The sequence below is a fragment of the Leiobunum rupestre genome, chromosome 11 (genome assembly GCF_980474605.1).
Source record: "Leiobunum rupestre chromosome 11, qqLeiRupe1.1.hap1, whole genome shotgun sequence".
NCBI lineage: Eukaryota > Metazoa > Arthropoda > Arachnida > Opiliones > Sclerosomatidae > Leiobunum > Leiobunum rupestre.
The window spans coordinates 38,242,687-38,314,775 of NC_143394.1; the positions used below are offsets into that span (position 1 = coordinate 38,242,687).

The 72,089-nt window shown below is 34.5% G+C and overlaps 2 protein-coding genes, 1 long non-coding RNA gene and 1 pseudogene across 6 annotated transcripts; 1 reads left to right on the forward strand and 3 right to left on the reverse strand.

Annotated features, from left to right (window-relative positions):
- Window positions 1–19,787: 19,787 nt before the first annotated feature.
- On the reverse strand, window positions 19,788–20,501 carry LOC149922527 (uncharacterized; annotated as a pseudogene).
- An 8,087-nt stretch (window positions 20,502–28,588) lies between these two features.
- On the reverse strand, window positions 28,589–29,644 carry LOC149922528 (uncharacterized). 2 transcript variants are annotated; one of them, XR_016477193.1, is made up of 2 exons: window positions 29,484–29,644; window positions 28,589–29,381 (listed from the first exon to the last, which is right to left on the reverse strand). It is a non-coding gene; the product is annotated as an uncharacterized LOC149922528 (long non-coding RNA). The 2 variants fall into 2 exon arrangements; XR_016477192.1 differs by having other exon boundaries at window positions 28,589–29,393; window positions 29,484–29,612.
- A 14,978-nt stretch (window positions 29,645–44,622) lies between these two features.
- On the forward strand, window positions 44,623–46,193 carry LOC149922529 (uncharacterized). Its single transcript, XM_090163773.1, has 6 exons — window positions 44,623–44,762; window positions 44,856–44,946; window positions 45,012–45,253; window positions 45,309–45,527; window positions 45,599–45,782; window positions 45,859–46,193. Exons 1-5 carry the CDS (start codon window positions 44,698–44,700, stop codon window positions 45,738–45,740), a joined length of 759 nt encoding a protein of 252 aa, XP_090019899.1. The 5' UTR covers window positions 44,623–44,697; the 3' UTR covers window positions 45,741–45,782; window positions 45,859–46,193.
- A 3,681-nt stretch (window positions 46,194–49,874) lies between these two features.
- On the reverse strand, window positions 49,875–50,602 carry LOC149922530 (death-associated inhibitor of apoptosis 2-like). Of its 3 annotated transcripts, none has more exons than XM_090164138.1 (2): window positions 50,522–50,602; window positions 49,875–50,317 (listed from the first exon to the last, which is right to left on the reverse strand). In XM_090164138.1, exon 2 carries the CDS (start codon window positions 50,313–50,315, stop codon window positions 49,944–49,946), a length of 372 nt encoding a protein of 123 aa, XP_090020264.1. In that variant the 5' UTR covers window positions 50,316–50,317; window positions 50,522–50,602; the 3' UTR covers window positions 49,875–49,943. The 3 variants fall into 3 exon arrangements, with proteins under 3 accessions (XP_090020264.1, XP_090020262.1, XP_090020263.1); XM_090164136.1 differs by having other exon boundaries at window positions 49,875–50,322; XM_090164137.1 differs by having other exon boundaries at window positions 49,875–50,322; window positions 50,518–50,602.
- Window positions 50,603–72,089: the final 21,487 nt, after the last annotated feature.

Sequence of the window (72,089 nt, forward strand, 5' to 3'; positions counted from 1 at the left end):
TCTAAACTACTCATTATTTAACTTCATCCGCACAAACTGAGTGAGTTTCTAAATTTCAATAAAGCTACGTTGTACATTGGCTTAAATAAATATGTTAGTAGCCAATAGTGTGACTCCCAAAATTACTAGGATGAATAAAAAGGTTAAAATCTAACGTAGTCCACCTTTTTACTGGTTCGTGGTGAAACAAACCGTTAGTGAAGATTTTTGAATGGAATAAAGGTACAGTGGCATAAGTAGAGGGAAAGTAAGGGCGAGGCTCCGAACCCGGGTTCGGGTTTGGGTTCGGGATCGAAATCCGGGATTTAAGGGATGAAATGGGGGTAAAATCGTCAAAAAGTCAATGTATTTATGATATTTCTCGCGACGATTTGTTTTCTCATATATCAACATATTGTGTCCAGGCCAACTTGTTCATTTATCTACGCTTATCTCGAAAGATACTTGAACGTATATCTTATCAAGTTTTATCGTACGGAATAAGTTGAAATGATGTAAAAATTGATAACCTAGGCGACGCGTGCGCAGATTACCCCGGGGGACGCGGTTAATTTGAATTGAAGTGTTTTGACGTCATGGAATATTCGTTGTTAAAGTAGAATGGAAATATTTTTAAACTTCATTTTAATATCATTGTAGTACTTAAATATGCTTGACACTTGAACCAATCTCACGAGTATTTCTTAAAACGAATATCTCGATCGCGTTTTATCGTACGAAATAAGTGGAAATTATGTAAGTTGTATGATACTTGATAACCTAGGCAGGAAGATAGCGCGCGCGTGCGCGGATTAGCTGGGAGGCGCGGATTGCCCGGGCGCGCGGTTAATTTGAATTTAAAACATGGATTCCCTCTCCGAAATAATTCATGTACCCAAAATTGGACCGCAAGTTTTTTTCTTTTAGGGGAATCTCTATGGGAGTTTAACATTACAATAAAGCTAATAGGTCCAGTTTGGGGTACTTTTGGTCCGAAATGGGGTACATAGGGCCGAAAATGGTGACTTTGGTCGTTTTAAGGGTACTTTTGGTCTATTTTGGTCCATTTTTGGGTACATCAGAAAAGCAGTTGGAAAAACGAAGAGCCTTATTTTTTTTCCACCCATCTCCAAACTCCAAAAATTTATTGCTATAATTTATTTATCCCTTCCGTAGGTATAAAATAAGATAAAAACCACTTACCTATATTTTAATTACGGTAAATTAAAAATACTTAATTAGTGTACTAAGTTACGTTTAAAAGAACCTTTTGTAACAATTCCAATATGTAAATATAGGTATAAGGATTGAAAAAATACTTAAAGTGGTTTTACTGATAAACTCTAAAGGAATTTAACTTTAAAGGGTATCTTAGATTATTGTTTTTAATTTTATTCAAGTTGAAAACGTATTAAGAGTCCTTCAAAGTACTATAAAAGGATTTTATTTACGAACTTAATTCATATTTTCTTCAAACTTTCAATTCGCTTTTATTACTATTTAAATACGGTAAAATATATTTCTTTTACACAAATATAGTCAGAAAGATACTATAAAACACTAAAATTAAAATTAAATTAAATTTGTGTGGATAAGATTTGTAAATATCATTTTGAAACTAATAACTTTCACGCTTTATTTAAGTCAAGCCAATAAAAACAATTACCTATATTTTAAATACGGTAAAATATAAATACATTTCCGATATGTAAATAGGTAGAATAACACTATGAAAAGTTAATTTTTCTTCTTTTAATACGACAACACACAACTCTAATACGCAAATATATAAAGAAAATATAAAAAAAAATTTACTCTACGTTCGATACGTTAAAATACATTTCCGATACACAAATATAGATAAAGAAATACTATAAAATGTAAAAAGGTAGAAAAATACTACACATTAACCATTATGAATTTAAGCTTACAACATCCTTCACGTATAGAGCATAACATATATGTTCAGAGTTAACTTGTTTCCTCGTTATCTTTATCGCATGTAATTTAAATAGCGTATGGAATAAGTTAAGAATGTACTGAAATGGTCTATGTTTAAACCTCGTAGAATAAAGAGTAAAACATATGTTCAGAGTCGGCTTGATTACTAAAGCGAATAACACAGAGACGTTTCCGGTGTAGTCACGTAGGAAGAAAAATACTACAACACTCTCTATACTCTACATTCAACACGTTAAAATATACTTCCGAAATGCCAATATAGGTAGTAAAATACTACAAAATCTCTATACTTTACCTTCAATACGTTAAATTACATTCCAATATGTAAATATTGGAAGAAAAATACTACAAAAGCCTCTTTTCTTGGCGTTCAATATGTTAAAATAGATTTCTGAAATGCAAATGTAGGTAGTAAATACTACAAAATCGCTAAACTCTACCTTCAATACGTTAAATTACATTCCAATATGTAAATATAGGTAGTAAATACTACAAAAGCCTCTTTTCTTGGCGTTCAATATGTTAAAATAGATTTCTGAAATGCAAATATAGGTAGTAAATACTACAAAAGCCTCTTTTCTTGGCGTTCAATATGTTAAAATAGATTTCTGAAATGCAAATATAGGTAGTAATTACTACAAAAGCCTCTTACTCTACGTTCAATACGTTAAATTAATGATATGCCTCCGATCGAATCGTTCATTTTTTCCTATTTAAATATACGCATTTAAATTAGAATTGCTTCTAGTGTTCGGCAGTCGATTAATTTTTATACACAAATTTTCCGATTTATTTAAAAAACGTTGGTAAAAAGAATATCATTTTAACTTATTTAATTGTGTTTTTACCCAACCAAGCATTTATTTGAATAAAAGTGGTATTTATTTAAATAACCAATAGTTAAATAAAAATTGTTAAATGTTTAAATAATCGAAAGTGAACAAGCCTATTTTTTAAATAAAACAAACAGACTTTAGAGTTGATAAGATTTGTAAATATCATTTGAAACTAATAATTTTCACGCTTTATTTAAGTCAAGCAATTACAATTTTAAAAATGAAAGAAGTTAAACAATATAAAAATTTGTAAATATTGTAAATATTTTTAGGTAATAAAGAAATTAAGAAATGTTTTAATTAAAATATCTTTCATTTTCTACTACATTTTTAAAAATGAAAGAAGTTTAACAATATAATTATTCTAATATAATTTCAAAATCAGGTATTATTTAAAGTACAAATGCATAATTTAGTGAAGCAATTCTTATTTAAATACTTTTATTTAATTAATTTGTGTATCTGAAATGTATTTATTGAAAAATAAGTGGGTTTTACTATTTATCACGGTTTTATATATATATATATATATTGGAATTGTTACAAAAGGTTCTTTTAAACGTAACTTAGTACATTAATTTATTTTGGAAGTTCAAAACGTATTAAGAGCCCTTCAGAGTACTATAAAAGGATTTCATTTACAAACTAAATTAATATTTAATAGTCATACATTGAGACGCGGGTGGCGCCCGTGCCCCAGCGTCCGCGCCAGCCCCGTCGGTGCCCCATTTCACATTTCAGACGTCGACGGAGGCTCGGGGCACCATCAGGGCGAGGGCGCGGACGCTGGCGCACGGGCGCCACCCGCGTCTCAATGTCTGACTATCATCTCGCAGTTCCATACTGGGCTATTTGACCATCAAAATGACCAAATACACGTATATTTGAACATTTCCTTGACTACATGACTGAAAAATTGTTTAAAGCTCCATCTACTTGGTTACAAAATTTGTTAAATACTTGGCTTTAAGGTCATCTAAATTAAAGTTAGAAGAAGCTAGACAAAGAGAAATTGTTCTGAAAAATAAAATTAAAGATATAAAAACTAACCAATAGTATTTCGAATACCAAATAATTCGACGTATTTGTTTTTGAAATAACTAAATAGTTTGCATATTTGTCAAAAAAAAACTAAAAAAGTAATTGAAATTACTATTAATTTTACTTGCAATAGTAAAATACTAAACCAAATGTATAATTTATATTTTATTTTATTTAATAAATTTAAACTATAATACTAAACTTTTTCAAAAAAAACTTTTACAAACAAAATTTAAAATACACATTTTTAAAATTTAACTACACCAGCTCCAAGTCAGCTAGTGACTTTTTTTAAGTAACTACTAACTACAATTAAAATCAAAGGATCTGCTATATTTTTCATGCTTTGAAAACAAGTCATTAAAATCTCGAGTTTTTAAATATATTTAAAACACGAAGGAGCAGATCTTTTATCACAAATTTTCAAAAATTATATTTCATTTAGTTTATAATAATATAGGGAACTCAAAAATTAAAAAACGAAAAATCAAAAAAAAATTACTTACTTCAACCTTTCTCCCAGTTGTTAGTTTCGTTTTAAACTTGGTTTACGTTTTAGTTTTACTTTGCTATTCTAGAAAATTCCAAAATTCCTTTAGAGTTTATCAGTAAAACCACTTACTTTAAGTATTTTTTTAATTAGTTCGGTCTAATAGTAGATTACGCACCTATAATCCATGATGTTTTCATTTAAATTCAAATTATAACGAATTGAAAGTTTGAAGAAAATATTAATTTAGTTTGTAAATGAAATCCTTTTATAGTACTCTGAAGGGCTCTTAAATACGTTTTGAACTTCCAAAATAAATTAATGTACTAAGTTACGTTTAAAAGAACCTTTTGTAACAATTCCAATATATATATATATATATATATATATATATATATAAAAAACCGTGATAAATAGTAAAACCCACTTATTTTTCAATAAATACATTTCAGATACACAAATTAATTAAATAAAAGTATTTAAATAAGAATTGCTTCACTAAATTATGCATTTGTACTTTAAATGATACCTGATTTTGAAATTATATTAGAATAATTATATTGTTAAACTTCTTTCATTTTTAAAAATGTAGTAGAAAATGAAAGATATTTTAATTAAAACATTTCTTAATTTCTTTATTACCTAAAAATATTTACAATATTTACAAATTTTTATATTGTTTAACTTCTTTCATTTTTTAAAATGTAATTGCTTGACTTAAATAAAGCGTGAAAATTATTAGTTTCAAATGATATTTACAAATCTTATCAACTCTAAAGTCTGTTTGTTTTATTTAAAAAATAGCCTTGTTCACTTTCGATTATTTAAACATTTAACAATTTTTATTTAACTATTGGTTATTTAAATAAATACCACTTTTATTCAAATAAATGCTTGGTTGGGTAAAAACACAATTAAATAAGTTAAAATGATATTCTTTTTACCAACGTTTTTTAAATAAATCGGAAAATTTGTGGATAAAAATTAATCGACTGCCGAACACTAGAAGCAATTCTAATTTAAATGCGTATATTTAAATAGGAAAAAATGAACGATTCGATCGGAGGCATATCATTAATTTAACGTATTGAACGTAGAGTAAGAGGCTTTTGTAGTAATTACTACCTATATTTGCATTTCAGAAATCTATTTTAACATATTGAACGCCAAGAAAAGAGGCTTTTGTAGTATTTACTACCTATATTTGCATTTCAGAAATCTATTTTAACATATTGAACGCCAAGAAAAGAGGCTTTTGTAGTATTTACTACCTATATTTACATATTGGAATGTAATTTAACGTATTGAAGGTAGAGTATAGCGATTTTGTAGTATTTACTACCTACATTTGCATTTCAGAAATCTATTTTAACATATTGAACGCCAAGAAAAGAGGCTTTTGTAGTATTTTTCTTCCTATATTTACATATTGGAATGTAATTTAACGTATTGAAGGTAAAGTATAGAGATTTTGTAGTATTTTACTACCTATATTGGCATTTCGGAAGTATATTTTAACGTGTTGAATGTAGAGTATAGAGAGTGTTGTAGTATTTTTCTTCCTACGTGACTACACCGGAAACGTCTCTGTGTTATTCGCTTTAGTAATCAAGCCGACTCTGAACATATGTTTTACTCTTTATTCTACGAGGTTTAAACATACACCATTTCAGTACATTCTTAACTTATTCCATACGCTATTTAAATTACATGCGATAAAGATAACGAGGAAACAAGTTAACTCTGAACATATATGTTATGCTCTATACGTGAAGGATGTTGTAAGCTTAAATTCATAATGGTTAATGTGTAGTATTTTTCTACCTTTTTACATTTTATAGTATTTCTTTATCTATATTTGTGTATCGGAAATGTATTTTAACGTATCGAACGTAGAGTAAATTTTTTTTTATATTTTCTTTATATATTTGCGTATTAGAGTTGTGTGTTGTCGTATTAAAAGAAGAAAAATTAACTTTTCATAGTGTTATTCTACCTATTTACATATCGGAAATGTATTTATATTTTACCGTATTTAAAATATAGGTAATTGTTTTTATTGGCTTGACTTAAATAAAGCGTGAAAGTTATTAGTTTCAAAATGATATTTACAAATCTTATCCACACAAATTTAATTTAATTTTAATTTTAGTGTTTTATAGTATCTTTCTGACTATATTTGTGTAAAATAAATATATTTTACCGTATTTAAATAGTAATAAAAGCGAATTGAAAGTTTGAAGAAAATATGAATTAAGTTCGTAAATAAAATCCTTTTATAGTACTTTGAAGGACTCTTAATACGTTTTCAACTTGAATAAAATTAAAAACAATAATCTAAGATACCCTTTAAAGTTAAATTCCTTTAGAGTTTATCAGTAAAACCACTTTAAGTATTTTTCAATCCTTATACCTATATTTACATATTGGAATTGTTACAAAAGGTTCTTTTAAACGTAACTTAGTACACTAATTAAGTATTTTTAATTTACCGTAATTAAAATATAGGTAAGTGGTTTTTATCTTATTTTATACCTACGGAAGGGATAAATAAATTATAGCAATAAATTTTTGGAGTTTGGAGATGGGTGGAAAAAAAAATAAGGCTCTTCGTTTTTCCAACTGCTTTTCTGATGTACCCAAAAATGGACCAAAATAGACCAAAAGTACCCTTAAAACGACCAAAGTCACCATTTTCGGCCCTATGTACCCCATTTCGGACCAAAAGTACCCCAAACTGGACCTATTAGCTTTATTGTAATGTTAAACTCCCATAGAGATTCCCCTAAAAGAAAAAAACTTGCGGTCCAATTTTGGGTACATTAATTATTTCGGAGAGGGAATCCATGTTTTAAATTCAAATTAACCGCGCGCCCGGGCAATCCACGCCTCCCAGCTAATCCGCGCACGCGCGCGCTATCTTCCTGCCTAGGTTATCAAGTATCATACAACTTACATAATTTCCACTTATTTCGTACGATAAAACGCGATCGAGATATTCGTTTTAAGAAATACTCGTGAGATTGGTTCAAGTGTCAAGCATATTTAAGTACTACAATGATATTAAAATGAAGTTTAAAAATATTTCCATTCTACTTTAACAACGAATATTCCATGACGTCAAAACACTTCAATTCAAATTAACCGCGTCCCCCGGGGTAATCTGCGCACGCGTCGCCTAGGTTATCAATTTTTACATCATTTCAACTTATTCCGTACGATAAAACTTGATAAGATATACGTTCAAGTATCTTTCGAGATAAGCGTAGATAAATGAACAAGTTGGCCTGGACACAATATGTTGATATATTAGAAAACAAATCGTCGCGAGAAATATCATAAATACATTGACTTTTTGACGATTTTACCCCCATTTCATCCCTTAAATCCCGGATTTCGATCCCGAACCCAAACCCGAACCCGGGTTCGGAGCCTCGCCCTTACTTTCCCTCTACTGGCATACTTATGAGTAATTATGTTACATATGATATTATGTTATTATTACCATAATTGATCTTTCTAGCCAAACAAAATAGAGACAGGGGACTATATTGGGGCTATTCTTTTCCGGTAATTTCATGACGTTCTCAAGTAAAAGCGGAAGAAAATAGGGGGGAAGTAAGTTTCTGCGTTTGGTTTCTGTAGCTTTGGGCCATGCAACTCGCGACCATAGACATAATGAAATAAAATAGATCCCCGGCGAATAGGCCTTGAATAGGCTAAGCCTAACAATAATCATGCAAGCAAGAACTAGCAGTCGTGAGGTAAATTCAGTTAAAAGCGCCATCTGAAATAACAATTCGAAATTATCAAAACTTATACTGTAGTGGTCGGCATTATCCATCCATTACCCGATGAAATTTCGGTTCTTTTTCTCCGTTCTTCTACTTCTAGTTAATTGTAAAGATAATTTAAGTAAAAAAAATCAAAAAACAAATTAAATCCGATAAAATAACTGGGCCATTCCACGTGAATTCACCCAATGATGTTACCATGAGTCAAGGGATTTTTTTTTAAATTTTGCACACAGTTTGGTCAGTATTAGGAACGACTAATTCTGAGTTTTTAGCTAAAAGTGCCTAGTAGTTATTGAAATACGCCCTTACAACTACTAGCCCCGGTTTTTCGTGTGGTGCGTTTACGTAATTCGCCCCCCTTGATTAAAAGTTGAATTTTTTCTATCTAAGCAAAAGAAATTAATGTAAAATTAGTTTCTTAGATAAATTGGGGTGCAGAACGCAGTAGTCGTATTAATCGTTTTGTAGATAGCAAAGTCTATGAGTTAAAGGCGGAAAAGTAAAAAATTTCAGGGGTAACGTACTAAACACTATAAGATGATGTGGAAATGTGATAAGTCGACATTTTAAGAAATACCTAGAGAGCTTACAAGCGTAGCTTTCCAGTGATACGAAAAAACATACACTTATTGGATTTTGACATAATTTTCCAAAACAAATACCGATTTTTTTGATATTTTGAAAATTTTAAATTTATTTAAAAACAACAAGTTATTATTTTCTTAATAAATGAAGAGTATTGAATTAAATACGGATATCTTGGTATAATTTATAAATAAAACAAACACATTTAACATTGAATATAGTTATTTTAAATGTTTATTGCATAAAATCATAAGTTACATACTAAATAAAGTATGACACTTCCTATTCACCCAATGCAATTTTTTTATTGATAGTCTGTTTCCGAGGGGCTAACCACTCTCTGAAAATCTGTACACCGATTACCAATGAGTACAGCCTTTGGTAGTGCTAAATCTGTACTCATTTACGTAATCATTTTAGTGCAGTCAAAGGTACAGGCTTGTACACCGATTACGGGGAGTGGTTAGCCCCTCGTCTGTTTTGCCAATGACAACGTAAGTCATTATGTGACAAAGGATTAACAAGCTTTCGCGAATTGCGCTTATTCTTTGAAAACTAACAAGTAACGATACCCGCGAAATCGCCGAGTGAAAATAGAAATGCTTACTTTGAGGAAATAATGATGAATTATTAAACCGGGGGGATAAAAATAACTATTATTAACATCCGCTTAACTTGATAAGGTAGTTATTTTCTAATTTGAAACATACACGTGTTTTCACTCGTATCAGAAACTGGCAGCTATTTTGCCAAAGAAAATTGTAAGAAAGGGAGCTTTTCTTGTTGCAAAACGTCCGATTACGCAATAGCTCTATGACAGACTACTATTAAAAGAAATCGCTCAATGTCTTACTTATGTTTATTACTTTACTTATGATAAAAAATATAAATTACTGTTTGTTGGGTTGAAATTTTTTACCTCGGGGTTCTCCGATTCACCTCTAACGTTCCCGTGGGAGTTGAAAAAATGTCAAGGTTATAAGGGGGGTACACCCGTTTCGTATTACTCACGAACTTAGTAGACGTAGCATGCGGTTTTCTAGATTTTTTTGGACTGTGATCTCCGCAGTAACAATAGCGGCAGTGTAGATTGCATTTTAATGGAGCCTCGCTTGTCCGTAATGGAATCTTATTAGCTTTAAAATATCTGATAGTAGTACTTAGTATCTTGAGTAGATATATTTTTATATGCTGCTCTGTCGGTGAAATCAACAACGAAATTTGTCACATTTATGTGTATACAAGGAAAACTGGATTTCTGGATTTGTCTCAAACTGACGATGAAAATCTTTACCTCATTGCAGTAAGGTCAAGCATAGACAAAGGTTGTATAAAACCGTTATGTTACCACCATTATTGCGCGATGCTTACAAGATATTCATCACTGCAATTAAAATGTTGTGATCCATTTCAAGTGCACAAAAAACCAATTCGTGGTCCTACTCTTACAAAGGTTATTTCTTCAGAAGATTGTTTAATTATCAATCAAATCACGGAAAAGAAAGTAAAACCAGGTCAGAAACTCTGTAAAAACTATTGCACTAGATTTATTACCCTAAAGACGTCCAGTCCAGCTACAGTGTCCTACTCGTCGCCATACCTGAACACCAAGACTTGGTCTCGGGCTCAGTCTCACCAAACTTTTTGTTTGGCCTTAGTCTCGTCTCGGTCTCACAATAATTTCCCCAAAAACACGAGAGCTCGTCTCGGGCTCATAAGTTTTTTTCCCTAAATACGAGAGCTCGTCTCGGGCTCATACGTTTTTCTTCTAAATACAAGAGCTCGTCTCGGGCTCATTAATATTTTTTGAAACACGAGAGCTCGTCTCGGGCTGGGTTCATATATTTTTCTGTTACTAACAAGGGCTCGTGTCAGTCTCATAAGAATTTGCATAACTCATTCCAATCTTTTAATAACTTTTTAAATCTTAATATTTTTTCATATAGATAAATAAATAATTCCATAAGTAATATAAGAACAATAAGTACGAAAATTAGCAAATATTATAACGTAGCTGATATTCAGTTATTACATCACCTTTTTTAAATCTGATGTTTTTCTTTCCTATCCCCTATCAACTCAATCAAGAATCCATACCTCTACTCGGAATGCTTATCCTTCCGTACCGCGTATGGTAAGATCACTCTGACGGTTTTGGCCCCGCCTACGAGAGAAAAAAATCTCCCCTCTCACGTTGTTGTTTGTGAAGTTAACATAGTGACGTCATAAAAATGGTCCGCCGGGTCATTGCCTTTCCCTCTAGGAGTAGGAGCAAGGGCTAGGCTACCTTACACACGCCGGTGACGCAGCACAGCACGATACAAAAGTCAAACGAAACAGCCGGACGACCAGGCCTGGTATTTTCTTCGAAAATTCTAGAAGCTAGTTTACTTTGGATCAATCAGAAAACGAGTGGGTTAACTCACGTTATCCGAAATAGCCAATTACGTAAATTCCGTGTTAACCCAGTAGGTGAGAGCTCTATTCAAGGGCGACACGGCCAACTGCGATCACGTGCTGTTCACGCTTTAGCCATAGCGCAAACAGCACGTAATCAAAGTTGGTCGTATCGGTGAGAAAGAAAGCGTTACGGTTAGGGCCGTTTTGCTCTGCGCCACAGCGCTCCCCAGTGGCCAAGGGAAACATAATCGAGCAAAAACGGACACAACCGTCTCTTAAAAATTATAAGGTCTCATATCCGGCTCGTTACAAAAATATGGGCTCAGCTCGGGCTCGTAGTAATACACTATACTATATAGGACTCAGCTCAGGCTCAAAGAAATTTACTATATTTTAATGGTCTCATCTCAAGCTCACAAAAATACGCTATATTATAAAGGTCTCATCTCGGGCTCAAATAAAATGACCACAACGTTTTGGTCTCTTCTCGGGCTCGTATCATTATCATAATAAAGCCTGGGCTCAGTCTCAAATCGAGCCCGGGCTCTTAGTGTGAGACGAGCCCGTTCAGCTATGCTCGTCGCTATAACGGATAGTTTAGGAGAAGGAAGCCAACCCCTTTCAAATCCAGAAGAGATAAAGTCAATAGAGCTGGAGACTTTGAATGAGTCCTTACAAGTTTTTGAAACATCGCGTATAAAGTTGCATGGATCAATGTCAAATCAGCGACAGTCGTATGGAAAACGTAAAGTTATGCAAACTATGAATGGTATTAAAAGCAAAGTATTCAAAGTGCCCAATATTAGTGAAGACGCTTCTGACCCGTGTTCTTCCAGTTCCAGTGATTTTGATTCATTTATTAAAGAATTAAAGGAAAAATTTGGAAATTCCAGTACAAAAAGACGGGTTGAAATTACTCACTTTAGTCCCTAAATCGTGGTCGATAGCGAGAATATCCAAAGAGTTCAATGTATCCGAACACATGACGAAAAAAGCCCGTACACTTAGGAGTGAGTTCGGAATTTTGCCAGACATAGATCAAAAACGTGGTAATAAATTATCTATGGATGTACAAGTTAAAGTTTCTTCATTTTATGAAGAGGATTATGTATCGAGAATTATTGTGTCCTGGTAAGAAAGAGTTTGTAACGATTCGACTGAACGGAACTAAAATTCAAAAACACAAAAAAGGCTCCTTTTATCCAACATACGAGCGATATACAGGGTGTCTCAATTTGCTCGATCAGGCCATTTTTCTCAAAATGTATTTATGCTAGGGTTCTGACATTTTCAGGGTTGATTTGTTAGGTATGGAAGGCTTTGGTTACTAAATTTCAGAAAAATCGAACGATTTTGTGCCGTTTTGGAAAATTTATTTTTTCACCGGTAGGTGTCACGCAAAATGTTTCAATAGAAAAGTTGTAGGGCCTAGTCGAAAGTGTAAAAATAAATTTGGTTCGGTTGAAAAATACCTCTATTTTTCACTCAGTTGGAAGTCGGGGGAAAAACAAGTTGTACTAGCAGGCAATAGCCTTTAACGAATTGTACGTAACATGCATTTCAGTTATAAGATTTCGAAAAATAAACAAATAATAATTAGCCCAAGTGACAAATGTTTTTTAATGACTTCTACAAAATGTTTTCAAAAATGCCACCTTCTGATGCAATGCACAAATATGCACGATGTTGCATATTGCGAAATGCTCCCCGAACCATTTCTGGAGTCACCCGGCGACATGCTTCGATGATTCTTTGTCGTAAATCTTCAACGCTCGTCACAGGTGTTTGGTATACGTAGTCCTTTACGAATCCCCAAAGAAAAAAGTCGAGTGGTGTTAGATCAGGGGATCTTGCAGGCCAACGAACAGGACCAGTTCTTCCGATCAATATTCCAGGAAACTCGTCGTTTAGATATGCAACCACGTCACGATATTGGTGAGGTGGCGCCCCATCTTGCTGGAACCAGATGCGTCTGTACTCGGCCAGAGGAATGTCATCCAACACGTTGGATATTTCATTTTGAAGGAACTCCAAGTAGTTTTGACCGTTCAGACGATTTGGCAGGAAGAACGGGCCAATAATTCTGTCACCTAACAGACCAGCCCACACATTTAAGCGAAACTGCACTTGGTGGCGGTGAGGAAATCCCCAGTGTGGATTCTCGTAGTCCCACATATGTTGGTTTTGACGGTTGAAAGCCCATCTCTTCCGAATGAACATTCGTCGGACATCAGTAGTTGATCGTGAAAATCCTGGTGTGCGTCAGCCATGAGGCAAAACCAATTGCAGAAGTCGAGTCGGCGCTTTCTATCACCGTCATGCAGTCCTTGGTGAAGTGTCGCTCGATAAGGATGAAAATTATGTCTTTTGAGTGTTCTCCAAACGTAGTTTCAATCCAACCCTAAGACAAAGCTGGCAGTCCTGACGCTCGCTCGAGGATAGGCGACGAAGTAGGCAAGTATGGTGTTTTCCATGTCAATGTCCTGGAGACCACGACCACGAAACCTCGGATTGATATTACCCCAGTTGTCGAAGTCGCGGACCACTCTAAGAACCGTCGTATGACTTGGTCTGCAATTGGGAAATCTTCGTCGAAATAACTGACTTACTAGAGTAGCATTACGACGACCTTCTCCGTAAAATAATTCTAGCGAATGAGGGCGTTGATCTCGAGTGTAAAGAGGCATACTGGACAACAATCGGCGAAGCTGAGATAATGTTTTAACTTTGAAATGTAAACGCTTTAAATACTACTCGGACAATTGATATTTCACGTTAAAAAACAACAAAAGAAAAATAAGCGTAATTTTTAGTCTACAAATCTTTGTTTGGTGATACTACTCGTAACCACGTCGAAATGGAAGACGCGGTCTTTGTCTAATTAGGTGTTGAACGTAATAATTTTCTTTAACAATAACTTTTTGCAGATCTGATTATTAACTACATAGCTGAAAGCATAAGTTCCCTAAAATAAATGTACATGTGTGTTGTGATTATGTACGATTGTTTACGTTAAAGGCTATTGCCTGCTAGTACAACTTGTTTTTTCCCCCGACCTCCAACTGAGTGAAAAATAGAGGTTTTTTTCAACCGAACCAAAATTATTTTACACTTTCGACTATGCCCTACAACTTTTCTATTGAAACATTTTGCGTGACACCTACCGGTGAAAAAATAAAATTTTCCAAAACGGCACAAAATCGTTCGATTTTTCTGAAATTAAGTAACCAAAGCCTTCCACACCTAACAAATAAACCCTGAAAATGTCAGAACCCTAGCATAAATACATTTTGAGAAAAATGGCCTGATCGAGCAAATTGAGACATCCTGTATATACAATTTAAAACTATTCACCCAGACTTGAAAATTGGATTTTCCACGTTTTGTAGCCTTAGACCAAAGTGGTGCTTAACTGTTTCGTCCAAAGGAGTACATAATGTATGCGTGTGCGAAATTCACCAAAATATAAAGTTTATGACTGTTGCTTTACCTGTTAAAGTTGATTATAAAGCGCTTATTTTGAAACCAGTTTGCAACATCGATGCGCGACAATGCATGCTTCACGGTTGTGAAAAGTGTCCTGGAAATGAGTGGTTTTCGAAATATCTGATGGTATTATTCGAAGAAGCCGAGGTAGACCACGATGATGAAATTTCGTATAAGTTATGGATACATGTAGATGGTCGAACCAAACTAATTGACATAAAAGAAAGCGTGAATGATTATGTTGCGAATTTTTGTGAGCGTGTGCAGAAAGCGATTCCCCATCATTTCATTAGCAAATCACAGGCTTCTTACCTAAGGAAACTTAAAGAAGAATTACCAGAAAACCACATTGTGACTCTTCTAGACTTTGCAGAAAACTATTCATTTATTGACCAAGACGCTGTCGCTGTCCAGGGTTTTCACTGGGAAAATAGTCCAGCAACATGTTCACTACTTCAGTGATGGAGCCGCGTCACAGTACAAAAATTGTAAAAACCTCTTCGGTTCTACGAAGTTCTTTAAATCTAAAAAAAAATTATAAATATTGTTTTAATCGCTTTAGCTTACTTAGATAGAAATTTTAGATAGATTTTATTTGCAAGTAAGCTACATGTAAGAAATTAAGCGGGTCATATAAATTATTGGAAAACGACGAAAAGAAGTTTTTCTTTAAGTGATGTTTACCTGTTATTTTTTACAATTGATAATTTATATAATATAAGTATTGGTTTTTTGTCATGGTAGAATATAATAAAATATTTATTTATTACGGAAGACTCATGAGGTGATTGTAATATTTAAAATTTAATAAAATAAAGTTTAAAATACATACAAATTTTCGGACGAGATGGATAATACATTTACGTTAGGACAATTGTGCTGAAAATGAAAACAGCAAAACACAAGATGATATTTGTACATTGGTGCTGTACACTTTGTTAAAACTTCAACGTTTTTTTATTAATAAAAAACTCGGTTTACGGGTAGTAAACAATTGTGGTTGCCATTACGGTTATTTAGTTTTTAGTGTGTTTTGATATATGCATACAGCGTCGGTTACTAGAGGGCGATAGTCAAAAACTACACAATTTTAAAAACCTAAAAAATATTAATAAAAAATTGATATCGAATTGAATTATTTTACTTTTAAAATTATTTATTATCCACTCAAATACCTGTCCCTTCTCGGCCGCAACGAATTACTCGGGGATATCGCCTTCTTTACTCAGCGTAGCTGAGCTTTTTCCTATAATTTATGTCCCTTCTTACGAATTATACACGCATATATTTCTTGGAATGTTTTATTTGTTAGATTTTATAAATTATATAGTTATTTTATATACAGGGTGTCCACTAAAAAATGAACCAGGGCGAATATCTCAATCTGTTTTAGGTACGATTTTGAAATTTTCAAGTCGTATACAAGTTATAGGGGGAAACCTAATGCGAAAAAGTCAATGACCTTGAACCATGTCTTCAAGGTAAGCCAAAAACTAACGCGAGAACCGTAAGTGTTAGAAAGTTGGTTCCAATTAGAAAAGTGTTCCACGTCACATTGTAGGTCTAATTAGCTTTGATTCGATCGAATTTGACCAATAGGAAGTCGAGGAACTGTTTTTCAAAATCACAAAGGTCGTTAAAATGAAAATTGAAAGAAAACGCTCATAACTCGAAACCAATTCGTGTTACATCGAAATTTGCTAGACAAACTCATTATGGTGGGAGTTTTTCAAGTTTGTAAAATTGAATGACCTGGTAGACGTGGTTTAAGCTGATTCAGTTTCAAGTTATTTCTCAAGGTCATTTTTGAATGTCTTTGAAGACATGGTTCAAAACTACTTTGACGAAAAAGTGGTGATTAGCAAATTTCCTATTGAAACCTAGTTTCTTAACCTAATGCATCGCGAGATAATGTTTTCACACCTTAAATCACGTCTTCAAGGTCATCCAATTTTACAAACTTGAAAAACTCCCACCATAATGAGTTTGTCTAGCCAATTTCGATGTAACACGAATTGGTTTCGAGTTATGTGCGTTTTCTTTCAATTTTCATTTTAACGACCTTTGTGATTTTGAAAAACAGTTCATCGACTTCCTATTGGTCAAATTCGATCGAATCAAAGCTAATTAGACCTACAATGTGACGTGGAACACTTTTCTAATTGGAACCAGCTTTCTATCACTTACGGTTCTCGAGTTAGTTTTTGGATGATCTTGAAGATATGGTTCAAGGTCATCGACATTTTCGCAGTAGGTTTTTCCCTACATCTTGTATACGACTTGAAAATTTCAAAATCTTACCTAAAACAGATTTTGAGATATTTGCCCGGGTTCATTTTCAGTGGACACCCTGTATAATATATATGAATTATATTTTCGTGGGTTATAAGTTCAATTCAAATTACGAAACACTAAATATGGATTTGTTACCAATTTGAATTTATAATTATTGTTACAAGAGTATGTATAAAATAGTTTTGATTCTGGTGTAAAACTAAGAGCAGAAACGATAATCAAATTAAAATGAACGTATTTAATCATAAAGAAATATACAATGAAAATAAATAGTTTAAAAAACTCTTAGTGCCGACTTATTACATTACCCATAGATTATATGCCTTACCCAAAATTCATAAAGAAGATTTCAGAGTGAACTTAAAATTTAGACCCATTACATCATGTATCGACTCATCGACACACCCCACATCCAAATTCCTAGTTAAACAGTTCAACCTACTCATCAAAGACCACGCACACAGCATACGAAACTCTACATAATTCGCAACTAGACACAGAAATAACAATTCATGAAAAACAAAGCACTAATATCAGTCTTTAGAAAACCATTCTCGGTATGTGTTCCACCTCAGCACACCCCAGAAGCCAGAAGACTTCTACTTTCTACTCCTTTGTTTTTAGAGCGTATAAGATATGCAATACGAATGAAAATATTAAAAGAGAACTTGGATATCTAAAACAAATCGCGACGGACAGAGGTTTCAACACCGACATTATTGACAGAGCTGTAACGAAATACCATAATAGACTGACGATAACCAACTCAACTACACTCTTGTCCCAGAAAAAAACCAATTTCCCGCAGAATAACTTTCCCTTATCACCCAGGTTACTCCTCGGTCATAGGTAACGTTATAGCCAGGGAAACGGACTGGGGAGTAGCACTAAAACCACAGAATATGATATCTAGCCTTTTTACGAACTTAAAAGACCAACGAGAAATTTTAGACTACCCAGGAGTCTACAAAATCACCTGCAATTGTTCAAAATGTTATGTAGGCCAAACGCAACGACGCCTAGCGACCAGAATAAATGAACACATCAAAGATATAAGTCACCAAAAAACCGAAAAATCAGCCCTTGCCTCACACTTAAAGGAAAATCCATCTCACGTCATTGACTTTAATGAATCGGTCAAACTCATATCAAAAATCGAAGAAAACTTGAACATAGTGGAATCATACAATATCGCCCTAAATAAAAACATTATGCTAAACAGAGATTTAGGCCCCCGACCGGACATTTTGAAAATTTGGAATTCTATACTGTACTAACAAAATTAATATAATTCGTATAACCCTCTTAAAAATTGTGTAATTCCACGACTCATATTTACTCTAATTTTTTCTTAAAATTGTGTAACTTTACGACTCATACTTACCCTGGATTTCCTTGATGATACGCGGACCAAAGTTGGAACTTCAGATTTGCTTTAACGTTTGATAACGGCGGCGTACTCGCATAGTGCCGAAACATGTAACGTGTGACTTTTTGTATATTTTGTATATAATAATAAAAGTTTTTATAGTGTACTGCAAAACGTTGACTTCAATGAAAATTGTGAATAGTTTAAAGCCTACATTGACACTTATCATACCAAAAGTATATTAATGAACATTTAAAAATACATTACAAAATTTTTTATATTTCTTTCCACTAGGCTTACTGTGTTGAAGTGGGTTAAATAATTAAACTATCGTATCCATAACAATAACAGTTTAATTCGTTAATAATAACAAAACATGATGGTATAAAACAACACTGACAATCAAGCGGCCTCTCATGTGGGCTAGAGTTAGAGAGAGAGTGAGCAGAGTAGAATCAGAATGTGTGCATTTTGTACATTCGCCCCCTAGTGGCGATATATAGTAAATGTTAAAGTTTAGGGCTCCCCCTTTATCACTCCCCCTCTTTAACATTCACAGCATTAAGTTACAATAAGTTAAACCAAAAGTAGCATAAAACCCAAAAGTGTGTCAGAACGGTATAGTTTTTAATGAGAGTTTGTTGCAAAGTAAACAAGTTGGCAAGCCAAAATATACCTCTCCTCGGAAGAGTTTCTAATTTTCAGTGAAGTGTACAATGTATCCGTGGTTCTGTGGTAGAATGCTTACCTGACGTGCAGGAGGGCTCGGGTTCGAATCCCGCCCGGTACTAACGCAAATTGAAATATATTTATACTACACCCAATGACAACAAAAACGGGCTCTTTTGGAAAAACCTTTTTCCTAATTCTAAGAAACTGCGTACGCAGCGATTACCCTTTGCCCCGAAAATGCGAACGCGTTCGCAGGCCTGACAGACAGACCCACAGACAGACAGACAGACAGCCACGGTGGTTGTATAACCCCTCCTAGGGTACAAAGTCCCCTCGGAGAGATAAAAAGGGAAACCAAGAGGGGGTCGGAAAACACGTCATCAAAATCGAGTTACTCCAGCGCCGCCGAGTGAGGCGTTTTAGAACGTATGTCTACGGGCGAGTAAATCGAAGAAAGAAAATCGCGCCAGACTAAAGACTAAATATAATGTTGCTAGTACTATTCCAACTAGTAGGTTATGTAGTCTATAGTGTGACTAGGTCTTACTAGAAATTTAATAGGCGCGAAGGTACAGCTGACACACTTTTGGGTCTTATGCTACTTTTGGTTAAACGTTACTCTATATCAATCATGAATATTCAATAAATTTACACAATGTACAAAAGCAGTTTTGTTGAGGGATTTCGTTAAGATATATGCAACATTATCTGAGGTTTTTACATATTGCAAGGTAAAATTGTCTTTATCAATATTTTCTCTTATGAAATTGTATCGCAAGTCAATATGCTTAGTGCGTTGGTTTTCGATACTATTTTTGGTAAACGCGATGGCTGATTGGTTATCACATAATACTAGGGGTTTGTCAATATGTGCATTAAAAGTGGATAATCGGCTGCAACCATAAAAGTTCCTTTATAGCCTCAGTCAAAGCAACATACTCAGCCTCTGTCGTAGAGAGTGCCACGGACTTCTGTTTCATGGATCTCCATGACACTGGTGTTTTTCCAAGATAAGCAACATAACCGCAATGAGAACGTCTGGTATCTCTGTCTGCTCCCCAATCGCTATCACTGTATATCACCAACTCTGGATTTTTCATACCATGATAAACTAGCCCATGATTTGCTGTTGTGATTAGATAGCGCGTTAGTTGACTTAGTCTATACTAATGAGTATGTCCGGGATTTGAGTTGAATTGCGATAATGCAATTACCGAAAATAGAATGTCCGGGCGCGTCCTCTGTGCGACGAACATTAAACTTCCAACCAAAGCACGATACGGAACATTTTTCATGAGAGCCATATCTTCTTCCGTGACAGGACAATCCTGTTTTGTCAATATGGTATTATGTACCATTGGTAAGCTCACCGGTTGTTCCAGGCATATTCCAAATTTCATCCCTATTTTGTTGATATAGGATGTTTGATGTAACTTTAAGGTTCCTTCCTTGAACTCGAACATGACTCCCAATAGTTTACGAATTGGTCCCAGACATTTTATGTGGTACTTTGTAGACAATATATCATGAGTTTCTTGAATGTAGCTGTTATCTTTCGCCAACACTATGAGGTCGTCAACATAAGCCATAAGGATAATTTTGAAAGGTATGTAATAAATACAATTTGTGCCTCTCAACTTAGAAAAACCCAAGTCAGTGAAACTTTTGTCAAGTTCTCGAAACCACTGTCTGCCACTTTGTGGTAAGCCATAGAGAGACTTTTGGAGGATTAGACAATATTGAGTAGGATCTGCCTTAGTATACCCTGGCACCTGTTTCATATATACGGGTTTATCAAGGTTGCCATACAGATATGCATTTGTCACATCCATGTGACTATGCACCCATCCGAAACACATGACAAATAGTGAAATAAATAGTCGTATAAGTGAAAAGTTTACGACTGGAGAAAAGACTTCATCATAATCGACGCCTTCAATTAATCCAAATCCTTGTGCCACAATCCAGGCTTTATATCGGACGATTTCTCCATTATGGTCCTTTTTCAATGCATCGGCATCCCATTATTTTACCACTTGGTTTCTGGACTATTTCTGCTACCTGTCGTTCTTCGAGGGTCTTCATTTCTTGATCCATGGCTTTTTGCCATTCATTCTTTTGAGGTGAAGTGAGAGCTTCTTCGTAATTTTCGGGTATCTTAACTTCCATATAACAAGCTTCAAATACCTCTGCTACATCTGCCGGAGTAATACCAGATAGCATCATTGAAGTCTTGAGGGTCTTAGAAAAATCAAAAACATTTAAGTCATAATTCATCTTATTTTCCTGCATGTATCGTGTTATATCAGGCTTTGATCGAACTGAATACCATCTGGGTCGTAATAATATACGTCTCTCTGACCTGCTGTTGACCCTGATTTACGGGTTCGAATTTCTCTTGTCCAACCCGGTGGTAATCCAATAACTGGTTGTCTCCCTGTATGCTCCATGGTTATTTGAACTGGATTTTCTGTATTTTTGTCAATTATATCTATTTGTACTGGTTCCACTTCGGGCTTCACTTCCATTGGTATTTCAGGTTCCTCCTCAATTGGCCAAAATACAAGATCTCTCTCATCTTGGGTAGTATATCAAATATTGTCAATACCAATCTTGCTTTCTGCAAATGTAACGTGTTTCGACTCTATTACGGTTCTTTCTTCAGGCAACCATATTCGATACCCTCTTGTATTTATGGCATATCCGACGAGCACACCAGGCTTTGCTCTTCTCTGAAAATTATTTTTACGGCGTTGTGGTGGAACGTGTAGAAATGCTAAACATCCAATGCGTTTCAGAAATCTCCCACTCGGTTTCGTTTTTCGCCAGAGCTCTAGAGGTACTTTATTCCCCAAATTTGCATGTCTGGAGCGATTCTTCAGTGACACAGCAGTGTGTACTAACTCAGCCCATAAGAAATTTGGCAATTTGGCATCGTCCATTAGCGCTCTGACTGTATTAAGCAGAGTTCGACTGATGCGCTCTGCGACGCCATTCATTTGAGGGGAATACGTATTGGTGCGTTCATGTTTGATCCCAGCATCCTTACAATATCTTGTGAACCGATCTGCTAAATACTCCAGTCCATTATCAGTTTTCAGCGCTTTGATTGTAAACCCTGTTTGATTCTCCACATCCGCTTTAAATTCCTTGAACCTATCAAATGCTTCGCTTTTATGCTTCATCATGTATACCTTTGTATATCGGCTTTTATCATCAATAAACGTTATGTAGTACACAGCTCCACCTAATGAAGTAACGGGTGACGGGCCCCAAACATCAGAGTGAACAAGTTGTAATAGTTCTGTACTTCGTATATTCTCAAGTGGCCGATGTGTATTACGTGTGCTTTTCGCCACCTTGCAGGGAACGCAAACTCCAAGATTGCCGCCATGTATTTCAGGTCTTCTTCGTTCATATGGCCAAAACGTGCATGCCATAAGTCAGTTCCGCTAACCTTCTCGCTCCAGTCCGGTGAAGCGGTTATTGATAAATTTTCAACTATCTCCTGCTCTTCATCTACATCTTGAGGTCCATCCGGTAAGACAACAGCTTTGACAGAGTAGAAATTGGCATTGGTTAAAGGCGCTTCAAAACCGAAAACTCCATTCGGAAAATATGTAGTAAAACGTGAGTTCTCTATTATGGACTTGAAACCAGCTTGATCAATGAGGCGGCCAGATATCAGGTTTCTGCGCATCCCGGGTGCGTGCATTACTCTTCGTAACTTTAATATATTCTTGTCCATTTGCAACCATATATCTCCACGACCAATGACATCAGACTTGCCTTCTCCCAACAAAAGGTGAGTAGGTGTGGAACCAATCTCTACATCGACAAAAATGGTGAGTTGCAGCGGAATCAACTATCCATTCATTTGTACTTGTATCTGTTATAAGGGCTGACGCAATGAAAGCTCCTCTGCTTCCCTTTTTTGTTTGCAGTCTATCATCTTTCTTATTCTCTTTTGGTTGAGACATTTTATTTCTACAATCTGTGGCTCGATGTCCCCATATATGGCAGCTATTGCATCGACCTTGATATCTTCTATTTGGCTTTGTGTTGCCAAATCTTTCTTCACTTGCGCTGAGAAAGCATTTGATGCTTGCGATGAAGTTTCGTGTAAAGTCTGCCGGCTATGTTCTGCAATGAGTTGATTCTTTATTACGCTCGGTACGAACTTTGCATCCGGAGCATCGTATATAATTGAGACTAAACTTTGATAGGACTCGTGCAAAGATCCAATCATTTGGTATGAAACTTCCTTATCAGCTACAGTCTCCCCTGCTTCCTCTAATTGCCGTCTTGCATAATAAATTCGTCCAATAAAAGCTGGCATTCCTTCACCATCTTGATATTCTATGTTGTAGAATTGTTTTCGTAGCATGCCAACGCGGGCTCTGGAAATTGGTTCAAAAGCGGTTTGTAATGCTTTCCACATGCCTGCTGCTGTTTTCTATCCCTCTATCAGGCTTCTAAGGTCTTCAGACAATCCAAGGGCGATAGTAGAATAAGCCTTTGCTTCTCTCAGTTTAAATTTCTGTTGTACCTCAGCTGCCGCTGTTGCTCCTGGTGGAGATTCTGTTTGATCCACAATCTCCCATAATCCTTGATTTTTCAGCAGCATTCCCATCTCAAACCGCCAGCTCCGATAATTATTAATTGATTGTAATTTCCTGACTTGCCCCAACATCGTTAAGCTGCCGTCCGCCATTTTTCTTTATTCTACGTAACTGCGTTGTTATGAAACCAGGCCTTTGCTGACGTTGTCGTCACACTATTCTATTTGTTAATTTAACCCTTTGACTCCCCAGCAGAGATGCCATTTGTTTAAGTGGGTTAAATAATTAAACTATCGTATCCATAACAATAACAGTTTAATTCGTTAATAATAACAAAACATGATGATATAAAACAACACTGACAATTAAGCGGCCTCTCATGTGGGCTAGAGTTAGAGAGAGAGTGAGCAGAGTAGAATCAGAATGTGTGCATTTTGTACAGGCGCCCCCTAGTGGCGATAAATAGTAAATGTTAAAGTTTAGGGCTCCCCCTTTATCATACTGTTTAGTAGAATCGTAGACATATTTCTCCAATTATCCTTCTTTATAATAATTTTTTAAGTAGTACAAAATTATATTTTTCAAAAACAGTTTCACGTGAGTACAATACAGCTAGTAATGTTGTTCTACATTTTTTAGTTATGGAATGGTTTTCACTAATCTTTTCAGTTGCCTTAAAATCCCGTATTAGGTAGCCTGAATTTCTTAGTAGAAAATAAATGAAACGAGAAAACACCCTTGATTTAAATGGAAACTAAAATACGGGTCACATGAAAGAAATAATTTAATTTAAGTAAATACTAAATGAGAGGTCAAGCGTTTTTTTCAAATGGTGAGTGTACTTCGGGTAGTAAGCCAGCTCTAGACATTTCGTAACCTTTTTTAAAGCAACAGTTGTTTAGTTCATTCACGTTGACTATTCCAAAAGTGATGGTGCCACATGAAGTTGAAGGACAACAACAGCGTTTGAATTTAGTCACGCCTTTAGATGAATGCCCAAATTTATTTGGTTAGTTCCCATCAGGACCTAAGTACTTCGAGGAACTAGAGAAAAACACTTAAACAAATTCGTCAATATTTTTCGGAACTTTACAAGAATTGCGTCTTGTCCTTACAGTGTCATGTCTCCAATACTTTGTTGGACAAACGTCTTTGAGACTCTTTGAAAAGATTTCGTAACTCTTCATTTTTCTCAAGTAATATATCTTGATCTTTAAGATTTTTCCAAATTTAGTAGTATCAGTCCAGTTGAATGGAATTATAGGAATATGCCAAGAGTTCAACCAATATGCTAACTTAGCAGGGTAACTACACGCTGCTTCCAAAAGTTCTAAAATAAATTTGAATTGTCAAATAAAAGAAGCAGGTTTATTGGAAAAAATAGTTGAAATTCAGGTTGAGCTTTTCTGGCGCATCTACAAGGTGCGAGTCTGTGCAGATTCTCTTGAGCCTATGCCTAACTCTTCTAGGCTTGATATGGGTTTTAATAAAGCTGATGGAATATCCCCAAACCTTTATTTTTCTAAATTACTCATAATTTAACTTCATCCGCACAAACCGAGCGAGTTTATAAATTTCAATAAAGCTACATTGGACTGACTAAAATTCCGACGCAAAAAATTCCTTCTCAATTTAGAGGTTTTTCATTGGCTTATATAAATATGTTACTAAACAATAGTGTGATTCCCAAAATTACTAGGATGAATAAAAAGGTTAAAATCTAACGTAGTCCACCTTTTAACTGGTTCGTGGTGAAACAAACCGTTAGTGAAGATTTTTGAATGGAATAAAGGTACAGTGGCATACTTATGAGTAATTATGTTACATATGGTAATAGTAAGTGTAGGGAGCTGTTGGCTCGCGTGGAATACATAATTTATATGTAATAAATAAATATTATATAAAATAAATATTAAATATGTATAAAAAATATATTAAATACGTATAAAAAATATATTAAATATGTATAAAAAATATATTAAATATGTATAAAAAATATATTAAATACGTATAAAAAATATATTAAATACGTATAAAAAATATATTAAATATGTATAAAATAAATATTCAATATGTATAAATTTAATTATAATAAAAATAAGTTTCATTAGGTATTAGACCTAGGGTACCTTCAACTGTATGTACTGGCCGGTCAGGTGCGGGATTCGAACCCGCACATCCCAAGGTAAGCTAAGTCCCGAGAGACTTAGCGAACGCCCACGGCCATGGGTCGTCTACTCCTCTGAATCAAAGGTAATTTAAACTTCGTACCCTAGATTCGAAATCACTCCCTCGCGCGTTGCCGATAGCGTTTACCCACTTCCTGCCGGAACTCAGAAAAAAATTCGCTCCAATGGTGGCGCACTACTGCCATCTAGGGATAGAAACTAATTTTTTTTTGGAAGTTGCGGTGCGTAATTTGACGCGTTTTGCGTTCAACTCGAAGTTTTAAAACATGATGGACCACAATTATAGCACTAAAAAAGTTTCAAATCGAAAGAAAAAACCTAGACTTACTAAAGGTGAGTAATATAATCTTACAAGCGATTCAAGCATAATTTGACTAAACTTAATTTCATTTACCATTTTAATAGGGTTCGTGTTTAACATCGACATTCTTAAGGAATATTTGACTGAAATTTTAGAAAATTCTTCAAGATTGGCATCATTACCGAAAGAAGATATTCAAGCACCAGAATTACCATTTGTTAAAGTAAGTTTTTATTGGAAATATATGATTTACAATTAAGCGTGTTTCTATAAATACTCTTGTTTTAAATAAAACAAATCTAGGCCTAAATATGGCGCCTTACCGCAACCGATGGAGCCGATTTTTCTGAGGTCACGTGCCGGAAGAGGGTAAACGCTTCGTAACAAAACCGTGAATGGGAAAGCTCTCAGTATTCGAATCTAGGGTACGAAGTTTAAATTATATTTGTCTGAATGTAGAACTTCTAGTCTTTAATAATTTTTATTTTTGTTTAGCCAAACGTTCCGCGATTGGCTGTTGCTTTGACGTCATCAAAATTAAAAACATTTCTTGAAAAACGGTTCCAGTGTCCGGATAACATAACGTAGACAAATGAAGGGAATTAACATCATTTGAAAGGTAAATCGCTTAAAATATTTACTAAACACAACGTAGAAACATAATAATTACCAATTAATATTAATATTTTAGATATTTATTGTGAATTCGCACGGTGTAAGAAGTAACGTAGTATAAGTTCGGCTAAGCCTTTGTCATCGACCTATCTATGAAAAGTAAACAAGATTGAATTTTAAAATGATATATTTGTATCAACAAAATTATTTTAGGTGACTAATATAGATCGTTTTATTACGATACTTTTTCCAGAATACGAAGCCTAAGGTGTTCAAATGTCATTGCGGGGTTACTTAACTGGATTTTTGCCATACAGGTACATGTTTCACATTTGCTTACATCTTGTGAAATGGCCTACAATTGAAATTAAAGCACCACTACTTCCAAAGTTTTTAATGACAGAAATTACCACAAAGCAGCCAATCAGTTACTTAAATTTCTTTTAGTTAACTTAGGAAATATCAATGACTCGATAAGTAAAAGAAACTGGTTAACCTTAAAATGAAATTTGTTTTTAAATTTTTAAGACTTGATAGTTATCAAGAAATAAAATGGTAATGTGGTTCTGCAAGATAAAACAGGCTTTATCAGAAAGTGATAGAATAAAACTGGCAAATTAGAACCTTCAAGTTTTGCTCTTTATTCAGTTACAACTTATATTCTTAATAAATTGTAGATATTTGAGAAGTCTGGTCTCTTGGCTTTTCCAATTCCTGAATATTGTATGGAATGTTCGTAATTAATATTATCGAAGCACCCGTAACCTTATTCTGTTGACAGTTCGTCGCTACAAGTACGTATTACGGTTGTTGGTAAAATGCAGGGTTGGCTGATTTAAATCAACTTGATTTAAATCGCGATATTAATCAATGATTTTTTCTGCAAGTGTAGAAGAAACAGAAACTCCATGTAAATTTCGAAAACAAGCAATCTTGAAGGCAGTTTTGAAGTGAGTTATTTTGGTCTATAAATGCTACAAGTGTTAAGTATCGTTTTTTGGTTTTAAAGGGGATTTTCCAGAAATAATTGCAAGACAGAATCTTTAACTGAAGATCAAGAAACCGAGTGCATTAAAGCCATACAAACTGAATGGAGAAAACCAAAACCAGATATGGGAATTTTAAAAGCCAACTTGAAAAAATCTTTTATTTCAAGGTCCAACCTCCTGAAAAGTGGAAGTTAAGAGTTTTTGGAATTTTACCCTTGTTTTGAAACAATAGAAATTGTAAGTTAAATTGTTAAAAAATATGTACTCTGACGCAACATGAAATATCTTGCTGTATATAGGCAGCACGTGCTATTCTGGTTGCTATACAATAATATAAAGTGATAAATCTAATAAAATATAACACTGAACTAGTTCTGGAACTAAGATTTATGACTAAATATTATAATTAATATTTAATATTAATATTTAAATTTTATGTTAAACACTTTTATATTTCCCGTGAAATTTTTACAAGAAATTCCAGTCAATATGTAAAACTATGAAATTTAAATAAAAACCTATTTTGAATAGGTTTTTATTTAAACGAATTTAATTAAAATTTATTTAGATTTCAAATTAAAATAGGCTTTTTTATTTAAACAAATAAAATGAAAATTAATGTAATTTTAATTTTATTTGTAATTAAATGTAAATAAAATTCCTTTAAATTGATTTTTATTTGTAATTAAATGTTAATAAAATTCCATTAAATTGATTTTTATTTTATTTGTTATTAAATGTAAATAAAATTCCTTTAAATTGATTTTTATTTTATTTGTAATTAAAATTCCATTAAATTGATTTTTATTTTTCCTGGAACATTTTAAGTACACTTCCAAAAACAACATCTGTAGAACACTTTAGGTGCTCTTAAATTGGGGAATTTAAGTGCACCATACACTTACAGAACATGTTAAGTTCACTTTAATAGCACACTTTTAGATCATAAGAACCGTTTTAGTTCATATAATGTCAACGTTTTAAAAACGATGAAAAGTGCTAAGAACATGATTAGTGCACTTTTAGGACGCTTTGTATGTGTTCTTCAAACATTCCTGAAGTGTATGTGATCTTAAATCCATACCGTTCTAGGAGATATTAATGTGTTTTTTAAATGTACCTCAAATTTGCAGTGTAGTCGTTTCTCCAACCTGGCCTTGAACTATCCAATCATGTGACCTTGATGGAATGATGGTGAGGAGCTTTCAACCTTACGTATTGCGACAACATTGACATTCCATGTTTCAAAAATTTGATCATTGCTTTGGCAAAGTGAATGTTACCGCCACACTTCAGACATTGTTGTCCTTATGAAGGACATTTCATTACTTCATGAGTTTCTTTGCATCTATAACAATTCTTAATTTGCTTAGTAGATGTTCTCTGTTGGACACGCGATTCGTCTGCAGGCTTATATCTAAACCCTTTTTTTACTTTCTTGTGGCTAATTGCATCGACTTGTTCTTTGTGGGCTTCATGTGTAAAAACGTTCTCCCCCCATGACGGAAGTTGCATTGCTAATGTTTCAGCTACTTGACACATTTACGTAACTTCTTATCTCCTATGTCAGTTAATATTTGATCTCTAATCATGTTGTCATCTTCTGTAAAGTTGCGCATCTTAGCTTTTAGTCTTACGTCTGTAACATACTGTTACAGAGATTCCTCTTCCAGCTGCATTCGCCAACGAAAAACTTGCCTTTCTTGTACTTCGTTCTTCTTAGGGCTACAATACTCTTCAAAGTTGACTAGGGTATTTGTAAAATTCTTCGGCGCTGTATGCTCAAACACGAATGTGTTGTGGAGTTCAATTGCTGCTTGTCCAGCTATACGCAAAAGTAATCAGATTTTCTTAGAAGCCTCCTCATACAACGTAAACCTTTGTTTAAACAATCGGCAATTTTGGTCAGCATTACCGTTAAGGCTTAGCTCTTTAGGAGGCGCTAAACCTCCCATGTCTCCTTTTATTGTGGAAAAAATACAAAAGCAGGCGTAGATATAGAAAATTCTGACACCATGTGTCCTTAATCACTGTTACACTATTCTATAGTTATATTAATTACAAGAAGCTTTAAGATATGATTTGTTTTATTAACTGATTATCGGCGGCTGGCTGACGCGTTGGCTCGCGCTCGCGCAGTGTCAGCTGCTACAAATTATCTGTACAGTGTCGCCATCTATTTGGGAATCGCAGTGCCGCGTATTTCAATTTGCAAAAAAATTTCAAAATTCGATATAGCTACAATACTTGATTCCTTTGTTGTTAAAGAGGAGGTGCCAAGCTTCAACCAGTACCATTAGCGTTAGGCTTCGAGCTTAGGAAATATAGCGCCATCTGCCTAAAAATCCATGAACTAAATAAGTTAAGAACTAGCGTACGATTTTTGAATTTCCATGTTTTTCGATTGAAACTTTCAGCAGTTGCGCAGAGGGAATTTTAAACGAGCACGCAGCTTTAATATATTCAGTTTAACACTCGGTCGGTAGGCAGCGATAATTGTGACCAAAATATACACTACGCGTTATTGCTTTCAAAAGCGCTTGGTTCAATTTATTTACTTTTTGACATTTTGATAAAAGCCGTGTTATGTAGGCTATTTTACCAGGAGAAAAAAAAATGTTTTTACCAGAAGTAAAGCTTCTGAACTTTTATTTACCAGATGTAAAGGCGGTTTTACCAGAATGAACTATTTTACCAAAATAAATGAACATTCTAGTTTTACGCGGTATTTCAATTGCGATTAAACTTTTGCACTTCGTTGACTTTTTTACCAGTAGTAAATTAATTTCTTACAAAAAGTAAATGAACTTCTTTTACCGGCTTGGGTTCCATATTGGTATATATGTTTTTTTTTACCAGAAGTAAAGGGGATATCATATTTCTGATACGCTTGCACGTAATACGCGTATCGACAAGGCTTAGCTTATTTACGTGGTTTTTCGTTCGCCGACAATGTCATTTTTTAACGGGCCTTCCGACCATTCTCAAAACTCGTATTAGGGCTGCGTCGACTTGTATTTCTTAGCCAGTAAAAGGGGCCCAAGTAGCCATTTTGGAAAAACGTTTTTACTCCGACTCAAACTATTTGCCACCGCAGAATCGGAGTAAATGACGTCTTAGGGTTACTCTTCTTACCCTACCCTGAAATCCCTAGTATTAAACTAATAAGGCGAGTTTGTTTTCGCGTCTTCCGCCGAGTGCTTCCGAGGGTTATTGCGTAAAAGTAAAATGGCGCTGTTTTGTCACTGGAAAGAAAATAGATATTTTGGAGCTTTGTATCGTACTTGGTAGCTAAATGTGATTTTGACCGTAATTATGGTCATGTTTTAGATAGGCAAGCTGGTTGTAGGCCGTTATTTACATCTCGATGCTCCTAGCCGCGCCAGATACCCGCCTTTTAGCCGGTTGGATGGATTCTGATATTTAAAACCTTACTCGTGTTGAAATCTGGTTTTCCGGGTGTTTTAAAAACTCGCGAAGAGTCGCGAGACGCTTCATACGGTTAAAGAGAGAGGAAATTCAATCGAAAATCGTCCTCTAACTCGGGATACGACTCGTTTTTAACGTCACTAGTGCTAATCAACGCGTAAGAACGGGAATTTTTTACTCTAACAATATAGCTCGAATTCAGGGAGTCCTTGCATCATCTAGTGGCGGAAAACGTGACTTTACATTCCGGGGGTTTTCCCTTAATCCAGACAGCGAGTGAATTTAGTGAAGTCGAATCTAATGACATTTTACACGGACAAAATTTATGAGTGAAATACCTATAGTTCAGCGGCAGCGGAAGGTTTTTTTCTTTTGAAGGGGGGGGGGGGGGGGGTACAAAGAATCGTAAATGGAAGTCTGAGTGGGAGCCGATAGCGTTAGATTTTTTTCGAGTTATTTAACGCATATTTCCAGATTTCTTTAACTTTTAAATCGGCGATTTTAGTCGAATTAAGCAGTATTAACCAAGTTAGAATCAAACGAGCTAGGAAGTTAACGGTAATAGCATATGTAACATAATTGCTCATAAGTATTCCACTAGCTCTATTTCTTCACTAACGGTTTGTTTTACAGATATCGCGTCATCCGAACCCTACGTAATATTTGACGTCATCGAATCTCAAATGCCGATAATTCCGTCGTATAATTAGCTCTACGTCCGATAAACCGACGGCCATTATTTTAGTAAACAAAGCGGTTTGAACAACCAAGGCTTAGGAGCTAAAACGAACTACAATATAGTGTCAAGTTCTGTTAATGTAATTAATTTGCAAATTAATGAAGTTCTCGGAGACTCACGTTCTAAAATAAATTTGAATTGTCAAATAAAAGAAGCAGGTTTATTGGAAAAAATAGTTGAAATTCAGGTTGAGCTTTTCTGGCGCATCTACAAGGTGCGAGTCTGTGCAGATTCTTTTGAGCCTATGCCTAACTCTTCTAGGCTTGATATGGGTTTTAATAACGCTGATGGAATATCCCCAAACCTTTATTTTTCTAAATTACTCATAATTTAACTTCATCCGCACAAACCGAGCGAGTTTATAAATTTCAATAAAGCTACATTGGGCTGACTAAAATTCCGACGCAAAAAATTCCTTCTCAATTTAGAGGTTTTTCATTGGCTTATATAAATATGTTACTAAACAATAGTGTGATTCCCAAAATTACTAGGATGAATAAAAAGGTTAAAATCTAACGTAGTCCACCTTTTAACTGGTTCGTGGTGAAACAAACCGTTAGTGAAGATTTTTGAATGGAATAAAGGTACAGTGGCATACTTATGAGTAATTATGTTACATATGGTAATAGTAAGTGTAGGGAGCTGTTGGCTCGCGTGGAATACATAATTTATATGTAATAAATAAATATTATATAAAATAAAAATTAAATATGTAGAAAAAATATATAAAATACGTATAAAAAATATATTAAATATGTATAAAAAATATATTAAATATGTATAAAAATATATTAAATACGTATAAAAAATATATTAAATACGTATAAAAAATATATTAAATACGTATAAAAAATATATTAAATATGTATAAAATAAATATTCAATATGTATAAATTTAATTATAATAAAAATAACAGTTTCATTAGGTATTAGACTTTGGGTACCTTCAACTGTATGTACTGGCCGGTCAGGTGCGGGATTCGAACCCGCACATCCCAAGGTAAGCTAAGTCCCGAGAGACTTAGCGAACGCCAACGGCCACGGGTCGTCTACTCCTCTGAATGTAGAACTTCTAGTCTTTAATAATTTTTATTTTTGTTTAGCCAAACGTTCCGCGATTGGCTGTTGCTTTGACGTCATCAAAATTAAAAACATTTCTTGAAAAACGGTTCCAGAGTCCGGATAACATAACGTAGACAAATGAAGGGAATTAACATCATTTGAAAGGTAAATCGCTTAAAATATTTATTAAACACAACGTAGAAACATAATAATTACCAATTAATATTAATATTTTAGATATTTATTGTGAATTCGCACGGTGTAAGAAGTAACGTAGTATAAGTTCGGCTAAGCCTTTGTCATCGACCTATCTATGAAAAGTAAACAAGATTGAATTTTAAAATGATATATTTGTATCAACAAAATTATTTTAGGTGACTAATATAGATCGTTTTATTACGATACTTTTTCCAGAATACGAAGCCTAAGGTGTTCAAATGTCATTGCGGGGTTACTTAACTGGAATTTTGCCATACAGGTACATGTTTCACATTTGCTTACATCTTGTGAAATGGCCTACAATTGAAATTAAAGCACCACTACTTCCAAAGTTTTTAATGACAGAAATTACCACAAAGCAGCCAATCAGTTACTTAAATTTCTTTTAGTTAACTTAGGAAATATCAATGACTCGATAAGAAAAGAAACTGGTTAACCTTAAAATGAAATTTGTTTTTAAATTTTTAAGACTTGATAGTTCTCAAGAAATAAAATGGTAATGTGGTTCTGCAAGATAAAACAGGCTTTATCAGAAAGTGATATAATAAAACTGGCAAATTAGAACCTTCAAGTTTTGCTCTTTATTCAGTTACAACTTATATTCTTAATAAATTGTAGATATTTGAGAAGTCTGGTCTCTTGGCTTTTCCAATTCCTGAAGATTGTATGGAATGTTCGTAATTAATATTATCGAAGCACCCGTAACCTTATTCTGTTGACAGTTCGTCGCTACAAGTACGTATTACGGTTGTTGGTAAAATGCAGGGTTGGCTGATTTAAATCAACTTGATTTAAATCGCGATATTAATCAATGATTTTTTCTGCAAGTGTAGAAGAAACAGAAACTCCATGTAAATTTCTAATCAATGAACTCAAGTTGGGAGGTCACAGATGCATTTTGCAGGGTAATTAAAAATTTCATGTTTCTTAAATTTAAATTGTTTTTTTTAATCGCAAAGGGGGCCCTTTGTTTGTACGGGGCCCCGGTCCGCAGCCCATAAAGACCATGCCAAGATTCGCCCCTGGAATCTTCCCATATTTCGGTACCAGTGGGGGCCCTAGGATTCAATCTTTTTTGTAGCCCTCAACAGGCCCTAAATGGGTTCGAGTGTGCAATAACTGGTGGCTTTACCGGGGAGTCGGGGTCCGGCTCTTGTAACCTATAAGGGCGGTGGCGCACTGGGAGCTGTTAGCTCTGATCAAATGGTCTTTGCCTATAGTCGTGGGGACTATGATCTATTTCGCGCTGCACTGCTTTCAAAGGATTGGTCAGCCGTCCTCGATGCCCCTAGCTTAGACGAAATGATTGATATCCTTCTCCATTACGTTACTGAAGCCAGGGACGTGTCGGTGCCCTTGATCTCCATTAAACCCAAGAAGCCTTCGGGTCAGTTGAGGGAGCTCTGGTGGTCCAAGGAAACCGAGCACCTAATTCGAGACAAGCGTTCTGCCTTTCGTATATTCAGAGCGTCACCTTCTACTGACAACAGACATGCATTTGCGAACAAACGTAACTTACTTACTAAACACATGCGTTCCGCGAAATATAAGTACAAAGCCCGTCTAATTGATGAAATACCTACCAACCCATAGGCGCTCTACTCACATGTTCCCCGTTCTCTTAAACCCAAAACCTCTGTGATGGTGGTGGAGATTTCTATGGCACGCCATCCAGGTCAAAATTAGAAAATGAAATAAAAATAATTTGTTGTGATAAAAAAATTGTGGTAGAAATATTTGCGTTCCTGTGAAAAAATATTTTGGTATGCAAAAAATATTTTGGTATGCAAAAAAATATTTTGGTATGCAAAAAAATATTTTGGTATGCAAAAAATATTTTGGTATGCAAAAAAATATTTTGGTATGCAAAAATAATTTTAGTGAAAAAAAATTGTCGTGAAAAAAGTTTTCCAGAAAAAAAATGGTCGTGAAAAACGTTTCGAGAATAAAAAAAGTTTCAGGATTAAAAAATTTTCGTGAAAAAATTTTTCGTGAAAGTAATTTTCGTAAAAAAAATTTAGTGAAAAAAAATTTTTGTGAAAAAACATTTTCCTTGTAATATTTTATCTCACACAAAATTTTTGGGAATTTTATTTTATATTTCTAATTTTGACCTGTTCGCTTTGTGAAAAAAAAATATTTCTACCAATACATTTTTATATTTTGAATTTTGACCTGTTCGCTTTGTGAAAAAAAATATTTATACCAATATATTTTTATATTTCGAATTTTGACCTGCACGACGTAGTTTAAAAAAATTTCAATGAAAAGTACTTAAATTACCATAGATGGCGTTAGTGGGAAGGGAAAGTAATCATGGATCACTTATTCTATAAAAGGACTAAATATCGTAAGAACTTTTAAAGTGACTGGTTTCTTAGTGATAGTTGAACACCCGACGCATTGGAATCAAACCCCGGTGACCTTTTTGTCTGGCCCCAAGCCCGAGAAGGAGAAAAGGCGTTCAACTATTCTACAAAAGGATTAAAATTGAGATTTAGATTGAAAACAACTGAAATTTAACAATTTCAGGCAACTTTATTTGTAAATAGGCCAGCCAAAAATTGCATAGATGGGGGCGCGATCTAGTGGCGTAGCGAGGGGGGCGGAGGGGCGGACCAACCCGGGCGCCACCATTAGGAGGGCGGCAAAATTGCCCCTTTTTACAACTTGGATGATTTTGGCGCGTTCATCCCTTCTTCTTCGCCTCTCTTCCTATCCTCCTTGGTTATAGTTCCATTTTTTATTATTGTTGTTAGTACATACTAGTTCCAAAATTTATTATTGTTAATACAGACTGATTAAAAATTTAATTTAACATCAACAACAATCTAAGTTATAAATTTTTATTTTAAAATGAATTATTTATTCTGAATACTTGAATTGTGATTACCGTATTCACCAATTTCCATCAAGTGGAACAGTGGCTATGAAACTTTAAGCCTTGGTTAGAGAACAGTCTTTTTCGATGGGGAAAAATTTCCAAAACGAGATAAAACCGGACCCAATACGATGAATAGTTGTTTGTGTGTAATACTAAAATTAAGTAAACCGATAGTTGTTTCTGGGTAAATACTCGAGTTTGGTCAGTTCTTTGAACTGAAAAAACTGTTTATTGCTGTATATCTTACGACTCAAAAGGGACTCTTCAATTGAATAATTGAAGACTCATCATCAGACGAATATTCAAAATATAATTATTTCAACTTGTTGAACTTGAACTTCTCCATTTCCTTTTGCCGCGTCCTTCGCTCGACTTCGTTCGTTTCGTTCAGTTCAGTTCATACAGTTAACAAAGGCACTCCAGTCTCGACTCGACAGTGCCAGTTTGAAGACTTTTTAATGAGAATTTTGTGACAGTATTTTGCAGTTTTGTTTCCCGCCGCGCTGCCGTTTTAATAGTAAGTTTTAGTTTAAAGTCTCACGGAAAATATGAACAAAACGAAGGCGGCTACCCGGCTGCCCCAAAATGAAACATTGAATATGCCAGTTTATGATTTTTACACTACAAGTAATTTTTAGGAAACATGGGCAGGGCAATAAAATTCTAAAATTCATAAAAAGATCGCTCGAGCTTTTAGAATTTATTCAGCAATGCAACTATGGCATTTGCGTACCTAATATCGTAAATTCGTAATTATGCTTCGAATTTTCTTAACTATAGCTATCAGTGTTGCTTCATGTGAACGTAACTTCTCAAAGCTGAAATTAAGAAAAAATTACTTGAGGTCTACCATGAGCTCCATAAGATTGAGTAATTTGGCCATTTTGTCAATAGAACAAAGTGTGACGAACGAAATTAACTTTGACGAAGTTATAAATGATTTTGCTGCGCGTAAGGCCCGAAAAGTTGAATTTTAGATGTTACTTTTATAGTGTAATACGTTTTGAACACAGACGTACTATATTATATGGTTTTGAAATAAATATTTTTCGCTCAGTTCTTTCATATGATGACTTTTTCTCACCAACACCAACATAATTATTTTTATGACGTCAAATGGGCGGCAAATTATGATTCCGCCCCGGGCGACAATGGCCCACGCTACGCCACGGGCGCGATCGGCAATGTCTCCATGGGATCGCGGTAAGCTGAGAACTGTCCCGGTAAATCTCGTGATTTCGGGGCTTTTATGCTTCCGTGCCAGCTAGGATTAACAAACACAAGGAGAACGCAGCTAGTCTTTAAACACGCTAACGAAGGGTTGTGTACGAATTTCATTGGACGAGCGTCACGAGCCTTTACGCTGAACGTTTTACGGGCGGGGGGGGGGGAAACAATTTCCGAATTTTTCCCTTCCGACAGCAGCAGGCGCTAAAGCGTCTAGCCAATGACAAATGTACGCAAGACAATCCACCACTTTTGACGAGTTGCGTTCTCCTTGTGTGGGGCGCTGTGTTTGTTGCTCCTAGGTGCCAGCAAGTCTACGAATGTTGGGAATTGTCCACACCACAAAGACACATACTTTAATTATCACCATCGTGGCCAGCCCTGGATTAACCATTAGGCAAAAAAGCAATTGCTTAGGGCATCAAGAAATATATAAATTAGGGGCACCATCGAAATTTTATTCATTAGGAAAAACTAAAAAATGTGATAATGATACAATGGAACTAAAACTAAATAAAAAATAACTATATCAGTATCAATATATAATATTTATAGTAATATACTCCTTTGAAGCGTCTACTGACATCGGCAATTCGCCAAAACGATTACCTCCCTAAAAATGGTAGTCTGGCATCATCTATTATACTTTAGTATAGTCAAAACATTTCGTGTTACCATTTTGTTATCGCCACCAGTTTTGCGGTATCCAATATTTTTATAGAGGTACTGAGGTAGGGTGGGGTACATTTGGCCGACTCCTCATTTGACCGACTTTTCATTTGGCCGACTGCTCATATGTCCGAATGCCCATTTGGCCGACAGCTCATTTTGTCGACTTTTCGGTCGGCCAAATGAGCAGACCATATGGCCGACTACTCATTTGGCCGACTACTCTTTTAGCCGAAATTCTGGTCGGCCAAATGAGCAGCCCATTTGACCGACGGCTCGTTTGGCTGACTGCTCGTTTGGCCGACTGCTCGTTTGGCCGACTGCTCGTTTGGCCGACTGCTCGTTTGGCCGACCACTCATTTGACCAACTGCTCTTTTGAACGACTGCTCATTTCACCGACTCTTATTGCCTGTCCTTCTCTATGTCTTTAGTGTTAGGTTGACTTATAGAACGGGCAATGTATTCTAAGTATTGGTGCCGGACGGCGCCGCGAACTTACTTCGCTCGAGCGCTGGGGGCCCGACCCGCGCCCCCTCAGCCCCGTTCTTTATAACCAAGCTGGGCCTTCTAAAACGCGACCTAGAGGACAGTACCTAGCCAAACGCACCTAGTATCGTCCAAATGTCAAATGAGCAGTTGGCCAAATGATCAGTCGGCGAAATGAGTAGTCGGCCAAACGAGCAGTCGGCCAAACGAAACTCTCCCCTGAGGTTGTCGTTTTGGCAAATTGCCGGTGTCAGCGGTAGACGCTTTGCCTTATTTCAGTGGCGGATTTACCATAAAATTTAATTTAAAAAATATAAAAATTTATCCTACAAAATGTATCTCATACACGTTAAAAAATTAAGTTACCGAGTAAAATATAAATAAAATATAAATGCATCTGTATTAGTATTATCCAAGATTCCAAATATGAATTTTGTTTTCCTGAGTCCGGCGTCTACTAACTAATGAGGGGGGGGGGGGGGGGGCACAAAAATTCTTAAATTGCTTAGGGCAGATATTGGGGTTAATTATTAAATTACATTAAATACTCGCTGTATTTTTAATTATGAAATAAAATATTCGAATTATTTTTATATATTAATAGTTTTAAGAAATAACTTCGCAAAAGCCAAAATGTTTACAATGGCAAAAAGTAAATTAAATAAATAAATAAATTTACGAAATTATTTCAAAGTTGTAATGCCGATTTGGAAATATCTACAATTGAATAACATGTGAAATATATGAGTAAGTTAATTCGCATATAGTAATTTTTTTGAAATTGAAGAAGTAACTGTTTATAATTGTTAACGTTATTCATTTTAGACATAAATAATTGAAAACTAATTAATTACTAATTTACTTTTGACGTTAGTATAATTATACATAATGCGTTATGTAAATGACTACCAGTTATCTCCTCACTGGTTAAAGGGGTTTGCTCCTGAGTTCTTCGGTTTCCCCTTCCATAAAAACTTGTAGAGGTTAACGGTAATAGTGAGTGTAGGGAGCTATTGGTTCCCGTGGCTTGAAGGGCTTGCCACCACCCCCCTACGCATTGTAACCCGGCCCTCTGAATTAAAGCCAATAAAAGTCGCTAGATGGCGTGGACCTAGGGTGGTACTTTGGGTACTAGTCTAGCTGATTATAATTAAATTTATAGTTAACTAGAATACTGCCATTCGAAAGCATGAATCGCTGCTTAATGGTGCCAGATTCCTACGAAACTTCTAATATGCTGAATAATGAGGTGCAGAAGTCGTAGGTTTTGGCAAGATTTCGAGTCCTTTACTTCGCCAGCGCTTCACATTGGAAACGTCTCTGCCGTAAGATACAACAACTTTAATCCAACCTCCGATTTTTAGTTAAGCGGAGGGGCGAATCCATGGAGAAGCAGATGGAGCCACCCCCATCAACTTTGTCTAGAGGGCCAAACTTGGGTTGAGTTGGCGAAATGATTTTGAAAAGTCTGTCTGCACTAGGGGCGTAGGAACGTTCGAGAAGTTGGAGGGGGCAAAGAGAAACCAAAAGGGGTCTGGATAATGGTTTTGATGTTTTAATGGAGGGTAGCTTCTCCGAATGCATGTGTACCTTTTACTACTATGTAAATTGGTGGGAAAAGACTGAAATTTAAACACAGTTGAGGTTCTAAAAGTTTTTTGCCCCTCCCAGCACCCATCTTGAGTTCCCAACAGCACTCCCGGCTCGGGTTGGCGAGAAGTAACTTTCACCCCCCCCCCCCCAATAATATTCGATATTTTATTCGGTATCTAGCATATAATTTGATGGGAAATTAGGGGGCCACTGAAGCCTTAGGGTTCTCCGGAGGCCTTATCTACACCAAGGGGGTAGCCACTTAAGAAATATGGTGTACAAATAGCGATATACTTATTTCCGAAAATCTAGAAATCCACAAGAAATACCGGAAATATTTGGGAAATATCGGAAATGTAAGAAATATCGGAAATATATTGGGAAATCAGAAATCTGGTCTACAATTTTTTTCCAGGTGGCTACCCCCTCGATCTACACCACTGGATTGTGGGTTTAAAAAAACAGATAGTAACCAATAGCAAAAGCCTGGTCACTTTGCCCAGTATTCTATACGCTTTTAAAATGAATTATTTAGTCGGAGGATAAAATTGACTATTCTCAAAACGACCTAATCGCGTTTTCACTTGTACATTTCGCCATCCAATTAATCATATAGGCAGTACCGTTCCTTGGGTAGGGCGGGCGGGGCGGCGGCCCAGGGCGCAAAAATTGTAGGGACCCAAAATGGAAGATTTTTATTTAAATTAGATATTGAAAAATTAAAAATTTTATTAAAAATAAATTGAAAATATTTCACTAAAAATCGAAAATAATGAAACATAAATATATCTGTATTAGAATTGTTCAAATACGAATTTTGGTTTCCTTAGTCCGGCGGCTACACTGTCGTCAATTCGCCGAAAAAGGTTTTACAAAAGATATTTTTGGGATACAGTAGAACTCACGAAACTCAAAATAAAGACTTACCGAAATGTTAGACTACACTAAGGCTCGTAGAACTTTCATAGATGGCGCCAGTTTCAACATTTGAAATGGTTTTATAACTAAACTAGCTTAAAAAAAACAAAGAAAATGAAAAAAATCAAAGCTTGAATAAAAAAAATGTTAAATTAACTAATTAATTATTCATAAATTAATTAATAATTAGGTAATTATTATTTGTTAATTATTCATAAGGGGAAAACCGATAAAACCTACAAGTTGGTTATGTAATTTCGCGTCATATCTCCATAACGACCAAGTAGAGCTCTTTCATATTAATATATGCTACTCTACGCTATTAAACCTTTTGATTAAAATAAAAACTGGACTGGTAACTCCTATAGTTTTCATAAAACATCGTGCAGCAAAAAATATCTCGAGCGATATTATTTTAAAATTAAATTAGGGTTAATTTTCATGTTTTCCGTCATTACTATTTCTTCAATAACTTTACAACCACAAATCTGATTTGAAAAATGAAACCAGACGCTTGAACGAGCGTAGGCACGAGATATTTTATTTATTTTTCATGACGTCATTTTGGAGGGGTTTGGCTATTTCCGGCTTTGCTCGTGCCCTAATGGTGGTTGGGCATTAATTTTCACCTATATTAATTTCGTGAGGGTTTGCTTTCATAGAAGTCCTCATTCGGCTCTCTACCTAAAATAGAAACAAAATGGCTGCCGAGAGAAAACGGCTAGAAACTTTTGATCGGGACTGTACCTTTCCAGTTGAAGATTTAAAAAAACGAGCAGTCAGATTAGGCGAAAAATATCCAGGTGACATAGATCTAATTGAAATATCAGCAGAAATTGAAAGTTTTTAATATCAATTTAGTTCTTTAATGGACAATCTTGACAGCGCAAATTCTTTAGATTTATTAAATACCATATTGGAACCCTCGCTGACAAATGTATATCCAAATATAACAATTGCCATTCGAATTTTGTACAAATCTCTCAATTTTATCGATAGAATACGAAATGTCAAAAAAAAACTAATTTCGATATGGTTATCGACAAGTTTGCGGCAATAAAGGCCATAAAAATAAAAATTTAAAATTGTAAAAATAAATATCATATGTATGAGTATGTATATATAAATGTTATTTTAAAATAAATATTTTTCTCTGAGTATTAGTTTTTCGTAAAATATTTCTACCTAAGGTTATGAGTAGAGCTCGGCGTTTTATTTATTTTTATCCAAAACACACAATTATCCACAAATTATCCGATTTTTTTTATTAATTTTACATGTTAAATTGCATTTTAGTCTGGATAATATCCACGAATAAACAGTTTATCGTACTTTTTATGGTTAATCGAAATTTTAGCGGTTAATTTATCCGTTTCGCCGAGCTCTAGTTATGAGGGCGCCATTTTGATGTTTTGCCCAGGGCGTTATTTGGTCTAGGTACGGCTCTGCATATAGGGATAGTATTGTAAGTAATTGTAGTTTTCTGTACTTATAAGGCAAAGATAAGTCATTGACGTTCTTGTGACGTTATTGGTTTATTTAAAAAAGTGCTAGATTTTATAGGAAAAATGAAATGAAAATAACGTAAAAACATTTAAAACACGAACTTATGAATATTGTATCTGAAATAATGCAACTATCCACGCCGCACTAAATCGGTTATTATTTCTAATGATCTTCTATATAGTTCAATACCATTGTGTCCATCATCCGCGAGTGGGTTTACTTGGTTTCTTAAACTTAAAAAATTTATTTCTGATAATGCAAAATGGGTTTCTGGCACAATTATATTGTTGTCGGTTTCAATTTCGCTTGGAACGTCATTATCTTCAACGCCGTACATATTTGGATTGATATTGTATTCGTCGTCTTCATCTCTGCTTCTGATGTCATCCAACCTATTTAATGACCACATTTGAATTGGAGATGCACCTTCCGTCCTTAAAATGTGATAATTCCACTCATTACGGAAAGTGTCGCAAAAACGTTGGATTCGAGGTTCAAATACATAATGTAGACAGTAAATGTGCATCTCATTAGTTTGATTTAACAATCTCTCTTCTTGCATATGAACAAATATTGATCGAAAATTCGACGTAACTACGCGGTTAACTTCAGCCCAAAGTCGTTCAATCCTAGTGTTGTGAACACTAAGACCAGTTATAAAACTACCTCTGTTAAGACCACGATGATCTAACATGTACCTGGCGACGTTAACGTTCTCAACTCCCATATCGCCTCGAACTCGCGAAGGAAGTCCAGAATTTTCACAACCATTTACAAAAAAACCTAATACTGTATCTGCTCGATTATTGTTCGCGCAACGTAAATATATAATCAAACGACTGTCTATAGCCATCAACAAGCCCATGGTATACGAAGCGGAACGCTATTAATTTGTGATTACTGTCCATGTGCCTAAAATAGAAGAAATATTTAATTATCGTAATCATCCAATTGATTTTTACTGGTTAAGCCTTTGGTCGTCTTAAGTCGTCAATTCGTCCCACGAAAAGTCTCAGTAAGAAAAATATCCACGGCGGACTATTTGAATTATGATAAAATCATAAGTAAAATAATAACTATAAGTATGACCCTTGCTATTGTGTTAATACTAATTTTCGAAAGAAACCTTTCTTCGACACTGATACTCTCGCCCAGCTCCGAATTGGATTTGCAACCAAACTGAGTAGTATAATATCGTCCTTGGTAGTAGTATATTTCAACTTCGGCGTGTTTTAGACACTAGGGGGCTCTGTGCTGAACTAAACCTTGATTGCGCAATAACTGTGAAAATCAGTTTCATGAGAAGTTGCGCTAATGGTCATCCTTATTGTTATTATGTTACTTATGATAAAATGTATTTCATTTAATATCCAGTCACGAAAGAATTATGTGACTGGAAGTAAGAAAAAAATATCATACATTCGAATGACTAAAAACAACACTCAAATAGTTGTATGTCTTCATTAAATATTAAATATGGTCATTTGTGAAACAAAGAATTATTAAACCATTGAGCACTGAAAGAATAGTCTGAGTCGTACTTATGAGTGTTATGTTTTTTGTGATACAATTATAGTGAAATTTCAAATTTTGTAGCTCTCTTTCAAAGGCGACGAGTAGTCCGCCGTATATAAATTTTCGGGCGATTAACTAACAAGGAGACTACCGAGGTGTAATTCATCGATTTTGTTTAAATTCAGGGATTAAGTAGACCTTTATGTAACTTAAAAAACCCCAAAGGGAAAAAATACGATGGGATTTATTTTTACCATGGCAACCGAAAACGTTTTTGACAACTAAAATATTATATTTCTCTATGTAAATTAACATGGCAAAATCGAATATTCTAAGGGTGCCTAATGAAATTATTCAAAATTTCAAAGATTTTTTTTAAAACAAAGGTGATTAAATTTGGGTAAATATCTCATTTTTGGTAAATATCTAATTTTGGATATATATCTAATTTTGGGTAAATATCTAATTTTGGGTAAATATCTAATTTTGGGTAAATATCTAATTTTGGGTAAATATCTAATTTTGGGTTCGTACAAACCAATTTATTCCAGTAATTGTGTAAACATTTCATTGCTAACATTGCTGTATTTCCAAAAATACTTTCTTCTAAAGGCGCTTCAAAAAATGCCCGCCAAAAATGATTACGTAATATTGGCGCACGTTTCACGCGGACGAATAGTTTACGTAATATTGACGCGCGTTTCACGCGCACGAATAGTTTACGTAATATTGGCGCGCGTTTCACGCGCACGAATAGTTTACGTAATATTGACGCGCGTTTCACGCGCCAGAAAATATTAAATCAACTTGAGACTTAGGCCTAAGCCTTTAACTCTCCTGGATCATTGTGCCGGACCACACCTTGGGGATTATTGACGACAATGGACACCCACTTGACGTCGTCAGATAAGAATTTATCGTTAATGGGTAACACCGAGGGTAACACGTAAGTTATACCAAACCTTTTTACATTTTTTTCTTGAATGTCAAATACTATATTTGTCAATAAAAATGTACACTGTATGAATTTCATTTTCAGAGCCGAGGGATTTCCATTAGACCAGAAACACGACTTTAGGAAACGCGTCATCGCCATCAAAAATCCGAAAGATTATACCCACGCTTTCAAAGTATGGAAAAATAACATTCCAAAATATCGAACTTAAACTAACGCGAGTATTGAACGTTTTGCCAGATTAACACGAACAACGTCGAGACCTACCAAGTTTACCCAACTACTGGCATCTTGAAGCCCGAGGAAATAGACGGCGACGCGAAATTCGTTTACGACGAACTCCCGCGAAGATTGGGATTAGAAGACAGCCCTCAACGGAACAACCAACGCCATGACACCGCAACGATCCGGATTCAAGAGGACGACATCAACGTGGAAACCCTTTCCGAGAATGCGCCTAAGGAAGAACAACCGCGGCAGACGTAAATGTATAATATTTCATGATTAAGAGTTTGACTCATTTCATTTATTATACAGGACAATTGAAGACCAACCAAAGGATGTGGACACTAAAAAAGGTAAGTCAAAATTAGGTTTCTCCTTATTCACGAGACTTTGTTGTTTAGGAATAAGAAGAGTAAAGAAACAGCGCAAGCGTGAGCTCAGCGAAATCACCTACAAGTCCTACAAAGACCCAACTACCTATTGTGAAACAGTTTCTTTAAATTCGTCCCTGAACGAAAATCCACAGCAGACGTAACAGCTACTATATTTAATGATTTTCCATATCTTGATTACTAGAACAACCTGTTAAATTTATTATCCAGAACTTTATTGGACCAGCAGGAGGATGAGGACACTCACCAGGAAAAAGATGGGAAAGCTAAAAAAGGTAAGTCAAAATTCAGATTATCAATATTGACAGGACTTTGCTGTTTAGGAAAAAGAGGACACTATTCTCTTGAATAGAAGTTCCCTAAATGCTCCTAAGGGTGACCAACGGCAGCCCAGGTAAGCGTTACCACTTTTATATTTTATTCGCGCGGCATCTCGATTAAGAGTTTGACCCGTTTCATTTATTATACAGGACACTAAAAGATCAAACGTCAGTTGAGGACACTCGCCCGGAAAAAGGATTCGCACGAGGAAAATGAAATAAAAGCGGAAGACGCCAGAAGAAGCGAACTCGACGAAATTGCCAATAAATCCGTTCACGTAAACGAAACTTTTGTTAAACGAGAGTTGAATGCGTACATGCACAAAATTCATTTGGCTTTTGTCCGCTTTGGAACAAATATCAAAATTGTTTAGCTTAAAGATTATAAATCTATCTGTAAAATGTGTGAAACTTATTTAATCTCATTATAATATATTTCTGTTAACCATTAGTTAGTTGTTATTAATATTGGTTTTCATTCTCACGTATACGTTTATAGAATGCATTTGAATAAAAAAAACTTCATTATTTTGAGAACATATTCTAAAGTTATTTTTATTAATGTAAAAAAATTATCTTACGACGTTACATTTTAATTAACCCGTTTTTAATCATCCGTTATAATATTTATTTTCCTTCCCATGTATAAGTTTATAGAGTGCATTTCAATAAATATAACTTTCTAAACTAGTTTACGAACGAATATCAAAATTGTTTATAATAAGAATAAACGTAATGAATGTGAAACGAATATTTTCTTATCGTGTTATATTTCCTGTAAGCACTTTCTAGTCCTTCGAAGTAGGGTTTGTTTTATTCGCGTGTAATAAATGTTTAACATGTACATTTAGTTGACTTAATATTTAGTAGTTTAGTATTAACATTTATTTAATTCTAATGTATTTTTATATAGAGTGCATTTTGATAAACATTATTATCTCAGAATACAACTTTAGGAAGGAATATCAAAATTGTTTTTTCAAACACAAAACAGTAAAAAATATTATATTGTATTTCCCAGAACCTTTCCTACTTTTATAACAGTCCTTTTTATCGCTTTATATGCTTTGTTAAATGTTTCTCAAATTATTAACTATTTGCCTTTGTACCGTGTTTGTTTTCTTAATAAAGTTTAGTTCCCCCTTAAACGTTTGTTGTTATTTCGCCGCCTTTTGAGCCTCGCCCCTCTAGTTTTAGAGGGGTTGAGGCTGTTATTTTCACTCTCGACGTTATTGGGGTTGGTGAAGGGACTCCGAGAAAACTGATTGCTCATGAACGGTACTCAATCAAAATTTAATTGATACGTCGTTTGATTGGTATTTATTCCCTCTATCTAACCATGCCAAAGCAGCGCCGTTGCTTTTAATCAAAGGGGGATTTTTCGTCCCCCAAATGCAAAAGGTATTTATAGGTTCCCGCGAATTGGCTGCTTATTCGGAAACTTGAGTGTTTAGGGGATTTTTTTAAATATTACTTCTTTCTAAATAGTACAATGGATAAATTGTAAAGATTGATGATAACCGGGTTCCCTCTGGAAAATAATTATTAATAACAGCTCATTTCACCAGGAAATGACCATTTGTTAAAGATTCGCTCTAATGCAAGTACTCTTACCGTCGTCCGCTACAGCTACCCGGTAAAGAAGGGAGGGAGGCAGTGGCGCCGCCAGGATTTTTTCCCACGTAGGCACTACAATTTGGGGCCCTCTCTTGCCCACTAATTTTTAATATATTTACTTAAACCATAAGTATGACACTACCTATTTACCTAATGCATTTTTTAATAATGGTCTGTTTCGCCATTGACAACGTAAATTATTATGTGACTAAAGTTTAATAACTCTTGGCGAATTCCTCTTAGTCTTTGGAAATCGCCGAGTGATACAGCCAAGGCCTATAAAAATTTAAATGCTTTCAAAAATGTAAATAACTCTTACTTTGTGTGAAAATATTTATGCATTATTGTACGCCTATTGCTGGCGGCGCCACTGGAGGGAGGACTCCGAAGAGACTGTGGAGCAGGGTTGGACATAAGGATAATTTTTTTAGTGATCTTCCTGATTAGACGCATGGAACTAGCTAACGCTAGTGCGGCTAGTTAGTTAGAGTATGAAAATAAACCTTTTTATATTGGTACTGGAAAATACCTCATTGGTTAGGTACTTTTGCATACCTTTTGATATTGGTACTGGAAAACACTTCATTGGTAAGGTACTTTTGCATACCTTTTGATATTGGTACTGGAAAACACTTCATTGGTAAGGTACTTTTGCATACCTTTAGATATTGGTACTAAAAAACACCTCATTTGTAAGGTATTTTTGTATACCTCGTGGTATTAAATAATCCCATATTTGGAGAGGTAAAAAACCTTCTTGGGACCTTCTTAGTACATAAAGAGGTTTTTATATTTCCTATTTATGGTGCTTGTCCATACTATTTTTAGGTATTTATTAATATATTTTCGGGATTAAAATTAACCTCCTGGGTATTATTTCAGTTCCTAAAACGGTTTTCAGGCGAGCCATTTATGGTCTTTAAATACCATTTTAAGGTTTTATATCGCTGCTTTTTCAGATTTAAATTAAACCTTTTTAGGAACTATGTAATCCTACACAAGGCATTTTAATTTACTTATTATGATATATTTCCATACCATAAGGTATTTATTAGAACCTTTTGGAGGATTAAAGAACCTTCTTGAGACCTTCTTAGTGCCAAATAGGTTTTTATATTTCCTACTTATGGTTCTTGCCCATACTACTTTTGGGTATTTATTGGGACTCTTTCGGGATTAAAATTAACCTGTTGGGTAATATATTGGTTCCTTAAATGGTTTCAGGCGAACCATTTATGTTATTTAAATACCATTTTAAGGTTTATATCTGTCCTTTTTAGTTAAATTAAACCTCTGTAGGCACATTTAATCCTACACAAGGCATTTTAGTTTACTTATTATGATATACTTCCATACCATAAGGTATTAGAGAGGAGTATGTCCATCCGGTGATTGAGAATTTCATTCTCAATCACCGGAAGGACACAAAGCTGTAGCTTGGCTCCCGCCGTTCACCCGCGCCTCTCCCGACTAAAGTTTTAGCCGTGTTCATTTTAATTGTAAATAAATTTTAAAACTTTAGTCATGAAGTATCTCGACTCTTTATTATTTTAAATTTTGTAATTATAACGCCATGACTTTAAATAGATTTAAAATCAATGATTTTTGTTTAGTTGTTTGATATTAACCTGGAAATAAATTCAATTTATAAGCAATTGGTGTTTTTTGGATTTCGATATAGTTTTAGGTCCTATCCTGGGTAAGAAAGGGAAAAACAAGGTTTATTTTACTCCAAAAATGGTTCTAATAAATACCAGAGAGTAGTATGATCATCCGGTGATTGAGAATTTCATTCTCAATCACCGGAAGGACACAAAGCTGTAGCTTGGCTCCCGCCGTTCACCCGCGCCTCTCCCGTTCCTCCCTTGATCACCAGAATTTCTAATCACCAGATTCTCTCTCCCCCACCCCCATTCACTGGATACTTTATCTCTCGTTCACCCCGCACCTCTCCCGTTACTCCCTTGATCACCAGAATTTCTAATCACCAGATTCTCTCTCCCCCACCCCCCATTCACTGGATACTTTATCTCTCGTTCACCCCGCACCTCTCCCGTTCCTCCCTTAATCACCAGAATTTCTAATCACCAGATTCTCCCGTTCACCCACTCCTTTCCCCCGTTCCTCCCTTAATCACCAGAATTTCTAATCACCAGATTCTCTCTCCCGTTCACCAGCTGCTTTCCCCCACCCCCATTCACTGGATACTTTCTCTCTCTCTCCCGTTCACCAGCTGCTTTCCCCCAGCCCCCATTCACTGGATACTTTCTCTCTCTCTCTCGTTCACCGGTTGCTTTCCCCCATCCCCATTCTCCAAAATTAGTTTTGCTCGTGCAGATATCTGGAGATTAGATTTTTACCCGTTTGCTTATCGCTTCCGAACTCCTTAATTTCTAATCTCTAGGCAATAAAAACAAGTTATTTACATTTAATTTTTTATTTTAGAACTTTGTTTTACATGTTAGTAGGTACTATCAGATATTCCATTAGATGGCTATCTTGTACATTACACAATTAAAACAAATTAAAGTAGTTAAGTTTACAGGCATTTAAATGGGGTGAAACGATCTCCTGCAACTTAATTTAATTAAAAGTTCTAACTCACGTATTTGTAGTGTTTAGCAGCAGTATCGTCTGACATCCGAGGGACAGTCACAAACGTCTTCTTCTTCTTCTTCAGGTACAGGTGAGAAGCTTTTGTCAGAGACCGTAGTTGCTTTTGGCGTCGGGGGAATGTCCCATTCTAGCGAAAGGTACTTTTTTTCCGATGGTGAATTATCCCTAGCCGGACAGTTTGGAAAGAATCTAGCATGTTCAAGTTCTGGTACGTCTCCTGATTTCCATCCTTCTAATACGCCATGGCATTTGTAACATCGTACTTCATCGCCCCGCTGAATATAGTAGAATCCAGCCTTCGCTAGTTGCTCCTTAGTGACGTGCGGATTTTTCCAGTGACGAAACGTTTCAAGTCGATACACTTCAATGTCCATAGCTGATCTAGACCAAATACGTTCTATAGTTTCAAATGATACATTCTCTAAGTCTACATTTACCCCTAAGTCTACTAAACCTAATTTTATCAATATGGTTAAATTTCTACGCTAAAATTCTCAATATAAACGCTTTTTTCAATATGCAAATTGTTTTAAATATGTCTAAAAATATAGTCTATTACCAAGAAAAAATAGTTACTTACTTTACGGGTAGAAATCCTTTGTCGAGCTGTAGAAAAGACTGAGCGATCCGTCAGCAGGTCTTTACTCGTCAATGTGCCGAAGAGAAATGACGCGTGTAAGATTAATTTATTCCTAACTTGTTGAGAATAATTCATCACGTGATCTAAACTTCAAATAACCCTCAAATTCTATTGGCTGTCTCTCTCTCTCTCTCTCTGACAGTTTAAACTGCCTCTAATGATTGACGGCAGATATTAACCCACTTGAGTATTTGGAAAAAAAAAACCCTTTGCTACTCGACGGAGAGTTTTGGAAATACCACGTTGACAATTTTCAAAGTAAATTGGCATTAAAATGAAATGAAAGGAGTACAATACACAGAAATTAATTTAGTTGATACCCCTGAAATGATTATAATCGACTCCCCTTAATTGATTGATATAACTGATAACGAGCTCCCAGAAGTACCCATAGTAACTTTACCCGATTCTCCAGAAATGGAAATAATAGATTTAACTGATACCCAAGACCCTACCCTTTCCTTAACTACAGTAACTGATTCGCAATTGGAACGTTTAAAAGAAATGACAATGGTACGAGATTATCTTAGAGAATATCAAATCTGTTCGCACCCTATCGTTAATTTACCTGGTTACTGCTCATTGGTTGGCGCTAAAAAATCGTCACGTGTTAAATTAGGCAAATTAGAATAGCTGAAAATACATTGCGCTTACTTCTGATACAACTTTGATAAAAATTAATCCTGTTTCGGGGTTCCCACTAGAGGAAATCTTAGAGACTATTAACTCGGTAGAATACACTATTTTAGCAATTGCAGATATATACTGAAATGATTATTGTTGGATAGGAAATAAAAGAATCGTGCTACGTGTCTCTCCTCGAGGGGGTCCAGGAACTAAAAGAACGCTGGGTCGTATATCTAGAGATTAAATAACACTTGAGATAATCGAAACTTCAAATCCTAAAAGTTATTTTAATCTCGGTACGGGTAAAGGGATATTTGGAATTACTATGTAATAAACCTTGTTGAGGGGGTAGTAAAATTTAGGCATAATTTCAACTTTACGCGTCAAGAGTCTCGCTAAATAGGGTTAAATCATTGTTTTTTCTAGTTAGAGAAACTTTAAGTTGTACACCGTTAATCAAAAAAATATCGCAAAAATGTTTCCGTAAAGTTCAATTTCTTTTGATTCAGCTGCGTTTGTTATCAGATCCATGCTGCCCTGTGTATCTTTCTACAGGCCAGATGTCGCTAGATCCTTCAACGAATAAATATTTCACTATATTCGGATCAAAATAAATTTATTTATTTTATTTTTATACAGATTTTTTTTCATTTTTTTTGCCTTAATTTCAATTTTGGGAGTCGGTACCCGTTTCACCGAAGATGAAGATGCTTCGTTTTATTCAGCGTTGGGTAAATCGCCGTGTAAAAAAACATCTAGCATTGCATTAACTTTTTCCTCGTCCTCGTCCGAGACCCCTACAATACGTCTCTCGATCTATAAAGTAAAGAAATCAAAATAATAAGCTAAACGATAATCCATACCTTCTATTCACTAGTTCAATTTATCACTGTCTCATATATCCACTATCGTACATACATACATACACTAACTTACTAACGCTTTAGTCTCCGCAAGTTTTTATGTTGTATAATCAAAGTTTTGAATCGAATAATAATAATAATAATAATTAGATCAAAACAAATTTCAAGCTTACGTTAATGTATTCCCTTGAGTGAGGGCCCAATCTTTGAAAAATCTTCTCAATGACGACATGGGTAGCTAGATGGACGTCGATGTAACCTTCGTCCTCTTGCAGGTTCAATTCACGTAAATACCAGTTTTTATATTTTCTTAACATTATTTCTAACGTTCTAAACGAAAATTGTTTTTCGGTTGGCATATCAGGCTTAAAAGAAAACCTAAGAACTGCTTTAGTTACACGCATATCCACGTTATTTTCCATAGCTAATATTTAGCCCTTAAACTTGCTCGTAATTACGAAGAATGTAAAAATGTAGAATGCTCGCTCCTATATTTATGCCAAATCAGAAATCACTTGAAATAATAACTTCATTTGGTACTTAAAAACGGGGAGAGGTGGGAGGAGGGGTTTGGTAATTTATAAATTTTTATAATCAAATGTACCATAGCAAAAGTATATAAATAATACAAGAAGTGCACTAATTATTATTTTCGCTCGCCAGGTAATTTCGTTTGATTTCCGTTTCGCACGGACGCAGATAACATGGTAACGCGACTACAGCGAACCGATAAAGCTAATTAATAAAATATTGTCAACCATTTGATATTAGAAATGTTAAAATAAAACTTTTACAGATAAATCTAATTTATAAAATATTGCCAATTGAGGGTTTGCAAGTTAGTTTGATTATATGTTTTGAGTGTTAGAAAAAACTGCGTTTCGCTACATTACACGGTGCGTTTAAGAGGTTAGAGGGAGAGCAAAGACTATTTATACGCTTCGCTTCGCTTAGATACGCATATGCTTTGTTGACCTCTACAAGCGTTACAGACCTAGACCAATCAACATTTTCTGTAGACTTTCGGTTTAAAGTTCGGTTAAAGGCTCAAAATAAGATAGAAGACTTAATCAATATATTTGGTGAAATATATTTTTCTCTGGAAGTTTGTGTAAATATGATCAATTTTCATGATGACTATCAATTAGTTTCAACTTCCACATTAACAACCAAGGCTTCAACTTCTTTATAGATATTACTTAGAAATAACGCTAAATACAGGGTTAAATTCAATTCAAAATAAAAGACCATGACAATAAAAAATAACCTTTAAAATATAAATCGCGAAGAAAATGAAGTAACGCGACTTTTAAAATTAGTATAAAATGTTTAATCCCTCTGAAAACGTGAAAATTCATATAGGACAAAACCCAAATACATGTTTACTGAGCTTAGCACTCTACTTTTTCAATCCTCTATTCTCAATGGTGGCCTCTATTTTTACCATCGTCTGCTTCGTAAACTTTATGGATGCATTGGAAGGGCTCAAATTAAGCTAAGTGGGTACACTTCTTGTTTAATTTATATACTTCTAACCATATTAAAGTATCAATTTTAATAAAAGGAATTCAACTTAAGTGTTGTTTTGCTATCTGAAATTCGAAAACAAAGAAGTTAGTACAGGGGTACTTAAGTTGATTTTAATATTTTTTTTAGAAATAACTTAAGTATACAGCGAAATAATCATTAGTGGTATCTAATTTTTTAAGTGCCCACATACTTCTCATCTCGTATAAAAGAGGGTCATTTTTGTACTATAAAACCATTCCATTCCTGAAATCCGCTACAGGAAAATCTGCAAAGGGATAAAAAACAAACATATATATATATATAAATATATATATATATATATATATATATATATATATATATATATATATATATAGCTTTAATCAAATAAATAAATATATTCCTTATGGATTATAAGTTCGCGAAAGGTGTGTATTATATTTAATTTCTTACATTTCGTTTCATTATTTAATGATTTTTTTTATTTTTTTAAAAAGTATGTCTTACTCTGAAGTCACACTCTGGTTTTGGAGTTACAGCTTCAATTTTTGATGGTGCCCCAGCCGTGTACTTAACAAACGGTGTCAATAGTATCGTTGTCTCAATTCAATCTTGGGATTGTCTTACTGAAAAATGGTCCTATGTCATTGACGCTCTGGGGTCACAAACAGGAATACGAATTACTCTACCAACGCCTACTATTGAGCAGTATTCGGATTGCTGTTACAACCATTACTTTCGCGTAACGTCGACAGGCGGAGAGTTTAATTGGATTCTGCAACCATTTAGTCAAAAGTATTTGCTAGATGAAATGTGTTTAACTGGGAGTTTGACGCTTAGCGTACCCCAGGTAATTGCGTTCGATCAGTGCAAACCCAGAATTGATGAGCAACTTTCCGTACTTCGGCAAAATCATTCATCCATCACCGCAATGTATGAAGTTCTTTTTAGAACTATACAGTGGATTCCGTCTCTCAAACGACTATTCTAAGCCTTTGGAAAACCTATTTTAGAAAAATTCTGTGGGAATTGCCCCTTTGAAATATATTCTCTAATGAATTATTGTTTGAACGATATAAAACATTTACAATTACTGTTGGGAGACATACTGTAATTTTCTAAACAATAAACAAAATACGAACCATTTTCATGTTTTATTATTATTAGGAATATGGATGAAAAAAAAAACACACATTAAATATTTATTTCAAATATCTGTAGAACCGAAGCCTCTCGATCCTCTTTCTGTATCTTCTTCAATTTGCTAATACAAACCAAAACAGGAAAATTGAAATAATAATAATAATAATTTTGGAGGGTGGAACATATCAATTTAACTCACAAGGCATTCCATAGTTACTGGCATCGAAATACATTCGCAGATAAGATGAGCTATTCGTTCGCCTCTGAAGATTTTAAATGCGTTTTTCAAGTGATTAATCAAGACAACCCCTATTGTACCAGTGTAATTTTTATCTATCACACCTACTAAAACATCAATACCATGTTTTACGGAAAGACCCGAACGAGTGGGTAGAAATAAATAAATAAATATAAAACATGGTATTCGTTAAATAAATATATATATATATATATATTTGCTTAAAACTATGATTTTAAATCGATAAAGTGAAACACGTAAAGTGTCCCTGACCAAAATTGTTTCACAAACATCTGTACCGTTTAATAAGATACGAGTATGATAACGATTTCTAGAGCCCTATGTTCGATAATGATTCATTAGGAAAATTTGAATATAGTTTAAATTTTTAATTACTTATTTTTGGGTTGACTACCAATTTGGAGGACTACTGTTTTGATTTTGATATAACTAAATTTGATTGGTTTTCGAAAGGAGTATAAAAAGGGTAAACAGAAAAATTGAGAGATAGTATTAAGAAAACAGCCAATTCGAATTGTTTCGGAATCGGCTCGAGGGACTAAGTACGTAGAAATACGTCAATTGTAAATTCTAAACTTTGTATATATATATTATATTCAATCATTCATTCTTACTAATTTTATAGTAATGGATCCTATTTCCATAACTTTGGCCTCGGGAAATGAGTACGTCGGTACGACAACCGAATCTATGATTTGCTTTCACTGCGACGAATGTACGGAAGAATTGGCTGTAAGAGGTGGAGGACTGTTCTTTTGCTGGGGTAATTTTTCGACATGGTAATGTCTATACCAAACACATCCCCGGGCATCTTATAAAGGAGTTCCCGCCCCATCTCCGTTGTACGTACTGTGGAAGAAGAGGGTCGAAGAGAAGCCGTCGACGGGAGGAGTGCTCAGCGTTCGATTTCATGGGATGCTGTCATTACCCTTAGCCTCCCAGAGACCGAACTGTAGTTCGTTTTATAAATAAATAAATAAATAAAATTGCGAATAATTTACAAATAAATGTCTATTGACTTTTCTTCATCCTATAATATAAGTTTATATTAATTATGCCTTTTCACAATCAATGTAATTTAAATAAAGTTATTGAAAGATTGAAGCATTTTTTTTGTATACTTAGTTGGAATCATATATTACCCTACTTTATCAAGTCAAAGTTATTGAAGTTTAGTAAATTATATCCTTCGCATACTTAAATTATGCCTTTTCACAATCAATGTAATTTAAATAAAGTTATTGAAAGATTGAAGCATTTTTTGTATACTTAGATGGAATCATATATTACCTACTTTATCAAGTCAAAGTTATTGAAGTTTAGTAAATTATACCCAGGATATAAGTTATCATGTTGACTTATAACCCTAACTTAATCATTTAAGCAATTCTTTTCTCTCTCTCTCTTAAAGAAATCTTATTGTAATAAGCTTAAAAATTTAGGAATAAACTTATATTATAGGATGAAGAAAAGTCAATAGACATTTATTTGTAAATTATTCGCAATTTTATTAATTTATTTATTTATAAAACGAACTACAGTTCGGTCTCTGGGAGGCTTAGGGTAATGACAGCATCCCATGAAATCGAACGCTGAGCACTCCTCCCGTCGACGGCTTCTCTTCGAGCCTCTTCTTCCACAGTACGTACAACGGAGATGGAGCGGGAACTCCTTTATAAGATGCCCGGGGATGTGTTTGGTATAGACATTACCATGTCGAAAAATTACACCCATTTGATAATGCGCGCACTCTCGACCCCAGCAAAAGAAGAGTCCTCCACCTCTTACAGCCAATTCTTCCGTACATTCGCCGCAGTGAAAGCAAATCATAGATTCGGTTGTCGTACCGACGTACTCATTTCCTGAGGCCAAAGTTATGGAAATAGGATCCATTACTATAAAATTAGTAAGAATGAATGATTGAATATAATATATATACAAAGTTTAGAATTTACAATTGACGTATATCTACGTACTTAGTCCCTCGAGCCGATTCCGAAACAATTCGAATTGGCTGTTTTCTTAATACTATCTCTCAATTTTTCTGTTTACCCTTTTTATACTCGAAAAAAACAATTTACAACTGACATCATAATTATAAACTGGGGGGCGGGGTAGAAGAGAAAACTTTTCGAAAACCAATCAAATTTAGTTATATCAAAATCAAAACAGTAGTCCTCCAAATTGGTAGTCAGTAGAGAGTAACTAAAACTTAGCACTTTTATTTCCAAGATGGCCGCCAAGATGGCCGCCAAAACAACCCCCCCACCCCCCCAAAATATTTTCCAAAAATTTTTGTCCTTGGAAAAATCGAAAATATTTTTGTTTTCAAATTTCACCTTGAAGATAATCTTTGACCTCGAGGCCTGACACCTGTACACAACCACTAAGCCTCGGTCTATCAAATCAACAAGTTTGGTCACGATCGGACAAGGTCGAACCGAGATATGGTTGGTAATATGTGACCCCCACGATTACGTCAACTTATTTACTTTTGGTGTCATTTTTTTCGTTTTTTCGTTTTTTCGCCGTTTAAAATGCTAATTAGTTATTTGCGAGATGGGGAAACGAATTCGCGACCTTCGCTTTATATCCTTGGCGGTTTTGGCCCCACCCAAAATACTTTAAACAGCTAATAAACGTGTCTAAACTTGCAATAATAACTATTTCTATAAATAATAATTGTTTTTACATTTAAAAGTCAAAGGATATGTGTAAGCGTAAGACGTCTCAAAAATCGAGCTCTTTAAAGGTTAAAAAAATGAAGTTATTTATGGGGAAACCAGAAATTAAATGCAAATCGCCTACCGAGAATCCTTGTTATTATAATGAGCCATATTGCAAACACGCTTTTAATTTCTTTGATAATTTAAACTTTAATGTTAAATGCTGGATTTGTCAAGAAAAATGTCTTGACAAGACAATTTTTAAACAACACTTAATGGATCACTTATCGAGTAGTTATAAAAATCAAATTCGTATTGATGTTTGCGATTGTCTTCATTCAAAGAAACCAGAATATACAACCAAAGAAGAAATATTAGACGATCAAATTATTGATTATTTGAACGAGTTTAACGTAAAACATCAAGAATGGTTAAACGAGTTTGTTAATGGTACTGGAACTCCAAAGAAAATTCAACGTAAAAAAAAGACAACTGGTATTAAGTCCGAAGAAACTTTAAATTCAACAATAAAATCAAATGTTGTATTTCCACCAGACTTTGTCATGCCATCTGATGAGCAGATGGAAGCAATTATTTTTTTTCAAGAATATTGTAAAAATAATCAAATTTTAACTCTTAATCAAGTTGAAACACCCATTGAGGTTTTGGAAAATCTTGAACAAACTTGTCAAATGATTGAAAATATGTGAATAAATATGTTTTCTAATATATTGTGATTATTTTTCCTACGTAAAAATAGATATTTTAACTCTTTCATGTTAAGGTTTAGCGTGGTAGATCGGTAGCGTTGCAGGACGTTATTCAAACAGTCTCAAGTTCAAATCCCAATTCTTTCGATCTATCACGCTAAATCTTTTATTAGTATAAAACGAGATGTCGCCCAACTGAAACTGTCATTATAAAGATGACAAGTTTCGTAGTATTTCTACCTTCGAACGCATCACCCGATATTTACCCGGAAAATACACCTTCTAGTTTTAAAGTTCAATTAGCAAAACCTTTAAATTTTAATAATGAAAAATGGTCTCTCGCATTAGCAGAAATAATTCTTCCTGAAACTTATTCGAATATAACAAATGAGTATTCGCATTTCCAAGTAGGGCACGTGTCAGATGTTATTTCACCCGAAGAAAATCAATGGGATTATATTAAAATTGAAATTCCACCAAAACGTTACGAGGGTGATCTAGATCGAAATAAGAATAATATTCCAACATCTCTTCAAAATAATATACTCAACGAGTTTGCTAAAACTATTGAGGCCAATCAATCACTTAAAGGAAAAATACATATGAATACGGTAAAAGTTGACGAAAACGAAGACAGTTCAAAATTAAAAATACAGTTACAAAAAGATGTGCAAGTAAGAATACCTCAAGCATCGCCCCTAGCATCTGTTCTGGAATTTCGAGAAAATGATTTTGTCGACAGTGATTATCTTTCTAATTATCCTCTCTCGAATCACGCTAAAACTATTTCTTTAACTTACGCAACAAATTTTATCGAAGTACGAATTAAAAAGGCGTTAGTTGTGAATAAATATCAACAAAAATATTTACCACGACAAATTCCCGTGGAAGAAATACAATCACAACCCAGGAGAAAAAAACAGAAAATTAACAAGAAACCGAAACTAAAACCAGAAGTGAAACAAGAGGAAAAACCAAAACTTGAACCAAAAACAAATTTAGAAGAAAAGCCAAATTTTAAACTAGAAGAAAATATAAACAACATTTTACCAACAGAACCTTTAATTCTAAATATTAATGAAGACGTCAACCAACCAGAAGTTTTAAATCCTTCCGAAGAAAATATTCTACCAAGTTCTCTCCCAATACCCATTAATCCACCATCTCAGCCTGTTATTAAACAAATACAATGGAATAATTACGCGATTGTTTTTGAAGCGGGCAGATATGAGGGAGAAAGACAATATAATAATGAAATTCAACCGTTCACATTACACTTAATTATACGTGATTTATTAGAACGATGTAAACCAAGACAGTTTGATGGATTAAAAACCGCGATATCTTCCGATGATGAAGATAATTTATATTTTAATTTAGAAATACCGGTAGGAATGGAAATTAAATTTCAAAATCCATTAGCAGATCTTTTTAAAATTCCAACAGACACTTATTTTACGGGTATTCAAAAATTTGGACCGTTAAATAATTTAAATAATATTACTTTTAATTCGCGTACTAATTTTATCGACATACGTATTGAGACAACAAAAATACCGCAATTTGAGCAGGAAGATTGGGCTTTCTATTCCGTATCAATTATCCAACCTTTTTTATTTGAAGGTCAGAGAGATGATTTTGGAAATATTATCCCATTATCTTTGCATAGGCAATTAAAAAACGAGATTCAACAGGCGACTAACTTCCCCCCTTTAAATCGGTACGAAATTAGTTACGCAATAGAAGAAATAAATCGAGGTCATTACTTGAGAATTTCATTTCCTAGAGATCTACAAATTGCCTTCACTGGGAGATTAGCAAATATTTTTAATATAAACGCGCCAGAATTTCAAAATGGTGTAATTAGCAGTAAAAATCCTTTAAAAGTGTATGAGGAAAAATTTATGTCAGATGAAGAATCGGTTATAGATTTTAGGTACAATAAAAATATTCCAATCGAACACCCTAACTGGGAAAATGACAGTTATACGTTTGAACGAAACTATTACGAGTCTGATAAAGATTTAGGCGGGAATTTTATACCGTTATCTCTTCATTTCAAAATTTTGAATGAACTTCAAAAATATTTTGATTCTCATATCTCACTTAAGGCGGGTTTTTTTATTTTCAAAGAAAATGGAAATTATTATTTTCAAATTGAATTAATGAGTGGGTTGGAAATTAAAATATTCGGTCCTCTAGCAGACCTCTTACAAATTGAGTACAAAGTAGATTATATATCCTCAGTTTATAACAGCAAAGCATTAGACCCTCTTCAAATTAGAATAGAATTAGATAATACGGCTAATTTTATAATTTTTCGAAATGATTTAAACAGAGTTGAGAATAGTCGACGACAAAAACGTGATATTGATTTTCACAATTACGAACATGGTAAAAATAATAAACTAAATATTGTAGACAAATTCCATTGTCGAATTCCAACTGGGGTGTACCACACTATTGATGATATTTTATTAGCAATGAAACAATCATTGCCACATCAGAGTTGGGCTAAATTCGAGTTTAATTTTAATTCAGATTCGACAGTTTCAGTTAAAGGTTTGGGTGGAAACAGTTTTTTAACCTTTCCAATAGATAACCCCAAACTCGGGCGAATGTTAGGTTTTTCAAATAATCAAATTGAAAGGCCTCTTTTTAACGAAATAGGCATGTACCCCGCAGATCTCAACCACGGAATATCCGGAATTTATGTCTATACAAATATTATACAACCTATAATAACAGGACACACTAATACCCCCCTGCTGAGAATTATCAAATTAAACGAAAATAAAAATCGAGCACAGGTTGAAAGATTTCATTTTTTAGACCATTTTCCAGTTCTCTACGATCAAATACAGACTATAGAAATTTCTTTAAGGTCGGATTACGGTGAACTCCTGCCATATAAAACAGGCAAGACTATTATTAAATTAATATTTAAAAGACTGGATGCTTAGTCTAAAGTACACTTAAAACAAGCTCATCATGGAAAGATATTATCATCATTATGTTCAAACAGGACGCGGATATAACATCTTTCGAGGAAGTCAATATCAGACTGGGCGTGGATTTGGGTCAATTTTTAAAAGTTTAGCAAGATTCGTAACACCTCTTTTTCGACCCGTAGCTAAATCACTCGGTATTCAAGGGTTGGTTATGGGGAAAAGGATAATGGACGATGTTGTTGCTGGTCAAAATTTTAAGGAGTCGTTAAAAAAAAATAGTAAAATTGCTGGAACAAATCTTTTAAATAGTCTCAGTGATACCATATTAAATACACAGAAAGGCTCTGGAGCTCGAAGAGTAAAGAAGCGCAAATCAAAATTACGCAATAAGCAAAGAAAACGCAAGAGAACAAAAACCGATTTTCTTGACTAAAGCATTATGCCTCAATATGAATCTATGTGTTCGGAGTTGGAGCTTTTTAACGAACCCCTGATTAATGGTAATATTGAGGGAAATAAATTTGTAGACTATTTCCCTATAGCTCCCTTGTCTAATGCTACACAGATTGATTTTTCTATCCCCGGGGGAGATTATTATATTGACATGTCAAACTTGATGCTTAAAATTCGAATTCGGGTTAAAAAAGAACAAAACGGTGTTTTAATAGATATACCTGCAGCCGAAAAAAAAGTATCATTATGCAATCTTCCATTGCATTCTATTTTTAGCCAAATAGACGTGTTTATGAATGAGACTTTAGTACAATCTAGCAACAACTGCTACCCATATTTAGCATATTTAGCAACAGTTTTAAATTTTGATAAAGGCGCCAAACAATCTTACAAAACCGCCGAGGGCTATTACGAAGACGGGTTTTGCGACCCAACGCTAGCGTTTAACGATGTTCATAAAGATAAAAAAAATAATGGAATTTTAAAAAGAAGTAAAGATATTGCGGGATCGAAACTTTGTGAATATATGGGAAGACTTCATGTAGACTCTTGTAAAATAGACAAATTTCTTTTAAACAAAGTGAATTTAAGAATTCGACTCTTGAAAAATTCCGATGAATTTATAATTATATCACAAGAAGATGTTAATATCAAATATAGATTAATTATCGAAGACGCTGTTCTTACTGCTAAACATATTATCGTAAATCCAGATCTACAGCTGGCACATAATGCTATATTGCACAAACAGAGGGCTTTGTACGATCTAACACAAACTGTTGTTAAAACTCTGACAATTTCAGCAGGCGCGAGCGATTTCGTGAAGTCAAATATTTTTTTAGGTAAAATTCCAAATCGTGTAATAATCGGAATGGTAAACAATTCTGCTTACAACGGGTCTAGTCGAGAAAATCCCTTTCAATTTAACCATAATAATCTCTCGTTCTTACAACTTTCATTAGACGACCAGAATATACCAGAAACTGCTCTAACTCCAGATTTTAATAAAAACCTCTATACTCGGTCGTATTATTCACTATTCTCGGCAATGGATTTAATTGGAAATAACTCTGGTAATTGTATTGATTACGAAAATTATAAAAACGGTAATACATTATTCGCGTTTGATTTAACTTACGATTCCTCGGCAAACTCTAACAACCTCTCAATTCAACGAAATGGTAGTTTACGTATGGTAATGAAGTTTGCTTCCCCCTTAACTAATATTCAAAACATAATTATTATTGGAGAATACGAAAACCGATTTGTCATTAACCAAGAGCGTCAAGTTACGTATATTACGGAATAAAACCAATCAACGACGGCAAAGATTGATTAGTTGTTTCGCGAAATCGTAGTGGTAAAGATGTCTCGAACTCACAGTCTCTCACCCAAACAAGAAGTAACGGTGCTAGGATATGTAAATCCATCCATCAAAATTTACCGACTAGACACTTGCGCCGAATTTGAACTGAATTTAGAAGCCTGGCAATCTCTATTCACATTCGAAAAGGAAATAACTGATTTTTTTGAAGACCAAGTTGCTAGTTTTCACACCTGGCTTCCGCTTGAAGGTTCAAAGATAAAAATCGACTGTTTCAAGGGACAAAAGGAAAAACTCGTGGATGTGCGTGCTTGTGCCAGAGGAAAAAACCATTTGTATCATCTTTTCTATTCTACAAATTATGGTTTTAATCTCAACCAAGCAGGGTGGAAAAGATTAAAACATTGTAAACATACAATTGATCAGGAGATTAATTTAATTTTGTCGGCAAAAAATATTATGCGTGACATAATTGTACATGAGCTTACGGATAAAATGTTTGAAATTACCGAAAATTGTGAGAATCCGCATTGTAAATCTTCGATTGCTCACGATGTCTCTTGTAAACTAGGATTTAGCACAAATTTTGAAGACCGAGTGGAAAATATGATATTAATAGCTATCCCCCAATTAAACTACGATCATATTGTTGTAAGATTCCAAAAGGAATTTGGACTTGATCCCTTAATAGTAGAAAGTCAATTATATTTTGATATTGTACAAAATGTTTCAAACTTAAAATGCGATTTAATTTATTAAAATAAAAACTTTTACTATAATCTGTTTTTATTATTTCTATTCACACATTTAAAGATGGTGTTGTCAAAAACAGACAAACAATTAAGTAAAGTTTATTACGATGTTGAAAACCCATACAGTTATTCTGACAGTGTTACTTTAAGAAAAAAATTTCCCAAAATTTCGGAAAAAGAAATTAAAAATTTTCTCAGTAAACAACCAACCTACACACAACACAAAGCTAGGAGGTTAAATTTTAAACGTAACAAATTATATGTAACGACGATTGATGAGACATTTATGGCCGATTTATTAGACCTCCCTATTTTACAAACTTTTAATAAAAAGTACCGCTATACGTTATTAGTTCAGGACATTCTAAGCAAATTCGCTTTCATTCTGCCAATTAAAAATAAAACCTCGAGCGAGATTGTGAAGGCCTTTAGAGAGATTTTCAAAAAACGAGTACCCCTTAATTTATGTACCGACGCAGGGACAGAATTTCGAAACGCCCCATTTCGCGCTCTCTTAAAACGTTATAACATCCACCATTACCTCACGTACTCCGAGAAAAAAGCTTCTATGATCGAGAGACTCGTTCGCACGGTAAAATCAAAATTTTTTAAAATAATTACCAAGACCGGCGATTTACACTATCTTAATAAACTACCATTAATTGCAAAAGCTTATAACGCTCGAAAACATTCAACAACGGGAATCGCCCCTAAAGATGTCAATAAAAACAATGAATCGGCAATTTGGGAAAAAAACTATGGCAATCTTAGTATGATTGGAAAGGCAAGTTTAAAAATTGGGGATAAAGTTCGATTAGCCGTTGCAAAAACAACATTTGATAAATCATACAGGGGAACGTTTACAGCCGAAATATTTGAAATTCATAGAGTAATTACGAGAGATCCCTGTATGTACATTGTGAAAGATTTGACCGGCAATATAATTAAAGGAGCTTTTACGCTCAAGAAATAGTTAAAATTCAAGTGTAGAGCGCTACAGTCTTTATTCAACATTTTGTTAAGCATGGGTAAAGTACACATTCTCCTGGGTCTCGCGATTGTAATATTTGGAGTGAGCGCAACAATAGTTTCCTCCGCGATGAAATTTAAAAAAAGAAGTCCAGAATACAGCTTAGATATTGGAATTTGCGACAAAGCCTTCAATTTAGGAAGAGACACGTACCTTGTAAAATGTAACGAAACTTTTGACGTGCGACATTTTAAAAAAGAAGACGGTAGTTTAAAACCATCTATCAGAGGAATCAACTTAACAAAAGATCAATATGAGAAATTATGCATTTTGACAGTGACGTGAAAGATGAATACTAATCAAATCCAAGCTATACTTAAGTGTGACCCCCGTTCGAGAGATAAATTTATCGGAGTGTTTCCCGCTAATAGATTACCAAAAGTTCCAATTAAAAAAAAAAAATCATATTGTTTCGTAATCAACACCGATCCCGATACGCTTCCAGGGTCTCATTGGACGGCTGTTTACAAATCGGGCGACACTCTGGACTTTTTTTGTTCTCTAGGAAGATCACATCGTGACTATGGATTTTTGCTAGAGCGATATAGCAAGCGTATTCGACACAATACTCATAAATTTCAATCAAATAAAAGCCAAAACTGCGGACCACATGTGATTTATTTTCTAACCTCGAGATGTATGGGGATTTCTTACAGTAAAATAATTAACGAATTGTATAATTTCGATTTAAAAAGAAACGATAGTTTAGCGTTGTTGAATATATGTATTCATTTGATGAAAGAGTGGAAACGAAATAAATCAATTTGTTTAAAATAAAAAAAATGTTTATTTATTTCACACATAATTATTTTTACACATTTTTTATTATTCTTGCCAACGAGAAGGAGGGCGGGTCTGTCTTTTAGGCCTCGGCGATTTTTTTGGGGGGGATGGTAATTTTAATTTTTTTTGCGGCGATATTGGAACACCACCGACAGCACCCTCCTCCTCCAAAGACAGCTCTCGATCCCAATCCTCTTCCTGGCTTAATTGACTTCCAATATCGGTATTTTCTAAGTATTCTTCAAATATTTCATTTTCTCGACTTAATCGTTTACGCATTCTATCATCGGTAATTGTCTTTTGTTGCTTAACAATCGGCGTAGATGCTTTCCTCTTCCAAGATTCTACATTTTTTAAGAGACTCGGGAATTTTCTACTCTGATCGTTTTCTCTCTCACTGAGATATTCTTTCATTTTGCGTGTCATAGTATTTAAACGAACCTCGGCAGCGTCGCCAGCGTTAACTCCCTCGGGCGTTTTGAAGGGTGAATAAATTTGCGAGGTGAACGGGGAATTTAATGGAGCAACAGGTCCGGGGGCTTGAAAGTTTGTAATTTCAACTTTAGGTACCGGTATCGCTTTTCTCATTTCCCGGGCCTCACTCAGTATTTTTAGAAATTCTCGCAATTTAGAGCGGCTGTTTAAATTAGAAGTTAATATATTTTGCAACTCATTATCTAATAAGTTATAATACGTTTCCTGGGGAGAAACAAGCTGTTTATTTTCTTGAGATATTTGTCCGACACTCGAGGCGGGAACTAAAATCATTTTTTTCATTTTATCTTTTATTGAATAAATTGGCAATTAAAGGAACAATAGAGCCTAATAAAGCCGGTATGAAGAATCCCGTACCTTTCTGAATTATTAGAGCACGCTTCTTTTTTTGCGAAATTTTCGGACTGGCTAAGAAGCGTATTGTTTTTTTATATTTAGAAAGTTGTTTTTTTTTGGCTTTAGATAATATAATTCCACCACCTTTCAAGTTTTTGCAAACGCTTTGTAAGGCTTTTAATTGCTTTGGAGAACTGTTAGCTAATAAATTTTTACGTACCCCTCCTTTAGATTTATACAATAAATTTAAATATGGATAGTGTGTTTTAAACCTGTCAGAGGGATTTGCAATAGGAGTAGTTTTTTCACGTACTGTCTTTTTTGGTGTCATTTTCTTTAATGAACTTGATAATAATATAGTAAATTATTTATTATTGGAAAAAACTACCATTTGTGGTCCGTTTTGATTAAATGTGTACGATCTTAATCGTAAGCTATCTGGAGTGGTTACAGATGTGTCTATAAATAGTGAATTGTAAGGTTCTCCAGTAGCCATATCGTAGGCTAATTTAATTATTTTTGTATTATTTGGAGATATTTGATTGGCCAGATATTGGATTTGACTTAGATCTCGAGGAGATTTAAACAGATTTAGATATGACATATTAAGAGAGATTAAACGAGATTGTTTGCCTCGAGGAAATAGGGTTTGTGAGATTAATACAACTGAAATTTCATAATGATGACTGTCTACGGTAACTAATTTCGCAATTTGATCATTTTTGTAAAGTTCGTCTGCTAAATCGTCAATAATAAGTAAAGAATTTCTATTTGATTCCCAGAACTCGCTGTCCATTGGCGGAAGTCCTTGAATAAACTCTATATCGGTTAAAAACTGAGATAAATCGTGGTAACCTGATTGCCAAACCGAATAACAATAAATAATTTTAATAGGAGGTTTATCAATTAATTCATTCCTCCATCTAATTAGCGAGTTCGCCCATGCTGACTTGCCCGACATAGTAGGTCCTGATACCATCATTCGAAACGGTGAAAGAAATTTTATATAAGACATTACTGTTTAAACAAAGACAACATACTACGTATTTTGTTAGTACATTGTCTGTTTTATAGAATATATGAAAAAATAAACACATTTTTAAATTTAAAAAAATATTTTATTAAAGTTTAATGTTTCTTATCAAAACTATCCCTTCACCAGTTATATAAAGTTTCAAAACAACATACAAAAATAACATTTTGAATAAAAAATAAAATCATAATATCTCCTTCACCAAAAAATTATTAATTCCCGTTTTTTAGTAAAAATTCAATTTTGGAAGTTAAAAGTTTAAATCTTAGGTTATTTAAAAATAAAGTATTTACTCGATTTTCGGAAGAGATTTCATTTACGATAACTATGTGGTTAAATGACACCTGTTTTGCAAGTTTTTTTGTTACATGTTTTTTAGATTTATAATTAAAAGACAACTTTATTTTACAATTCGCCATTTTCACATTCTAAATAGCCATAGGGAACACTGGAAATATTATCTTGTAGCACACGTTTACAAAAAGTCTTTTTGAAAGTTTTACTTAAGTTGCCAACACGTAAAAGCATTTTGTACTTATCTTTTATTACGTTAAAGGGAATTTTCACCTTAAACTCGGTATTTGGCACAAAAATCATTTGTTTGAAGGCGTCGAAATGTATGATGTCTGAGTTTTCCCTGGTAAGAGTTATTCCTTTAAGTTTTATAATTGTCTGATTATTTTCAAGTTTATAGCTGTAGCTTTTTGGTCCAGTTGATACGAATTTTGTGATATATGAATTCGGAGTCTCGCACGTAAGTTCACCTAAATTACCACCGAGGGGGGGTAGCCACTCGTGTGGTTTATGTGTAAATTTTATTCCGTCCGTGTCATAATAAATTACACGCTTCCCCAACCTATTAATTAGCTTATGCAGATGAATACGACCGTAACTGGTGACAAAGGAAGCCACTATAACATTACCTTTGCGAAAAGTTGGTGCAAGCTCACTTTTTTTTTATAGCTTACCATGGCAACATCGTTGTTGATTAAATGAAAGTCTGTTAATTTATTCGATGTGTCTGCTATAATCTCTGTTAATTGTGAGTATCTATGTATAATTTTAGTTGATGATTTGTCCATTCTTAACGCCATTCTGCCATATAACGAATTTTGCGCCAATTTCGCGGAAGTTCTTAAGGATGGGTTATCAACAATTTCCTCAGGCTCTAACCTTACTCCATCAGCTTCGTATATCGCGTCTAAATACTCTTTTTGCTCTTGATATGTTTTAATATTGGGTGGAAATCCTGAATTTTTAACTTTTGCTTTAAAAAAAATATCTATATATGGTTTGAAAAAATTTGTTGTAATACTATAGTGGTATACTTCGAAAATTTCTAACAGTTTGTAGTTACATTCTTTTATTGAATAGTAGATTTCCACCGAGGGTAAGACTACCGTTATAGCGCGTTCGTCAATACTGTGGGTACATTTGCTGTCATTATTTATTACACAACTTCCGCATAAAGGATAATAAAGTTTTTTATTAAATCGGTATGGAAGAACGGGTAAGTAGAGGTCTCTGGGGGGGAGGATTCGACAACTAATTATTCCAAAATACGCGTCTGGGGCATAATCAAAATTGTGTGTGATAACTTTAACATTTTTACAACCGTATTCCATTTTTTGTAAACAATAGGCATACAGACTACAAAAGTCAAAATATCGGATTTGTTCTCCAAGTAAGGGCTCTACTTCATGATACAGCTTGATTGTTTCTACACGGCCACCTACTAGCGAATCTCTAGGGTTAATTTTAGGAATGATTTTAAGTGTATTAAAAAATGCTTTCGCCTCGACATTTTTTCTCAACAGTTCTAATATCTCACATTCAAAAATTTGAATATATGTATGGTTTGGTAAATTTTGTTCAATAAATTCTTTTCGGTCTAATTCCCTTTCTCTAATTTCTTTGAATGATTTTCCGACAATTGAATTAAAGCTCGAGCCAGAAAAATGTTTTGGACAACCGTGCCAGAAATCACCCATTACATCAATTACTATGGGTGGATTTTCACAGTAACCATCTACAAAATACGGTCCTACAGACTGTTCTCCCCCTGAACTTCTGACAGTTTGCAAAATTAAATTATTTTCCTTCTCGTACCAAGATAAATATTTTAATGCAATCTCGCTTTGATTCTGTCTACTTGCCAAACCGATAGCAGGAATAGTACATAGTGTATATGGTTCTAAAAACTTGTCAATAAATACATTATTAAGTGCCCCGGAAAGAGAAATACCCCCATAATTACTGATATCAATTTCAATTAGTTCTTTATATAAGATGCGAAATTTCTGCATAGCTAAGCGTAATAAATTACAATCTAAAAGACAATACGCTCTGGATTCTGATTTAATACAATAGACCGGTTCGAGCTGTTTGTGTGAATACCAATTTTTAAATTCTCGGTATTCAAATTCTTTCATTTTATGGGGTTCAAAGTATTTTTCGTCCGGAATTTTACCTGAATAGTTCAAAGTGTCTTTCGTCCAAAAAATATAGGGAAAATATCCTTTAGATTGAGGCAAAGAAAACATTTTAGGAAAATGTCTTAAAGGAGCACTAACATAGTTCAAAGAATCTACAAAACGAATGTCTACCCCTTTAATATAAATAGTGAGTATCTTGGCTCCATCGTAAATAACCTCGGGAATGACATGATTAATTAATTTAGAAATAATAAACATTCCGTCGAAAGATCTTAGATTATGGGCCATTACGATGAGGTTGGTAAATTTCGGCCTAATTGTTTTTCGCTTTCGTTTCCCATCAGTAAGTAAAATAGTTTCATGTTGAAACAAAAAATTGAGAAAGTTATTTACACAATATTGTCCTTCAAAAACCGTGGTTTCCACAGGCTGATTTAAAATTTCACTTTGGGCCACTAAGAGCATGGGTTTATGCACATTATTCTCGATTATGGTTTCAATATCGAAATATACATAGGATCGTGGTTCTTTTTTAAATGTCGACTGTTTAACATAATGTTGGTTTGGAGGATGATCGATTTTACAAGATTCGCAAGCTGTTTCACATTTGTGAGTTTTTGAAGTTTCAAATTGAACACAGCATTTTTCGCATCTGTGGAAAAGCTTGCAAGTTTCATTTTTTAGGTGAAAACTATAACATTCCCCTTGTTTTAAATATCTATTACAAAGTTTACAACGAATTAAAGGAATTTCTAAAATTTCGTGAAATTCTCGACCTAAACATCTTTTACATTTAATATTTCTAGTGTCAAAACAGTGGTGCTTGTTTCTATGTGTGGTGGAATAAAAATTTTTTTCGCAATTTAAACATGAAGCTACACCGCCCCAAATGGAATGTAGATTTTTAGCTAAATGAACGTGCGTGCCAATTTTTACAAGTAGAATTTTGTGTTCGGCAGGGGGAAAACCCTTGAAATAAATTTGAAAATTTTCCGTGGCGTTAAATATTATTATCTGATACTTTGGGGCTAAATATGATTGAAATTTAGCTATATCACCAATTTCTACAGCGCCTCGAGCAATTCCTACATCATCGTGTAATTTCTTAGCGGCTTTAGTTTGTAATTTACTACGAAAGAGTGTTAAGGTTCGATATTCTTTAAGAACGGTTGTTAATGGAAGTTTATTCTTTTTGTACTCGGCAATTTCACAGAGTTTTATTCCTACTGTAAGGGCTCTTGCTACGCACAAATTATCGATATTATTGATATAGTAAAAATTGGCTTTAGTTTTTAAAAAAGCATCAAGATCGATAATATCTCTATTTTTTAGAGATAAAAATTTTTTTCCCATTTTCTGTGGGGATTTCAAAAGAATTATACTAAATTTAATTTCTCCATCTAGTAAGAAATCTTTTTTTGATTGAGCAACGCGAGCTATATGGTTAAATATTCGCGAAACAGTTAACTGATCAATTTTAATAAATTTAATGTTAATTGGATGTTCTAAATTTTCCGATTGAATTGCAAATCTGAGGAAATCGAAACCGGGTGCTTCTTGTCTTACGTATTTGATAATTTTGGACAGAATCTTTTCAAATACTGTAAAAAATAAATGTGTGGGGATTTCGTTTAAGTATATTAGTTCTAGGTCAATGTCCAGTTGTTTACATTTCCACTTTTTTGAATTTCTAGGGCTTAATTTTTTAATTTTATAAAACTTTTTATAATTAAAACTGTTTAACGATGAAAAGTCTAATTGAGAGTCCGAATCGTAATCACTCGAGTCTTCGATGTTCTAATTTCGTTTCCAGGTCTAAAATATTATTCTAATTACTATTACGAATAATTAATTAATGAGTTTAACTTGCCTTCGTGGGTGGAACAACAATTTTTCCTTCCGTCTGCTCAATTAATTTTTTCAGCCTGTTTGTTGAGTTTATTATTCGAATAACATCCATGGATAGGGTGTTAGCTAAGAATTTCACCCTCTTATAATCACCCTTCCAGAGTTCATCTTGGGGAAGATGTTTGATGTTTTTATATGAATATATCTGGATATCTAGATATAATCCCTTGTCGCTCGCTTTTTTTCTCGGAGTTTTAGTTTCGTAAGACACTCCCCCTTTCTTGACTTTCA

Bases quoted from the DNA above. Each gene is read 5' to 3' on its own strand.
- LOC149922530 (XM_090164138.1), bottom strand. From the start codon at position 50,315: ATGGACATTGAAGTGTATCGACTTGAAACGTTTCGTCACTGGAAAAAT.
- LOC149922529 (XM_090163773.1), top strand. From the start codon at position 44,698: ATGGACACCCACTTGACGTCGTCAGATAAGAATTTATCGTTAATGGGT. The intron at 44,763-44,855 runs GTAAGTTATACC...TTTCATTTTCAG, and splicing joins GGTAACACCGAGGGTAACAC to AGCCGAGGGATTTCCATTAG. The intron at 45,254-45,308 runs GTAAATGTATAA...TTTATTATACAG, and splicing joins GAAGAACAACCGCGGCAGAC to GACAATTGAAGACCAACCAA.